General features: G+C 39.9%; 1 protein-coding gene across 1 annotated transcript; it reads left to right on the forward strand.

Moving 5' to 3' along the window:
- The first annotated feature begins 395 nt into the window (after positions 1-395).
- Positions 396-25,174, forward strand: LOC124279486 (myeloperoxidase-like). Its single transcript, XM_046715306.1, has 14 exons — positions 396-525; positions 9,348-9,550; positions 10,138-10,267; positions 14,594-14,793; positions 15,155-15,346; positions 16,620-16,713; positions 17,405-17,511; positions 17,957-18,058; positions 20,730-20,819; positions 21,282-21,442; positions 21,862-22,418; positions 23,287-23,456; positions 24,145-24,244; positions 24,396-25,174. Exons 2-14 carry the CDS (start codon positions 9,355-9,357, stop codon positions 24,829-24,831), a joined length of 2,535 nt encoding a protein of 844 aa, XP_046571262.1. The 5' UTR covers positions 396-525; positions 9,348-9,354; the 3' UTR covers positions 24,832-25,174.
- Positions 25,175-72,089: the final 46,915 nt, after the last annotated feature.

Here is a 72,089-nt window from a genome sequence, read left to right on the forward strand (position 1 = left end):
TATAACATGCGACATAATTTAATTTCACAATCGTGCACACGGCTCTTTCTTTGTTACATGAACACTAAGTGTAGTGTTGTGTACAATAACGATGTGTTGTTGGTGGAGTTTCCCATGCTCGTGCGGTTTCGTACAATGTACTCTTTTGTTACAGGTATTCCGCATGTACGAAAGGTTGGACATAGCATCATTTGGTATCTTTACATCATGTCAAATATACTGAAAACTCCAGGTCCTAAGTTCAGCATTATCCCTAATAGAACTATTAAAGTAAAGCCTATCCCGTTTAACGTATGTGTGTGTACCCGGTATTGCTGTACCGCCTTCTTTCATATGACACACATTATCCAGATTTGCAGCTTACGGCCATCGTCACCTACTTCTCGCTGATTTGTCCCCAGACACGGATAAGCAACGATGAGAAGCGTGAGCAATCTGATTGGCGTTCACAGTGATATAAATCCCCATGACGCAAGCGAAAGGCTAAAAAGAAGACAACTACATACAAGAGTTGATCTCTCTGAGGTAAGTATTGTGGCATTGATTAGAGTTTGTGTGTACTGAATGATTGGATTGTACAATTCCTAGGATTGTACATTTCCAGATTTTCAAATTGACAGATTACTTATATGCGTACATGCAGTCATTTTGGACATGGGCTTCAAGGTAATAGTTGATAATGTGAGTTTGGTAACAATTTTGTCACACATTAAAGGATCTTCTAAATTGAAAGTCAGAAATAGCTGTAGTATACATCAATAGTATGTTATGTACTTAGTCCCCATCACATCACAGTTTTAATGTTTGTTGCTAACAAATAATAAATAAATAATAATATAGCTATTGGAAGGAACAGGGATTTATATCTCATGAGATGACAGAGGCTGTGTAAATCCCTTTGCGATAAGATCACTAATGAACATATTTTACATGCAAAAGAGCACCTGTTATCTTCCTTAAAGCATTAACGTGTACACGGTGACTACAGATTTGGGTGATACCAATATATAATAGGAAGAATTAGAAAAATGATTCTCGAAATTGTTTGCTTAAACTAAAGAAACAAAGTGTGTAGGTTTAATCCAAACGTTCCTCGTATGCCAAAATTTGTAAAACACATGGAGTTAATGTCAGTTTATTATTTGACAGAAACCATTCAAATTATTTTTATGCAAGTCATTTACAAGCACTGTCAAAACACAGACGATATGCGCAGAACTAGAATTGTCAAAGCAAAGGCAGTCTGTGGAGAAATGAAATCAACAATATGTACTAACTAAAACAAGTATGCCCCGTTATAAGAGAAGAGAGTTATTAATGTGGTTCAGAATAATGCTTGGTGTTGGTAAATACGCTCCTGGTGTCAGTGGTGATACGGGATGAGACGCGTTGGATCTTGTCTAATGGTCAACTGCTCTGGTCACTGGAGGTGAGTTAGCACTATGAACACAGCCTGCTTTTATATTTTCCAAGGACGGAGAAACATGTTTATCACTAATGTTGAGATATTATCTGTATTCAGGTCGTATATTTTCTTTTAAGGCATAAGTAATGGCACATGTATTCTAATCCCAAGGTGCTGTATGAATGTAATGCTGTTGTACATGGGGGTGAGACTATACTAAACAATCTGGACTGGTAATTAATTAGAAATGAGCACTGAGAAACAGGCCCTAAAATACGTCTTTTGGGCCATTAAGATCGGGCCTAAACAGAAGCCCAGTGTTACCAAATAAAAAAGCCTTTTATAAAGGCAGCGTTGGGGGTACCTTGAAGCTGATTTCAAGAGCATCGCGATGACCATATCTCTGTCTATTAGAAACATGCTTCTATTAGAGATCGGTACTTGCATCGCAAATACGGTACGCTCATCTCCAATATATGACATGTCATATCAAAGGTCTTTGTCATGTCTAACCATGTCTGGAAATGAAGTACTAAAGTACTGTCGGAAATGCTAGAAAAATGCTTTTTGACTTATATTTAAAATTCAGAGGTATTACAGTTACTTAAATAACAAATATCACTTTAAGAAACATCTACCTAATGTAGACCGAGGGAATAGATTTTGAGACATGCCCTAAAATGTGTTTTTACTGATGAAAATACCAAAAACTTAGAAAAATAACGGGTAGTGGGACGTTATTTGATACAAACATTAACTGCCTGTGTTACGTCATCAGCATGCACGGTATCGACAGGTGAAATTGACACCTGAGCACACGCTCGGGGGAGGTGTCATCTCAATAGATGTTTTCTTCAAAATGTTGAATATGTGTACGTATAGTATACGTATTGGTTATGTAGGAGATCATTTGTGCATTTGTGTATGTGTGTTTGTTTTGAAATAAACAAACGAATTACTGTACATTGGAAAGAATCCTATCCATTGTGTTATCTTATCGATTGACTGTAGAAATGTGCAACGTTTTAATAAGTGTTTTGCATGTCAACAGTATATTTCATTGCAAAAAATATGGATGTAATTCGGTCAGTGTAATCTAGTTGTGAACATTGGCCAAAGATTTAACGAAGTCACTGGTGTAGCTTCTTTAGAATATATATATTATTCTTCTCCTAAAGTTTGTAGACCGCCCGTCTAAGTACTCCCTTGTCAAAGTTGTCAAGGATGGTTTTACGTCCCGGTTTTGGTTTTGAGACGGTCCCTGTCTTGTTTGATTTGTTTACAATATTGTAAACTTGTTGGTAAGACATAACAACAGCTCTACAAGTACTGTAATAAACCCTTTCTAAACTAATGAAAGGTTTACCTCTGTCTTTTTCAAGAACAAAAAACTTATAAACCTTTGCAACAATTGACTGCAAATAGTTGGCCATAGTGGACGCTGTGATAAAGATATGCATGCATGACGGGAAACTTATTTATCAAGATCTTAACATTTATATTAATATTTCTTCAATAAAGACACGATAATTAAGTAAAGTAACACAAACATTCAACATTTATTTGTTAAAGAAAAACGTTGATTCATATTTTTACACCACCTGTATTATTAGCATAAATGTAAAGACTATTTCAGATTTCTGTTGTTGAACTCTGAAAAAATCTTAAGTTGTTGTTTTGGTACCATATTCTCTCCTGTAAACTGCCCTTTTAATGCATGGGAAAGTTAAATCGATTGGGAAAAAAATTAGGTACACTATAGGCGAGTTGATATATTAACAACATAGTACATTTATCACCTTTATCAAATATTAAGGCTAAAAAACATTTTTCTAGCATTTCCGACAGTACTTTTGTGACTGTCTGGAGGAAATATGGTCCTATATAGTCCCACCGCCGGGCCAGGGTCTATAAGCGCGCGTGGGTTAGCAAGTGACGGACGGAGGAAACATGGTCCTATATAGTCCCACGGCCGGGCCAGCGTCTATAAGCGCGCGTGGGTTAGCAAGTGACGGACGGAGGAAACATGGTCCTATATAGTCCCACCGCCGGGCCAGCGTCTATAAGCGCGCGTGGGTTAGCAAGTGACGGTCGGAGGAAACATAGTCCTATATAGTCCCACGGCCGGGCCAGCGTCTATAAGCGCGCGTGGGTTCGCACAGTGATTACTGAGACGGTATAACATGAACGCTCTGCGCTCATCACTCGCAGTTCTGATACTGAACACGCGGCGGCTCTCGAACTGATTGTAGGAAACCAGTTTCTGATAAATTCAGGAAAAGCTACGGGGTGCTCTCGGAACTGGATTTTTCGGAAACCAGAAATTGAACTGAACTGACTAAATTCGCCGCTTTTAAATATTCCAGCTACATCACGGCGGGGGACACCAGAAATGCTTCACTAATTTGGGGATTCGATCTTTGACGATTCCGCAATTCGAAATTTTGCACTGAACTGGAACAAATGTGTGTTTATTATCGTTTTTTATCAGTAAGAACACAGAATGTGTTTAAATTAGAGATTTATAGAAAACTCAATTTCCGCATTAAAGCGGGACATTTATTTCAGATTACCCATATGTCACGCGTCTCCTAATTTGATACAGCTATGTTCATGGGAACTTTGGAATTGCCAAAATACAATGAGACTAAGTACCATCGGCTGACAGTTCATTTTGAATATTCTAATGACATTTTTGGGGTATATATACAGAGAAATTTCACCTTAGAGACAAATTCAGCTTGAAACTTGGACTGAACAGGGAACTTTCAGACTTCAAAAACTTACAGGTGTTTGTTCTTGAAGAGTAGCGTGACTCACGACTATATAAAGGTGTTTGCTCTGAACTAAGCAATCCCAAGAAGACTGGTTATCCACGGGTTTATAGAAATAAATGGTATGGAATATAACATCCTAGCCAACATGTTCAGCTCAGCAGCACTAGATTTAAGTCCCCCTTGAATACAGAGCAGCGAAACTACGTTTCGACCTGATAAACCAGTAGCAGTACGACCAAATTACGGTCCAGCGAGGCTTCGTGACGATTTTGCCAGAAAGAGCCTAACGTCTTACACCGAACACGCGGACATCGATGGTTAGGTTACAACCTGCAGTTTCCGACAGTGTCCTCGCATAGCCTAAGAGAATAACCAGAAATGTGTTTTATAAAATAAAGAATACCCAAGTAGTACAAACACTCTACTTAATCAAAAGGGGAGATGTAACTACCAAATGAATAACTGAACAGAAGTTAATTATTTGAACGGCATTCTAAACGTTAGTGAGTTAATAACGAAAAATACCACTTTATGTATACAACTTGCATAAATCGATGTTATGGTGTAGATTCTTACTCCGTTATCAAGCTAAACGTGACAACGAAGTGATATGTCCAATTGAACATAAGTTACCCACAGGTAACGATAAATATTTACAATGTACTAAACATTGATGTACAATTCTCAAGTTGACAACAATAACCGTAAACACCTGGAAATATCTACATAGAATTAAACATACCCGAACTGCGTGAAAACCCAAGTAACATCTTCCATGCATGAATAAGCTTACCTACCCATGTGTAACACCAAACCAATTCATGACGAAAGTAGCGAACTATCTGCTAGTGAGTAAAAGTTATGGACAACCAAATCCATTATGAAGGTCATACGTGTATCGTGAAGTGAGCCGAGCAGGGACGAAGTTTGCCGAGCTGTCGAACAACAATGAGAGATGGCGTTACGGTCACTGGACCGTGAAAAGTCTGGTTATGCGACCCAGTGACCCAGTTTCAGTGTTTTGGTTGTTGATCGCCCCATTCAACAATTATGCAAATACAGGGCGGTGAAGGGATTTACATTTCAGGACATAAAAATCAGGCCTCAAATCTCTGAGGTCTGGCTCAGATTAAAAATGAACACATTATATATTTGAAAGAAAATCTTTTTCTTCTTTATGTATACTCTTTAATTATATGATCACATGGAACTGCAACCTTGTGCAGAATGTGAGTGCAGAGTTGTGTCCCTTTGCTTCGCCAGAACACTATGATTGAAGGTTCGAATGTTGGTCCGCTCCGATTATGTGTCTGAAAGGCAACCTAACAGCGAAAGACCCGATGGCCTGCTCATCGTACAGCTGCATTGTCTTAATGTACAATTGGATTGTCTTAATGACAGCCTTCTTACAACTGAAATACTGCCAGGTGCGGCGTTAAACAACAAACATTTCTTTCATTACTTTTATTCAAATCCGTCAGCAACAAACTCTTGCCAAAATGTCACAGGGTAATAAAACGTTTTGCGAATGCACAAATTATTTATCAATCCAAATCAAATCAAGATGAGATGAAGATCACTTGTAAAAATTTAACAAAATTAAAAACAAATGCTTCATTGCAAAAATAGATAGTTTCCCACAAACATATTTTCATCACCAGCCAGACTTTTACAGGATGCAACAGATATATAGTGCCAGTGAAAAGGAATTCTACATCAGTGTTTAATGGTGGATAAACATGAAAATAATTCTTATCGCTAAACGACTGAATCAGTGTCATTTCACAGCGGACAGTGACATGTATTATCATATGAAACAAGTTCTTCGAAATGAACAATACATCTGTCCACCAGATACACAAACAGAATTAATTTTAGGATTAATGTATCATGTGCTTAAAGGATTATCGAAATTGACTTGTTTAATCAACATGTATTAGTTGCCGTTATCCCCGACAGAAGGACGTTGGTATTGAAGACAAATAATTACAATGTATTGAAGAACGATAATCTTAAACCCCACGACAGACCGACATGAATCCCTAATACTTTCTAAGTTACAGCTGTTGTATCAGTAAATGAAGAAAACAGTGTTCCAGCTTTTCGACCGTGACAGGTGGTGATATGTTTATACCATAAATTGAATATATAACTACAAAATATCTGCTTTGACAGCATTTGACCCGCCCAGATGGTATCAAGTTAAGACCATAATTCCGTTGCAGATACTACTTAAGATAAGTGTCAAAACACATTCAATTGTAGTATTGTTGTGGTTTAACGCCGAACTCAGTAATGCAGCTGAAGGACGTCGACCTGTAAATAATCGAAACCGGATGAGACAATCCACTGACTATGACCAACGGTCAACGCCTGAGAGATGCAATGACACGTTATCAAACAAGGCCACCGAACCTGACCACGTCATCTATTTGGTCGACTCTTAAGACCAGCATTGTCTGCTGGGTGTCATTGTCACTACATAGGAAAAGTAATGCTTGAAAACATGGTAAAAGGTGACAGGTATATTATTAGCAGCTAAAAGTAACTAAAGACAGGGAAGAGATCTAAGATCCCTGTTAATACTGACAGGGGTCGCTGACTAACAAAACATGAGCAAATATACGAAGGTAGCTAAAACCACTCTCTGATAAGTTCTTGAAAGGCATTTAGAAGTTGGACGAACATGAATACATAATACGTTTTTCTGGATAACAACTTCTGTTTATTCTTTATACGACGTTTTTAGAGCTGATTCTTGCTGCTTCATCAGGTGACTTCTGTCGTTTCTTTACCCGACGTTTCAGAGCTTAGTCTTGATCCTTCATCAGGTGACTTCTGTTTATTCTTTATCCGACGTTTCAGTGCTCAGTCTTGATCCTTCATTAGGTGACTTCTGTTTATTCTTTATCCGACGTTTCAGTGCTAAGTCTTGCTCTTTCATCAGGTGACTTCTGTTTATTCTTTATCCGACGTTTCAGTGCTCAGTCTTGATCCTTCATCAGGTGACTTCTGTTTATTCTTTATCCGACATTTCAGTGCTAAGTCTTGCTCTTTCATCAGGTGACTTCTGTTTATTCTTTATCCGACATTTCAGTGCTAAGTCTTGATCCTTCATCGGGTGACTTCTGTTTATTCTTTATCCGACGTTTCAGTGCTCAGTCTTGATCCTTCATTAGGTGACTTCTGTTTATTCTTTATCCGACGTTTCAGTGCTAAGTCTTGCTCTTTCATCAGGTGACTTCTGTTTATTCTTTATCCGACGTTTCAGTGCTCAGTCTTGATCCTTCATCAGGTGACTTCTGTTTATTCTTTATCCGACGTTTCAGTGCTCAGTCTTGCTCTTTCATTAGGTGACTTCTGTTTATTCTTTATCCGACGTTTCAGTGCTAAGTCCTGCTCTTTCATCAGGTGAAAGATGATGAAAGATCAAGAATTAGTTCTGAAACGGCGTATGAAAAAGAAACATAAGTTGTTATCCAGAAAAACGTGTCATGTATTCACACTCTCTGGCAAGACAATCAAGAAGATGCAAAGGAATCCAGTTTAGGCTTAGCTGAGACCAGCTCTCATCTGTGGGTTAACTAAATCAATGTTCTGTAGAGCGAGTAACCAGTGTTAAGTTAGTTATGTACAAATGAGCACCGAGAGCCAAGATATCGAGTTGTACCGACTGTCGAGCAGCGAGGAGCGGGAGGGCCCTACGGTCACTGAACCATGACAAGGCTCGATTTACGACCCGTGACACTGGGGACCAAGTATATCAACGGGGTTATTTAGTTTCAGAAATAGAAAATAGAATGTATAAAATGTTCACATTATAAGTCCTTAAGATGTTTTGAGTTGTGAAGGAATTTGTGATATTTGTCTGTTATGTTTATTTTCGTTGATATCCTTTATGTACAAATATACCTGTCATCATTTTGAGGCTCGTATGTATAATGACGGCATCGTATACTCATTGACGGCAAATCGATAACATGTTGTCTGCAAAATGAATTATGCAGTTCAGAAAAATTACACATGTGATGTTATGAACCAGTTGTATTCATTGTATTATTTTTGGCCTATTGGTTTCTTTTGTTGAAGAGTGTATTTGCATTACATTCTTCCTGATGAGATTTATTCGAGCTCATGTGTATGTTAGGCGTCATACTTATACTCGGAGTCAAGCCTGATCTGGAAGTTTCTAAAACATCTCAAATATTCAAGCGTTGTCTGTCCTAGCGAGTTAGAGAATGTTCCAGAATACAACTTCTGGATTCTTCCTATACATACAAAAAGGTAGACTAACGTTTAGTCACTGAATACATGTAAATTTGATAGTAGCAAATAAACCCATTTAAATTGAAAAGGAGCCCAAGGCAGACCAGAGATTCAGCCCTGAACCTGAAGAAATCTAGACTTGCTTCATTTAGGTCTTTAGCATTGCAGGGATGCCTAAGCATTGGGCAAATTAATATGGTTCAGGGACTGTAAGACAGACTAACAAAAGGGGTGCGTTCTTGCCTCGGTCGTCTCACATTCCATCTCACATTACAACGAGCAGCAGAGTGACGATAGCTTACCAGTTATAGTAGTTATAGGTACTGTACTTATACTCAGTCTGTCTTTGTAATTGCTCTTGAGGGATTTGTATAGATTTGGAACTCAATAATTTTAGAATACACCTTTTAACTGTATCAAACTTCTTTCGTGTATTTTTTCCAACCAATTCCTTGTACAGATTTCGGGTTACCCTTTATAGTAATTTCAACTTAAGAATCGTCACGTACCAGTATATACTGTATACATCGATGCAATGTACATAGACTACGCCAATGATCAATATAATGAATTAAAAGAACTAAAACTGCGAGATGCTTGGTTCTTAAAGACAATGAGTTAATTTTGCAGTTTTTGATAATAAAGCAAACATTGCTATATTATTTTATTAAAGCGAGTCACTTTATGTATTTAAGTTCGTAAACTCATATCAATAAATATCACTAAGATACATTATAATTAACATGTTCTGCTGTTCCTGGCGATGCATTCTTCTCGATTATATATAGTTGTATAATTATATTAATTTGTACCCGGATCCTCTACAATCTACAAAAAACAACTTTGTGAATAATAGTATCTACCTTAAATGTAAACACTGTTCTATTTTCATCACGCAGAACCACAATGCTGAAGCCGGCAGTGCTTATTTCACAGCTGATTCTGTTGCTGATGGTAGCAAACTCTGATGCAGCATTGTCCTCCCTGGAAGTCCAAGCTGCGAGCGTCAACCTTAATGCAGCCAAACAGCAAGCTGCTCTTTCCCAGGCCGAAGTTCAGCTTGAGGCGGAACAGAGTCAAGAAAGTTCCTTTCAGGAGTTAGGTAAGATGCCACTCTCTTGGTGAAATACTGTTTGCATCTCTTGGTGAAATACTGTTTGCATCTCTTGGTGAAATACTGTTTGCATCTCTCCGTGACTGCTTTTGCTATGATTTGTTTGTTTGTTGTTTAGTTAGCGCCGCACTCAGCAATATATCATCTATATGGGTCGGTCTTTGAATTATCTAGTCTAGTCCAGGCAATCCAGTGACCAACAGCAAGACCATCGATCTACGCTATCATCGATACGATGACATGTGTCAACCAAGAGAGAGAATCTGACCACTAGATCCCGTTAGAATCCTATTACCACAAGCATTGGTTGCTGAAGACCAGTTCTAAACCCGGATCTTCACGGATAGTTTTTGCTATGAAGCATGAAAATGAAGGCCTCAGATGGTATAAATGTCAGTCCTACAAGCATTGCCACATCCATATATCTGTCTACAAAACAAATGATTCTGTGTGTGCTCCTATTAACTTAGCTGAAATGTGTGTAATACAATAGTTTTAATAATTTAAAGCAACAATCTAACAAGTGAACGTTTATTCCCACAAACACAACATTTGATTAATGTGTCTCTCAACAGACCAAGCGGCATCTGAACCCGGCTCTACAACTGATCAGCTCAACCAGTTCACATTCTCATCACCTGAGAGCATAGAGAAGGGAAACAATCATCGTATCAATGTCCTCCAAGCTTCACAGTTGCTGAAGGCGTAAGCATAATTCAGAATTGAATGATTAATCAAACACCATTCATACCATTTAGTATTATAGTTATAAAGGTATACCTGGAAAATAATATGGACCTGTAAACTTTATATTCTTTTGCATGTATCACCTGTTGCTTTGATCTTCCCTCAGCAAGGGTACATGAGCTGATGATGAACCTGTGTCAGGACAACCCAACCTCTCTGCTGCAGTTTATTTTCATCTGTAAAACAATATGATATAATACTAAAAACTAAACCAAAAAAATTGACAAATCTTTTGCACAGAATCAAATGAATAATTTGAATCAAATTGTTTCTGTCAATCTTAATGCGGACATGTCTTTGCACGACATCGGCTGTTGTGTGTGTGCTGCTCCAGACAGTTTCGGATGACGAAGAGCCACAAAATGGTAAAAATTAAAAAACATCTAAAGAAAAACAGTAAAGTTCTGGCAAAAAGCTTTGATTGAAATTAATTTCAGGAAAATCAATAACGGAACGTCAAAAATCAACTTAAAAAAATTAAAACAAAATACAAAACAACAAAAGAAAAAATGCTAAATCAAATTTAAAGTTAAAAGCTTTGAATTTGGGACAATTAAAATGTAGTCATTAGATAAAATATTATCAACAACTCCGGCCGCTAGAATGTCTTGGCATCACTGAACGATTACTTATTCTATCCTAGTCGTCAATGTATTGGAAGTCATCTCATCTTGAGATGTATTCGCAACGACATATGCTGAACCCATTTCTATTAGGAATGAAACATTTCGGTCTACCCTTAGTCCTTCGTTTTCTGTCTGCCACTGAATCTGTTAACCGTTTTGCTCTATAAAGAGGACGGTTACCATCCTGGGTCTCCTCAGCACAGATCCTCCAAACCTCTTACTCATCATCTTTACAGGGACCACCTTGAACTTGTTGCCAAAGGAGACTAAACACTGGAAAACAGATTCACCATGTCGAGTCCTTTAATGACATCGGTATGTCCTCTGAGCACGACAAATATATCATTTTCAGAAGAAAGAGGACTTACGAAAATCTTGACCTCAGAGCTGGACGCTCGTAACAAGTCCAAGGCACAAATACGTATGCTGCACCCATCTTCTCATATTATTTTAGTGTTGTTGATTGGACGAAACCAGAAATTAAGAGTATTGACACCAACACCAGAAGAATCATGTCACACAATAGAGCCCTCAGTTGTTTAAATACTCATTCAAACGAGTATTGGAACACCCTTTACAATGTACACTTCGTCTTTAATGCAAACGGTAAACAATAAATGATGCACCAAAACAACGTTCAGAGGTGTTTTCTTTCGAAAATACAGATGTTAAGGTCAAGGAGAAGAATCTCAAAAGGACCCCAGAAATGGGATTTCGTAGCCTTTCCAGTACTAATTTTGTTTGACACTATTTTCAGACTATACTAACACTTGTTATTGAAACCTGTGCTCATACTGGTTGCGTTTTGGCGCCCGTCATTATTACCACAAACAAATGAAAATTTGTTCAAATGCAAACATGGATAATATGGAATGAGTGTATCTGCCAAAGCGCAAAACGCACGCTCGTGCGTTGCATGATTCATGAGTAACAATTGCTCCCGTGGATGTGAAACTGGAGTTGCAGACATTTGGACATTCTTCATTGTGTTATTCAACATGGTGCATCGACCTCTGAGCATTGAAGACCGTGGACGAGCTATCGGGTGGCATCGAGAAGGAGTTAGCCTTAGAAAAATTGGTCCACCACAGCCGTAATTCATCGACTATGGGAACGATTTCAGGTAACTGGGAGGTTGCAGGAACGCCCACACCCACGCCCAGGCAGACCAGGATCCACTTCAAGGTCTGACGACCGTTATGTTGTTGTGACGGCACAAAAGCTCATCAAAACAACTGCTAATGCCCTTCGACGACGTCTCCGACATGCCACACATGTGAACGTCAGCGCACAGACAATTCGGAACCGTCTTCGTGCTGCTGGTATCGGTAGCAGACGTCCTGTGGTGAGACCAAATCGTCAACGTCACAAAGAAGCACGACGGGCATGGTGCCATGTCCATATGCGTTGGAATCGTCGTGATTGGTCTCAAGTTTTGTTCACGGATGAATCACGCTTCAATTTAACGTTCCAGGATGGGAGCATTCGTGGTGAACGGTCCCGGGATTCCGCAGTCCGTGAGCATGACAGGTTCGGCGATGGGTCTGTGATGGTCTGGGGCGGCTTCAGGTTGCCTCACATAACCCCCTCTATCACGTTGAAGACAATCTGATTGGCATTCGTTACAGGGACGAGATTGTGGAACGCCTTGTCATTCCTGCTCTTAGCGCTATTTGACCAGGCAGAATACTTCAATATAATAGCGCCAGACCTCATCGTGTTGTTACAGACTTGCTCAGCAATAAAGGTGTTCAGTGAATGCAATGGCCAGTTTATTCTCCTGACCTCGCCCCAATTGAACATGTCGGGGACATTTTGGGACGACGTGTTCGTGAAAACCATCCTAGGCCTGCCACCCGTCAACAGCTGTTTTGTATACCTACTTAACACGTCAGAGTTCTTCACGTGCACTTTTGAAGACATTTTTTTGTCTGGTGATACTCTTGTGAAAAATGCCAAAACACATGATGGAAACAAGGCACTCCACAGTTATCTTGAAAGAGCCAAGGATGTTGGTCACAATCCCAATGACATATAGTGATTTGTTGATGGTTCAATTCTCCTTGGAGGTACAGAAATGAGTGTCACCAAAGAGCGAAGAGCCATATAAAATAACTCTGTAAGGCTCTCTGCAGGTACACCTTTTGACCGGATGCCAAGCCTTAACACATAGTATTTAAAGAGACATGATGGTCAGGTTCGATCAATTTCTTGCCGTCTTCGCCTTGCTTGTGGCCTGGTTTTGACTCGGAGGTCCATCCACGGTACTACTCACAATATGTAGAGGATCGGAGGTCATAGAACTACATTATTTCTTTGAAATAGAGCCCGAGGATCCAAGCCAACAATCCTGATTTAGTCCTTTTTGATGACACGAATGAAATAATTTATTTCAGTCAATTTTGACAGTGGTTGGCAAGGTTCAGGAAAAAAGTGACAAGTATGCTGACCTTGCATCCCATGTACCAAGTTAGCCGATTCCTCATTGTTCTCGGTACCCTTTGTTTTCACATCCTGATCGCTTGACGCAGATATTATGACCTCGGTCAATCTGGGCCCGTCAATCTATGTGTGTGCACTGGCGTGGGCGGTTTTGGTATAAGATATTCATTTGAACGTGGGCATTGGTGGCGTTGTGCAATATTGCTCTGCAGCTTCGACAGCTAGGGAAGTAATCTATTCCCGGATAGACACAAATATTTTTCATAAAAGACCAGTGATTCATGGACACGCTACGCATTAATGAGATTTGGTAATATTTCAGCCATATTGAACCATACCAAACGTCAATATTACTATGTGGATCAACTGACACAAACACCCCCACCCAAGGAATAATTAAATTGCAAATCTGAACGCAAAAAGAACGGAAAGCTTATATGTCGCCACTGTGTCGCTCAGTAGTTGCAGTGAGTGGTTTGAATAGTTCGTACTCCGAAAATGAACAGATTCTTTAGCTCAACTACGTTCACAACAGTTAAACACCTATTGTCCATTATGATATCGCGTGTGTAGATTTTCCAACGGGGCCCCACCAAGCGCCCGTTCAAACTGAAATATTTCTAATTTGGGGATGTTTGTGTATACATATACTGTGAGTGTAGTCATTAGTGAGTATAGTCATTCTGGTCAACCATTTCCTGATTTGCCTCCTCGCATTAATAAATGCACGCATTTTCGTTTTGAGGTTTGCACTCGCATTATTTAATACACGCATTAGTTTGTTGATTTACAGTATTTATCATGTGACTGATCTACGGATTAGATTTAAATCGTTTCTATAATCTCTCACGCCGCACTCAGCAATATTCCAGCTATATGGAGGCAGTCTGGACCAGACGATCCAGTGATCAACAGCATGAGCATCGATCTACGCAATTGGGATACGATGACTTGTCAACCAAGTCAGCGAGATCGTATCCGATCCCGTTAGTCGCTTCTTATGACAAGCATGGGTTGCTGAAGATAAATTCTAAACCTGGTCTTCACGGATTCATAACTGTAATCATCCCTAATCGTACATTAATGTTGCACACACTTATGATTACAACCTGTCTAATTTTGGGTACCATGTTAAGTTGGGATCAATAAAAAACTGCTCGTTAAATATCAGCAGTTCTTGAGATTGAACATTTACATGGTTTACTGATGAATGCAGGGCGAACGTGTCCGGAGCAGCTGTTCCATCGGTGCTGAAGAGTGGTTTCGGTTCAAAGCTCAACTGCGGTTCCAACGTAAAGTGTAGCACGTCCTCCAAGTACCGAACAGCTGATGGTTCCTGCAACAACCTCGCGAACCCAAGTTGGGGCATGGCATCCATTCCAATGAGACGATGGTTGTCCCCAGCATATGATGACGGTAAATATGTCACATTGTAGTTTTGTTGGCCCACTGTGTTATTCTCTGCCCGATTCGTCCTAAAAATGATTCTGTGTCCGTGGGTACCATATCCGTGCTCGGTGGTGTCACCAAGACGTGTAAGATCTGTATTAATTTTAACTTTCATTCCGCATTAAGCTCACATACCATGAAAATGAAATGTTACTATTTCAAGTTGTGATGGGTATGGATAGGTGTGCACCTCTTTGTGGAAATGAACACCTGGTTTTACCATGAAGGGTATGCATCATACCATGGCAATCTGGCTCGATATGTATTTGGGAAACACGGTGCTTACCATCTCATTATTCGATTGATTATGATTGGGTATCTGTTTTAGGTATCTCCTCTCCACGAGAAAAAGCCACCCAGGGGTGGAACACAAAGTTACCAAGTGCCCGCCTGGTCAGCACGACCGTCCACACCCCATCAACAAACGCTGACCGGCACGCCTCTTACACTCACATGCTGATGCAGTGGGGTCAGTTCCTGGATCACGACATCACCAGCACACCCACTCAACAACTGTCTGGTAGTAACAGTATAATTGTATTTTGTGAAAAAAATATTAATTTACCTTAGTGTTTGTTTTTCCATTGCCGAAGCCGGCAACAACGTCTCGCTAAGCAAAGTTTAAAATGATTTCTATTCGAGTTTCAATTCTAAACTGTCGTTCTTACATGCACCGAACTGTCTGAATAGTACTTATTATGCTTATTAATTTCGTATTCGAGAAAGAAAAATCATGGCGCTGAGTTGGTTGGTCGTTGACTGTACTGTTGTTTAACGCCACACTTAGCAATATTACAGCTATATGGCGGCGGTCTGTTAATAATAGCGTGTGGACCAGACAGTCCAGTCATCAACAGCATGAACATCGATCTGCACAACTGGGATACGATGACATGTGTCAACCAAGTCAGCGAAGCTGACCACCGATTCTGTTACGCATGTTTTACTGAAGACAACTTCTAACCCTGATCTTCAAAGTGATAAACTGCGTTACTCGATTCATCATTAGAACTATTACACAATTTTTGGGGTATCATTTTTGCATACGATATCAGCAACTAAGCTGTATACATCAAAATGAAAACAGAAATGTGAGCCTTCTTATTTTTATCTCTGTAGAGATTATTGTGAGTGGGTACTCATTTTAAAAAGGCATAAAACTACAAAAATCTTATTATCTATAATTGCTTTACTGTGTAGTAACTATTTCATGTATTTTGTATCAACAAGTGACCCTTAGATTGTATCTATGAATATTTAATTCGTCAGATATTGTTGACTTCTTGTCGACAACGCTTGTTTATGTTGTTCAGTTCAAATGTAGTGAGAGAGAGTACCCTCCCTTGAACCATCGATAGCGCGGTTTCGCCGTTTTTGTTGCAGGAAAGTGGCAATCTCAACGTGAATCGGGGGCACGTGAATGCAATATATCGATTTCTGTATTTTGCAACTAGTGCTTATGATTAAAGTATATCATGATTGCACAACATCATCTTTCGTCTGTTCAAGTAAAAACAAGAAAATCCTTTCCGTGATCATGAGAACGGTGCTTAAAGTCCATAGAACAGTTCAGATGGTGGGGCTGTGGGGTAGTCTAGTGGTTAAAACGTTTGCTCGTCACGCCGAAGTCCCGGGTTCGATTCCCTACATGGGTACAATATGTGAAGCCCATTTCTGGTGTTCCCCGCCGTGATATTGCTGGAATATTGCTAAAAGTGGCGTAAAACTAAACTCACTAACTCACTCAGATTAAATCATAATAATAATTAACATGATCATCATTTTCGATATAGGTTCGTATGGCGGCTCTTCTATTGGGTGTTGTCATTCTGTTGTTCATCGAGGAAAAAGAGCTGCTGCATTTGTACAACCATCTGTCATCAACAGGTGGGAAATTCACATTTGTATATAGGTACCAAACCATTGTCTGTGTTTACATATCCATGCGACGTTTTGGTCCTTTATGATCAACGATAACGATAGAAAACAACTAGATTTTAGGACGAAAATGAGTACAAAAATGTCATACTACAGCTTTGTAAGGTGGCTTTTTAAAAAAAAAAACATTCATGAGATCGCGAACACAAATCGAATAGTTATGCATAAGAATTCAGTTTTGTTTAAACATGACTTCGTATTTTATGAATATTTTGTAAATGTATTTTAACAATGCATTGGGTGCCATAATGTTGAAATATGCGCCAATGTCTATTCGTATTGTATTGGACCTGTGCGTTACGAGTTTACAACTACTTCCTTTAATTATAATACAATTTGAACAGTGAAATGGAAAGGTCACTTACTATGTATGATTATTAATGTGTACTTAATTCAGGCAATCCAGTTTTACAATTTATAATTAACAGTGGTGTCTATGGTTTGCTCCCTATGTGATTTTCGTAGTACAGTCTTATGGTTAATACCAGGTGAAGATTTGCTGAAGATTGGAGCTGAATAGACCAGGTCTTAATGATGGAATCATTCATGCTTCCTCAGCAATCTTAAAAGTCTGAACAAATGTACAATCATCCACATTCATCCTGTGCTATGTTGTACCGGTCAGTGTCTGTCTTTTCAGGCCCCAGTGCTTCCCCATCGTCATCCCGCAACCCGACAGACACTTCAAGTCCACCTGTATGAACTTTGTGCGCTCGGTCCAAGTAGCAAACGCTGACTGCCAATCAGGTAATACAGTCAATGATGATGACACGAGCAGGTAATATCAACAATGACACAACAAGCAGGTAATGTTGTCAATGACACACACAAGCAGGTAATGTCATCAATGACACACACAAGCAAGTAATATCATCAGTGACATACATACTATTGGAATCTCATAAAACTGGGGCGGTGGGGTAGCCTAGTGGTTCCAACATGGGTACAATGTGTGGAGCCCATTTCTGGTGTCCCCCGCCGTGATGTTGCTGGAATATTGCGGCGTAAAAGCGGCGTAAAACCAAACTCAGTCAGTCAGTCATAAAACTTTATATCGTGATAGCTGTATTGTTGTGAGTTGGGGACACAGACTTGGAATTCAACAATTCCAAATACAAGGGCATAAATAGAAAAAAACAGACACTATGTCACACAGTGGAAAAGTGACAATATATGAATATGCCTGTTCCAGTTCCCGTGGAACAGCTGAACCAGATCACAGCCTACATAGACGCTTCAAATGTGTACGGGTCCTCACAGACGGAACAGAACAAACTACGAACATTTGTGAACGGTAAGGATATGTACGGACTGTCAGTTCCATCGAAGGAATAATTTCATTTCCCACATGTCCTCAGATATGACTCACGATATGTATATTGTATACATTTTATACATAATACTCGTGACTCTGAATTACATAAATACAACAACGGACCATCTAGCTTATTTCTATTTGCAACCTTCAGCAATGTGAGTTCAGTTCATATTATCAGGGGAGCCCTGATTACTAATAATTATTATTATTACTGGATAAGACAATGGTGTGGATTTTCGGATGACAAACATTGTCCCATACTATCTGATTAGACATCTAACAATGCCGCCATCAATCAATCTTTATTCAGTACGTAAAAGGTCACGGGCCTGTAGTACATTTTATGTTTACATGATTAGTTAGAAGTCATTTACGAATTCTTTTCTATAACAATAATTTTTCTTAAACTCATAGTGAAATAGATGTACATTGCCAGATTCTGTAATAATAATGTGGTAGTACCTGTTAACAATCAAATTAATTTTCTTTACACTTGGATGCTTACAATAGTATGGCTTTAGGTATCTGGTTCGTAGAGTCTTATAGATAGGACAGATTAGAAGGAAATGTAATTCATCCTCAACAGTATTCATATTACATAGTTGACATATTTTGTTTTCTCTTTGATGTTTCTGCATACCCGCCAGTTTCAATAACTATTTCAGAGCAACGAAAGCGAGAGAGAGATATACCAAACTTTTTTACCTGGAGTTTTGCTAACTGGTCTTCAAAACGTATATCCGATTTCCATTGATTATAATATAAACAGTTTGTTATCAATAACTAGAGGGATGGAATGAAGTGACGTCATTTCTATTTCTCAAACTATACATTCGTGTAACATTGCTGCCATACCCCTGGTAGATTTTAAAATGAATACGCTGAAATAAATATTAATGACCACCCAAAAGTCAGACCAAAGTGGCTGCAGAAACACAAACCCAATGTGAAAGATTAAAGTTGACTAGTTACATATAGATATAGTTACATAATATAACTGTTTTGAAACTCGTAGCGATAAATACATACATACATACATACATACATACATACATACATACATACATACATACATACATACATACATACATACATACATACATACATACATACATACATACATACATACATACATACATACATACATGCATACATACATGCATGCATGCATGCATGCATACATACATATCCTAAAACGTCGAAAAGCGAACGTACAATCACCCAAACAAGCCTCAATTGAGCCCAAGAGAGCCGTAATTTAAACACACGCATGTGCGTGTATTTGAATCTCTCATGGCCCTACCCATATTAAAAACTTCACATTAGGCATCACAATTTTGTTACCTATGTTGTTTGTACTTTTTATATGATGATATATATACTACAAACAAAAAATATGGGAAAACAGGGAAAAAATTTGATAGTCATATGTAAACTGAAACGTTGTGAGGCCATTTATACTCTTCAGGTAAATGTAACTTTTTGTGTGATTAATGGGCACATTAAACGACATGTTGGAACATGCAGTGAAGCAACTGATTCAATATTCGTTGAGTTTGAATCAACAACAAACAATGTTAAAACAGCGATAAACAAGGGTGCGGAAACACATCAGCACCATGTTTGATTCAAACGCCCAAACACAACAGCCTAGTGCATGTGGAAGACAGACCTCCCATGCAGCTTGTAGCAACGTTTCCTTTAAAAGAAGCTACATCTTCTCCACCATGCCACAGCGCAAACCGTTAAGCGCCCGCAACAGAAGCAGGACCATTGCATGGTTACAGGATGGTGAATCCAAAAGAAGTGTTGCTCTCCGTCTTCAGGTGTCTCCCTCTGTCATTCACAGACTGAGGGACAGGTTCCTGCCACTGGTAGAGTAAAGGACAGACCTCGCTCTGGAATACCCATAAAAATATCAAGGGCAGATGACCGATATGTTATGTCCCAAGCCCTTCGGACCCGATTCACAACTGCCAGTGCCTAGTTGCCACAAGTTGCATGGGAAGTCTGTCTTCCACATGCACTAGGCTGTTGTGTTTGGGCGTTTGAATCAAACATGGTGCTGGTGTGTTTCAGTACCCTTGTTTTTCGCTGTTTTTAACAATGTTTCATTTCACTCAAACTCAACGAATATTGAATCAGTTGCTTCACTGCATGTTCCAACATGTCGTTTAAAGTGCCTATTAAGCACACAAAAAGTTACATTTACCTTAGAATATAAATGACCTCACCAAGTTTCAGTTTATATACGACTATCAAATTTTAGGGTGTTCCCATATTTTTTGTTAATAGTATATTTTTCATGAATTCTTAAACAATCACGTAATGCCATACACGATTTAAATACTTGGGATTAATTTTATCAAAGTACCGAAATCATTACGTGCGTTCTGATTGGTTTGTCGTGTTTCCGCACATCACATTCATCGAGAGGGGGGAGAGTGTTCTTGGAGGTTACGGCAAGGGCGTTATGTAGCCAATACTCATGAAGCACAACTAATCATTTTGAGTGAGACCCTACAAGCTTTCTTCAGTTAAACCTGAAATAAACAGTTTTCTATTCAAAGAATGACAACAAAAAAGTCCATTATCAATCGCAACTTTCAAGAAGAAATTGGCACGATTACACCGAAACCTTTTTCAGGTCAACTCAAGATGAAATCTCCACACTTGCCTGCCGATTCTCAACGTAGTTGTACCACACCAAACAGTCCAAACTACTGTTTCCTAGCAGGTAGGACGAGCGGATAGGGTTAAATTGAGTGACTGAGTCAGTGAGTTGAGTTTTACTTCACAATCAGCAATATTCCATCTATATGGAGACGGTCATATCGAGTCTGGACCAGACAAACCAGTGATCAACAGCATGAGCATCACATTTCTTCTATCAAAGTACCTGCAGTAAACATTGTGCATTCAACGGAATCAGATATTGTGTTATCACATGCTATTAGCAGTGACTGCTGCCCATTTTAAACTCATTATCTTAGAGCATTTGATCGCAGAACGTTGAAAATTAAACACAGAATTGTCACCTTACGTGCTATTGGACTGAACTATCTAATGGACTTCATGAATCACTGCAGACAGGAGATTTCAATACTGGTGGCAACTCTGTGTTTTGTCCTTTCAATTTCGATAACACCAAAATGCTTGAGGCAATACTGTTTTCAACGCTTATTTTTTATCCGTCAAGGTGATCATCGAGTGAATGAAAACCCAACTCTTCAGAGCACGCACACCATCTTCGCAAAGGAACACAACCGAATAGCTGCAAAACTAAAAGCCCTCAACTGTCACTGGAACGATGAGAAACTCTTCCAGGAATCCAGGAGGATAGTCGGCGCGATAGCACAGGTGCGAACATTCTATTCATCTTGAGTTACTGTTTTTCAATCCGGCAAATATGTACTTCCTAACTAACTTATATCAACTATCAATGTGACACAGGAAAATATCGATGTGTAGAGTTCGGGGTTCGAATATCGTTTTCACTCAAATGATTTTTGGTCCGTCTGTTCCATCTCGTAGATTTCAGGATAATAGTCACAGTGTAAATCTGAATCACATTAGACTTTCTTCACAGTCTGACAACCAGAGATAGTCTGAAGTACTGTTTATGTATCGAAATACCAAACTCATGATCATGATCACCAGCGCAAATATCTCAAATTTTGATTTTACATACTAGACACCGTATAGTATAGACACATAGTATACACTGAGAATGACCCTTTGAGAAAGGAAATGCAATTATATATCAAATTTAAATTCAGAAAATCACGTACGGTGAATACTTGCCTATCATCATGGGTAAACAAGCCATGATCAAGTATGGCTTGGCAATAATTGGATCTGGGAGTACGTACGCCAACGTCTACAGCACAACGACGGACGCCAGCATCAGGAACGCTTTCGCTACTGCGGCTTTCAGGATGGGACACTCCATGATCCACAGCCACTTTGCCAGCTACAGCTCTTCATTTAGTTATCTCGGCCAGGACCAGCTCAGCAAGATCTTCGGTAAGACGAATCTCATTCTGAACGTCAACAACAGGGAGGTTGGTCATTACTGCAGAGGACTGGTCAAGGACAGTGTTCAGAACACAGATCACAAACTGACACAGGAGGTTACGGACAGGTTGTTTGTCGACAGTAACGGCAACAGTCTTGACCTGGCAGCTCTCAACATCCAGAGAGGGAGAGACCACGGGCTCCCGTCTTACACCAAGTGGAGGAAGTACTGTAACATTCCAACAGCGACATCCTTCTCTGATCTCTCCCCCGCCACTCACACAACAGCTGCGGTGAACCTTCTGAAGAAAGTGTACAAGTGAGTGGAGACCCTTTTCAAAAGAACCTGCTTTCGATTATATTAGGGTGTAAAGCGCTAATGTACAGATATACATTTACATATACTTCTCTGAAACTACTTCCTTTGATTGTAATGCAATGTATGAAAATGAATTTGTTGGTACATCATTTGATGTAGACAATCTTTCTTGCAATTTAAGACAAGTGTTTGTTGTTTGCTTCATTGATGATACGTTCGCTCGTCACGTTCGAATTCCAACATGACTCCATTTGTGGTTTCATAGAGCTGGGCTGTTGTTAAAACATTTTAAACAATGACTATTAATAACACTAAGTTAAAAGTTTCTGGTGTCCTGTTAGTATAGTGAGAATATCCCTGAGTCCTGTGTTGTAAATACTAAACCCGAACTATATGTTGATACATGCTTACTTGAATGAAGGGAAACACGTTCTGCGTTTCTACTCTTGTCCCAATAGGGTTAGCGTCAGAACTTGTCGCGAGATTTAACTGAAACGGGAATTGACCACGTCGGTAATTTCCACAACTAGTGGTGACAAGTACAAAAGTAACAACCCGTGAAGATCCGGGTTAGGATTGATTTTCAGTAACCCATGCTTGTCGTAAGAGGCGATCGAGTAACGGGATCGGGTGGTCAGGTTCGCTGACTTGGTTGACACATGTCATCGTATCCCAATTGCATAGATTGGTGCTTATGCTGTTGATCACTGGATGGTTTGGTCCAGACTCGATTATTTACAGACCGCCGCCATATAGCTGGAATATTGCTGAGCGCGGCGTAAAACAACCGACCGAACCCAACTACAACAGAGACAGGAATTTCTGTAGACGCGAGTCACACCGATCTATAGGCATATGTCTATTACAGACACATCCACGACATCGACCTGTTTCCTGGGGCTCTGTCAGAGACACCTGTTCCAGGAGGACTTCTGGGTCCCACATTCACCTGTCTCCTGGGGAAACAGTTCCAGGCACTGAAGAAAGGAGACCGATTCTGGTTTGAAGAAAACAACGCTTATGTCAAATTTACTCCGAGTGAGTCTGAATTTTGAAAACACTGGATTCTCATATACCTAATGGTGGTTTTGACATACATTATTTTCATTTAAATCAAATCTTGCTGGCTGCACAACACAGAATGTAATATTCATAGAAAAATACTCTTTTCTCCATTATTGTGGGTAGACGGTGTAACTATTTTTCATGACATAATGCAGCGTTATATGTTTAAAGAGACGGGCAAAAGAAAATGGTATTTATACTTTCGAGAGCTTTCTCTGTTGATGTAATTCTGCTGTCGTTAGAGACGGGGCGGTGGGGTAGCCTAATGGTTAAAGCGTTGGCTCGTCACGCCGAAGACCCGGGTTCGAATCCCCACATGGGTACAATGTGTGAAGCCCATTTCTGGTGTCCCCCGCCGTGATGTTGCTGGAATATTGCTAAAAACGGCGTAAAAGCAATTTCAGTCGTTAGAGACGATTATTGGAAACATGCGATGACCACTCGTGAGGTGTAAGTGTACTTCAGGTTTTACATAAAATTTAACCGGTTGCTGATGTGTAAACAGGTATCTCTTTGTAAAAAGGAAATTCCCCTGGAAGAAAATTGTACGTTTCGAAGCAGTTTCTGAACAAATATATAATCCATAACAAAATTCATTCATAAGGCTAACTTATGTATGGGCTTGTTTCATGTTTACAATTACATACTGATGTGTTATCAGACCAGCTGAATGAGATCCGGAAGGCGAGTCTGTCCAGAGTAGTTTGTGACAATACGGACACCTTCAAGATCCAGAAGAACGCGTTCGTCAAAGGAACTCCGTAAGTATTCTTCATACAATATCTGTTCAATAAAGCAGTTATAAATACTGTGAGGTTTCACTTTCAATATCTATAGCTAAGTATACTGCAGACATGTTTTCTTATTTACACTTATTGTGAAAGACTGTTATGAATTTTTCCCATCTTCCAGAGTCCCATGCAGTTCTCTGCCTGAAATTAACCTCAATCACTGGAAGGAACATATCACGGCCACCTGGGGGGCCTGGTCGTCGTGGGGCGCATGCATCTTCAACAGACAGAGAAGGAAACGCTCATGCAAGCCCTGTGGCTGCACTGGTCAGAGCTCTCAGAGTCGCCCTTGCCCTGGGTGTAACAAAAGTTGGTCCAGCTGGGGGTCCTGGGGTAGCTGTGTGTCCGGCATTAGAACCCGCTATCGCTACTGCCGCAACAACATATGGCGTGGTCGCAGACAGGCGGAGTTACAGAAGCCACTCAGTCTGGTTCCAGTTGATGCTTCTATCCTTCCTTATGACCCATGCTTTTGTCCAGGGTCCAGCAAACAAACTGGATCCTGTGGGTGGTATTATCCTATCGGTCCCGTGGAGCTGGCGAGACCTAATATCTAATGTGGTCTACCGTGTATCATGATATTGAGCAGAAAAAGATTTACAAGTTTTGCACTTTCGATAATACTAAGGGAATGGAGTACTTTTTATTTTCTGCCCATTGTGTGTTAACAATATGAGACAATTCTACATATTATGTTTTGCTGATCGACATATGCAACTAAACAGAACAATGACAGTTTATATTACAGTAATCATGTAAAATTTGTCCTTGTTAATATTATTACCATCGAACTTGATTTTTGTAGTACTGTCAAATGAGGATACTATACTAGTTGGAAGCAATATGCATGGTGTAAGTCTTTGGCCTGCTCGGTGTTATGAATAAAAATATTTGACCGGAGAGATGTTTCTTTTTTTTTCACTGAAATGGTGAGTGAGTGAGAGTAACGCTGCTTAAATAGTATTTTGGTTACATCGTGGCTTGACAATTTTGCTGCGAAAGTCCGAACAAAGGAAGCCTTTGCCGTTCATGGCAACCTCCATAAACACATGCAAAACCAAGTCAATTCTTCACCTGGAAACACCACACACATGTTAAAACGCTTCAAATCAAAACTGTGAATTGCATTGACATAATGTTGGTTATTGTGGCGAAAGAGTGTCCACCACAAACCTTTCTGAGAGCTGAAAAGGGGCTTTAAAAGTTAAAACTCTGATCAGACAGCCTTTTTGCATGAGCTGTATAACGCTCTCTGAAATCTTCGTAGGAGTAGCTCATTTGCAACTCCTGTAAAAGTTTTAAATGGCGACACCACATGTAAACCAATAGTGCTGAGAAAAGCAGTTGTGACAACCAAGGGTACTGCACCGAGTAAAGCACAAATCATACAGCAATAGCAATTGTGACCACCAAGGGTATTGCACCTAGGGAACCAAGGGTACTGCACAAATCATGTAGAAATATTTAGCAGTTGTGACAACCAAGGGTACAAATCATGTAGAAATATTTAGCAGTTGTGACAACCAAGGGTACTGCACCTAGCGAAGCACAAATCATATAGCAATAGCAATTGTGACAACCAAGGGGTACTGCACCGAGTAAAGCACAAATCATACAGCAATAGCAATTGTGACCACCAAGGGTATTGCACCTAGGGAACCAAGGGTACTGCACAAATCATGTAGAAATATTTAGCAGTTGTGACAACCAAGGGTACAAATCATGTAGAAATATTTAGCAGTTGTGACAACCAAGGGTACTGCACCTAGCGAAGCACAAATCATATAGCAATAGCAATTGTGACAACCAAGGGGTACTGCACCTAGTGAAGCACAAATCATATAGCAATAGCAATTGTGCCAGCCATTTCAATTTATAATATTTGTGATAATGGTTCATACATTTATATTCAGCATAGGATTACTTCACGTGATTACTTCTACGGATTTCATTGGCTAGCCTTATTGGTTGTAAACTGATGAGTAACTAAACAAAGGGTGATCAAATCTTGCGAGATAGCCTAGCCGAATCGATTCCTTCACTTAAATGAATTTATTAAATATGTAATTGAATATATTGTATTAATTATGGAAACCCCATATTTTAGAAACACTCCTTGCTCTGGCAGGTCATTGCCGGGCAAAAAGGGATTTCTAAAATGCAAAAATCATTTCTGGTAGAACCATCTGTATCTTTTAGAAAACATTGGGGAACATTTTTTAAAAAATTGTGGTTAAAAAAAATAGTCTCGCCTTGAGTGAAGTGGTTTAAGTTTGATTTCGCGACATGGTGTTTCTTTCAGTTTTGTCTTTTTTAGTACATACTCATAAAATTAAATCTTGAATTTTGTAAATAAGTTTGTCCGAAACAGCGTTGAGAGTTTCCTGACAAATAGGTTTCTTGGATTGAAAGGGTCTTCAACAAACCATGCTTGTCGAAAGAGGCGACGAACGGGATCGGGTGGTCAGGCACTTCGATAGGGACACGAATTTCCGTTTGGCATGATCTGGGCATCAGGAATTCCGGCTATATCACTGCTGGGGACAACAGTAATATTCTTCACATATTGTACACATGTAAGAAATCAAAGCTGGGTCTGAAAACTTCCGCTGAAAATTCCCTCTCCCTACTTGTAACTAAAAAACTGACGAGCAAGAGAAAGTACACAGGTGTAATTGTTGCTGCCATTCCAAATTTGCGTTCTAACTAGTAAAATTATTGAAGAACACTGATTGTATAGAATGCAACCATCATGTTTCATTTGCCAAAATGCAACCAAAAACATTCGCACGTGTTTTCGCAAAATTGTGATTATTGTCCCATGCACGAGCACTTTTCTTACAGAGGGTATAAAACCTGTTTGTCGTGAAGACTGAACAGTCACTTGACAAAAAAGATTGACGGCGGCGCAACGAGAACGGGCCATAGGAATGTCACAAATGGGTGCTTCCAACAGCCACATTGCACAAGACAAACCATAATTCGGCTGTTTAACCGTTTCAGTATGTCAGGCGAGACATGTGCTCGACCCAGAAGTGGACGTCCCAGAGTCACAACACCCCAAGAGGATCGCTATCTGCGGGTTATTCATCTACGCAACCGGATGTTGACGGTGACGTCATCGGCAGCAACATCATTGGGTCATCGCGTAAGCCGATTCACTGTGACAAAACCACTTCGTGCTGCTGGCATACGGTCCTACCGACCCCTGCGTGGAATGGCCTTGACCTTCCAGCACCGTCTGCAATGGTCAAGAACTGTACGTCGGTGGCAACGTCGTAAATGGGCACGAGTTCTTTTCAGTGATGAAAGCAGATTCAACCTATTCCATTCTGACCGTAGAATGAGGATCTATCGGCTTCTAGGCGAAAGATTGGCTCCAAACTGCATACAAGAGGTGGCGGTGGTGTTTGGCAGCTTGACTCCTGAGAGTTTCTAGGACTTGAGTCCTGCCCCACAACGAAGCACATGGGACACATGTGGTCTCACCTTAGGCAAGTGAGTTTGTTCAAAATTGTCTCTGTTCAACCAGCAGGAAAATGGGTAGCCGGTGGAAAAAAGTCATATGACTATAACCTTCTAGCGCCTAACAGGCAGCTTGGGTTATCCGGGGTAATAATGTGCTTTGCCTTGATTGTTAGCGCTATGAGCATACCTAGTGTGGAGTTTGGCGCTATATAAATGCACACATTATTATTATTATTAATATTATTAATAATGGTTTGGGGTGGAATTTATGGTGATCAGAAGACTCGTTTGGTGACAATTCAAGGAAACCTGACAGCACAACGGCACAGGGATGATATATTGCAGCCTGTGGTTCTGCCATTCACACAGCAACATCAATGCACTGTTTTCCAACAAGAAAAGGCCAGGCCACACACCGCAAGAATCATCACACATTTCTTCCACGTCAATAATATTCAAGTTTTACCCTGGCCATCTCGCTCCCCTGACCTCAAATCAATAGAACATGTTTGGGATCATTTTGGAAGGCAACTCCGACAACGACCACAGCAGCCAGTGAACGTTCAACAGTTGGAACATGCTCTTCATGTGGAATACACATTATTCACGCGACGTCATTTTGAAACTGAGAGCGAGGCTGGTAACGCAAACAGAGCGATCAATATGGCGGCGTATCATTGATGTGTGCCCCAGTGCACAAATGATTCTCGATACAACTCGGGTAAGTCTTTATCTTTTCACAAGTTCCCCACAGACAGTAAGCTACTGAAACAGTGGATCATAAGATCAGAAGGGAGTTAGGCCCACATTTTCGGGTAAGTAGCTATAACTTAAAATTTAACTATTGAAAGTTTCCGTACACAGTTTTCGTGCTTTGTATACAAATTAGCTGGACATGTGATTCGTGATATTTTTATTATTGGTTTCGTGAAAGAAAACGTTGGTTATGTAATACAAAGCGATGTAGTAATATAGTGATTGTGTTTTTCAGCTTAGCCATGCAACACGAGTGTGTTCATCTCACTTTGTGTCAGGTGTTTTCAAAAGGACCTTGAATGGGAAGAGAGTGCTTAAAGGGCCACTGATCCAGAGCGATTAATGTTTCTAGCCAACAGTCTAATTACGAAACCAAGCTGCAGGCTGATCACTACCTGCTCCCTCGACCGTGACGGACACGGGGACTGGGTTACTGTCCACCAGGCAGAATTTCTTCAATCTAATCAGTGGGACATTAGGAAGGGTAAATGCCCATCAGATGACGTTATTTGAAAATATCCCCGGTAGTTCTTATCTGATTGTAATAAAGTACCCCAGCAGTGTAGGCTTTTTCAGATTTCAAATACTTGGATGGTATAGTGACTGATCCAATTTGATCCTATTTCTGTGTTTTTTACCTCGATATTTAATCATGTAAAACTATGAGGTCCATTACCTATGCTATGATATCAAAAACACATATTTGATATATTTGAATCCTATAAACTAAACAACCCCACTTTGCCATTGCTAAAAACATCTGAAATGAAGTTCCGTTCAAAACTCAAAACAGTGTCGGCCCATAAGTTGTTTTCTTCAGGCAATCAGACTTGCATGCAATACAGCCATTACTACTCTCTTGCTGTAACCCTTGTTTGGTTGTAAACCTACACATGTTATTTGCCATCATTCACTTGATGGTCAGTTAATGAATTTATAACAGGTACAATTAGCGATAACACCACTCAGATTACCCGACAAAGGTTCCCATTAGGCATTTCTTGTGTCTGGAGTAAATACTCATCATTATGAATTGAGGTCTGATGTGGCAAGTGTATTACATCTTATGTAATATGCGCATGGAAGTGCAGCAAGAGGAATTACAAAACAAACATCGATCAAAGGATTAACCGATAAAACGCTGATTGATTAATTGTTTTTATCCTGCACAGCGGATTTGTCAAAAGGTAGTGTTTATATATGTTTATTTACTAATCTATACTGAATACACCCTGTCGTAAAGTCTCTTTGTAAAAACAACGTCCTTCCATCAAAGGATTAACCGCCAATACATTGATTGATTGCTCATTATTGGCTAACTAAATTACTTTTTAAAGAATGGCGGACATCATGCAATTAGTTGCCAGGTGTGCTATCTTGGGTGACTAATGGGACTACACACCAATTTGAAAAACCTGAAACGATAGATCACGTTTTCGCATATGAGCTCGAGACTGTTAAAAGACACATGACATAGAACAGGATTCTTTGTCAGCTGCAGATGAATGGTATCTCATTATTTTATGTGAATATTGATGGATACATTCCCCGAACAAGATAATAGCCTGATATTGTTGCTATAACATTAGTATGTTTTAATTTTAATATTTGCACTTTGTTTTTATGTATTTGTTATGGCATTCAACAGTTTTTTGTGTGTGTGTGAAATATGATTCACGTTGGTAATCTATAAGATGTCTAGATATTACAGTCATGTCATAAATTCACTAAGTATAAGCTGATGGTGTGCATTTTATTAAGTTTCAAAATGCACACAAATATGATAATAAACTAATGAGGATTATAAGACAAAATATAAAGACGTACATTGACTTCGTTATTTCAGTCCTAACATTTTTTACCACTGGCAGATGGTTAAACTTATTTTGTTATAAAAACAATGCCATTTAATTCAACATTCAGATTGACTAGTAGTGAACCAAAACTCACTACTCTCCCCAAGGCTCCCCATGTACTTTGTTAAGCTTACTTTTAAAACAATGCTATTATATCGGGCTTCTCACCAAATTCACGGTCAAAATATTTCTTAAATCAAATTCTACAACCATTTACGTTAACATTTTTGTTAAAGTCAACATTACTATGAAATAAAAGATTTACATCAACATCAGCATTTTTATCAAAGTGAATATTTTTTTTATAAGAAACCAACTTATTCATCAAAGTCTACATAATTTTACAACAAAATCAACATAAGAAGGAAATATTATCGAGTAAAAAAGATTTCATCTTTGTTGATCAGTCTATACATATACAATCAATTGCGCATGAGGGTGGCGCAACAGAGGTAACGAACCCGTCATGAATTCTGGGATATCATCCGGGTATTCACGGGAGAAAAACAATAACAAAAGCAACAACCAGTCCACGGAAATTGCTCTGGATCAGTGTCCCTCTAAGCCAGGAAGCGTACCCACTTTGTTTCCATGGACACAAACACCATCGGTGCAAATCGGTCATCAGAAGAGAGCTCGTAGGTGAGTCAATTTTGATATTATATTATTTACATTAATATTTTAAAATGCAATTTATAGAGTTCATTATAAATTAAGCAGTCTGGGGGTGGGGAGTTACCTAATATAAGCAGTCTTGGGATTAGCTAGTTAGTTAACCAGCTTAATGCCTCCAATGTTAAAGAAGAAGAACATTATTTTATTTCCGTGTCACACACTGTAAAACAATGACAATAAAAATAATCAAATATAATATACAGTGCCCGGCCAATATGGCCGGTTTTCCTCCCATTTGTGAGAACTCCCAGTTGTGAGACACATTAATTAATGGTTCAGTGCACATAGGCTGTGTTTCCACATCCCTACAATGAAAGTGGGATCAGCCCAGTTTTTGAAGAGTACCCACAGGAGCCATAGTTCATTGATGAGTTGATTAATAAAATAGATTATCAAAGATTTTATTTACACAGAAGAAATAGTTAATTAAATATGTTATTTATTCAGAAGAATATGTAATTATGATAACACATTTTTATTGACTGTTTCTGAAGTTTGAAAGTCATTTTGGTTTAAACATATTTTATTACTATTTATGAAAATGAATTGGGATTGGTGAACAAGCATTACTGCTTATGTTAACACCGCTCCCATGCAACATAATTTACAAAATTAAATTGAGGATGTGACGTCATCGATATTGACTATTGCATAAATATATTTTAAAGTACATATTAATATATACAGATTGCATCAAATACAACTATTCCCTAAGTAGTCATAATTAGAGAGTTACAGTTGTGTGTGCCTCACAAGCTATTGTAGGAATATAAATCAATCATGAGAAGGTTGTTGAGTTAATTTAAGTATTTTCCTGAGAAAATTTGAAGCGTTGTGTCTTGATGATATAATCGTGGACGGATTCAACTATTTGCTGGTTTACACAAGGAGTAAATTCTTTGTTTCCGTTCAAAATGGTATCCAGGTTATAACGAGTAGTGTAAAATACATATTAGTTCTTAGCAAGTGAAAAAATAGTGTAGGGCGTTTTCACTCTGATATCGACAAGAGCAACATGGACTGTCTGTTAAATGTCTGTTATACCTATCGGCGTTTGGGTCGCTAGATCCGAGCCTGAGGCGGCAGTGAACGATTTAACAAAAACAAGAGCCATAATTAATCTTTGGAATTTGGTAGGGCATTCCATAAATTTATTGTGTCGGATAAAAAGGATTTGGCATAAGAGGCAGTTCGACTGTATATTCCTTGTATTTCAGAGTTATTTCTTAAACCATAGCTTGTAGTTTCGGAGACGGAGTAAATGTGAGTAGGTAAATTAATTTCTCTTTCAAATGATCACGAAGTTACCTACACAAAATGTTTACTTTTTAAAGACATTTACCTGAGTATGCTAATCAATTTATCTTATAAAGTTTAATTAAGTTACCTCCACAAGATTCAGTTACATAGCAAATCAATAATTAGCTAGGGTTAATCCATTCTATCAGACAGGGGAGTATGGTGTGTTTTCTTTGTTAATTACCTACTCCACTGTCTCATAACTGGGAGTCTCACAATTGGGAGTTCTCACAAATGGGAGTAGACCATATGGCCTATGAGACAAGCAGGACGCCACATGCATATAAATAAAAATGAGAAATATCACAGATCATACATATACGTAATATGAAAGTTATCAAGTGCAAGATCTAAAGTTTTGGGGAGAACATCCTGATACTGAGCAGAAATTAAATATTAATTAGGTTGGTAGAGACGAAAGTCACAGTTCTCTGATTCATGTGATGTAGTAGCACGGCTAGGGGTCTAACAAACTTATCATTCCGCATAAAGAACACAGTCTGGTCCGCAGCGGTCATCTGTATGAAGTTCAGAGTTGATCGGGAAGCTAAGTTCCATAAATCATAGCGTAAATCTGTATAGAGAGAACATTGAGCAAAATAGTGTATTTCATCATCAACGACATTGCAATTACAAAATTTACCAATCCGTTCAATAAGCGGTGTTTTGGGGCGAATAAATCTCCCTAGCTCTAATTCTAATGGTAGTGATGCGCAACGAAACTTACTTAATATAGTGCGCTGACCTCTGTTTATCTATATACTGACACAGGGTTCTACTGATAAAGAATCTTTAAACAGTCTGTATATACGTAACTTATTACCATTTACCTGACCCGTATCGAGCCCATACAACCAATCAGAATGGTCTAAGGATAACAGACATATTTTAGACAAGTTAAACTCGTCAGTAGTAATATCATTCAGATCATAAACTGGTAAATGTAAACTGAGAAAGTAGTTGAAAACGGTATTATTCCACGATCTAAGGAATTTTACTGACCATCTGCTAATGGTACTCGGTATTCGAGATTGATCTGCGGCATGTAACCTGCTCCAGAACCGGAGCTATACACCCTTGAGGTTTTTGATTATTGACAATGTCATTGTGATTTACAGAATATTTAACGATTATAGCTCTGAAGTTGAATGTCTGATTCTCTGTATGTTTTTATAACTACATATGTTGAACTACTACATTATCCAATCTCATTTGAAATTAGGAAATATTTGAAACATGAATCAACAGCTTTGAAAATATTGGGTAAAATATTTTACAAATTTATTTATGACAAATTCATTTTCTGACTAACTAAGTAACTTTAAAGTGGTTTGGTATCACAATACATATAATACACTATGATAACGTTTTACAGCATTAAAATTCTTACATTTAGTATATCACATGGAAAAAAGAATTAACAAAAATCTCAAGGGTATTATAGCCAAATAGCTATTTGTGCTTATATGACATTTCAAAACTGGAGGCATTTAGCCGAATACCTTACTAGCTAATCTTCATGACTATTAAGCATATTAAGATCACAAGTATTACTTTATCATGTTTATTGTGAAGTTATATGAACTGATATGAAATTGAAATGTATGTACATTTATGAACAAATGTCTTATCTTTCTCCTAATCTTTTCACATTTAATTTCAGAGAGACAACCAGCCCATCGAATGAGATCTTGAATGCCAGCATTTGATCAAGTACGTGTGTGTCAAGACAGCACAGTACCAACAGAGATACCGTGCCACTTGTGTCTCCTGATCATGATTATCATGTCACATCCCAACCCATGGCAGATCAGCTGGAAGCAGCAAGACAAGAAGTCAATAATCTACGTCAACAGCTAGAGGCAACAAATAATATATTGTTTTTTTAGATCGTTTTTCTAATGACCCCCAGACTATAGGTTTCTATACTGGGTTTAAGGACTATGATACCTTGAAGTGTGTGTTTTCAGTCTAAAGTAGACTACGTGTTCGGTGTAGGGTTATACATGGTTCTGAGCGACATGCAACCGAGGATCTATAAAGTGGTAAGATACAACAACGAAATCGTCATAGCAACCAGCGATCAGAAACTAGGCGTTAACCCCGATATCAACGTCAGAAACGTCACACCACCCACAAGTACCGGTGAAACGGTGATAGTTACGTCGCCGCCGCCACCACCAACCCGAAAATCAGCAACACATCGATCGTAAAACGGCGCTCGTGGTCGGTGGAATCGCTGTCAGGTTGTGGCTTATGGGATTAAAAATTCTTTGACCGAGCCACGTAACCGTTTTCGACAAGAATCCTAACAATCAGGAGACAATGATGCCCAAGATGCCAGGCAGGGCTTCAGCGGCTTTGCCGTCCAGTCTTGCTAGGGCTTCGCCGAGCGATTTCAAATGTTTTTTTATCCATTCTTTAACCCTTTCTTGCCACTAGGTGGTGGTGCGGGACTCGGTGCCTTGGTACCACTGGTCAGAGAGACGACGAAAGGCGATAGGATAAACCCGAGCGCAGTTAATACGCTAACAATGGTGATCCATTGTTCGTCGAGCCAATTCTGGATTCGTTACCTTGTCGAACTCCAACGAAATATTGTCGATGGTGTAGCTGCAGGGATCGCCGCTCTCCGTAAAAATAACGTGGCTATAATCGTTAAACGTCAGTTCGTCTCCCAGCGTGGCTTGGTAAAACAAACATGTGACCCCCCAGTAGTCAGAAGTCGAGCGGAATGCAAAATCGGTTCCCAAACGCCTCGGCTATAGCCTTATGTTTCCTCCGTATAGCGTCGAGATCGGCTTGTTCAAAAGCATACCCCAAGCGCAAAACGAGTCGACGGAAAATCGGCCGGACAGGTGCCTTGGTATTTCATGTTTTCCCGTTCGCTCGCGGTTCTCCATACATCGCTGTCATCGATGCTTAGTATCTTGTTTCCGCTTATTTTTATCGTCGTTTTTTCACGATGGCTCGACCCAGGTTTGCCACGATTTCTGTTTTTTTTATCCTCGGAATCCATACTGATCTGAAAAGACTGGCGAACCGTCCCAGGGACGATGATGTCGTTATCGCCCAGGTTGGGGAATCGCACCAACAGCGTTTGGTTTTCGTCGATCGTGCTCGGATTGTTTGTAATGGCCACAGACTGACGGACGGCCCTGACGCTGAACGGTTCCCTCAATCTTTGGAAAGGATCTAGTTTTCGTCAGTATGCCAATGACATTATTTATATGAAAAGTATATAATGTTTAATATAAAACTTAATAACAAAATGGCCGAAGGCGTTGAAAATATTCCCCCATTGCTCGATGATGGTGACGAGGACACCTCGTTTACAAGTAAAACCATAGGCGATACCCTGTTAAATACGGCCGTGGATGATTATTACAATGACCTAGAGCAAAAGTAAAATCTCACTCCTTTTTATCGTGATTATTCTAAGTTCGAAATCGATGATCAAGTGATACTGCGACTGAAAGATGCTCCGGACCTTGATCTTATGCATTCCCGTACGAGAAAACCTCATGCCTTGTCCAAGCTGTCTAGTCGCCATGGTACCCTCTTTATCCGCGACTAATTACATATAGTCGGCTATCGACAAAATATTTCCGCGAAGACCGCCAAGGCTTTACAAAAGTGGGCACCAACCTGGGTGCCACGGCAAGCGTGAAGAGCAGAAAGAGCGGGAGCTGATCTTCGTTGCGCTCGGTTTGGCCGCGACCATGTTCATCGTCAAACAGTTACACTAAAATATATTTACTTGTATATAAAGATGGGACGATGAAAAAACGAAACCTGCGGCGGGAAATGCACCACTGAATATTGCGGCATACATATGATGTCCATCCGAAAAGGTTGTACCAATTATACGTGCGAAGTGTGTGGCGTAGCCATGAAATGTCATTATCGTCGTTGCAAAGCCCACGGAGCGGATGTGATCCGAGCTCATCTCATTTACTTGACAAAAACATATTATCTCAACGAACGTGAAAAAAACGTTTTAAAAAAAGTCAATCAATTAGAGATATGATTTCACATCTGAATATAATTATTTTTGTTTGGAACATTTTTTTTCCACACATAGATATAGCAACAATGATTACCCTTGGAGCATTGAAAACGATGGCAAAAGAACGTGGCGTGGTCGGTTACTCCGATTGAAGAAAGACCAGCAGGTACTCCAGCAAAACCCAGCTCGTAGAACTGCTGGCGGAACACAAACCCGTCGAACTGCTGTTCGTGCCGACCAAACACTCTAAGTATCTGAGAGGCTAGCAGATGACCGTCGGCAAACCCATGGACGTCGGCGACATCAAACCACTGATTGACCACAAAGTCTACGAGGAACTGAACGACCTGGGAAGCCTCGAATTTCAAATCACATCGAAAATATCTCTGGGCAAACAGCAGACTGACGGTACCACTGAGCATGTCCAGCCTTACTTCAGAGGCAAACAAGAAGTCGCGGCCCAACCTGAGTCCATGGACGCGTCCACAGACGCCTCGTTGAAAATATATGAGAATCCCTGGAACGCTACACACACATGGGTTCCGGTGGGGGTTGAATCCGTCTATCTGGACATAGCCAGGTACGAACTGTTCAAAGGCGGATCGTACCTCCCAGTACTGAAGCATTTCAGAGATAAACGCGCCCTCCGTAATCCCGAAACCAAAGGGGAGGATGATGTTAATAATTATTGTGCGGTGGTGGCAGCTACCATAGCTGCCTCGAACGAACCGAAAGGCATCTTGGTTCGACTTCACGGGTGTAGAACGCCTTTCACCCATCTCTTACTGGACGAGTTTCGAAAAGCAAAACCATTTAGCTATTAACGTGTTCGGTCACGAGGAGGAGAGAGTCATCGTGCACAGGATAAGCTCCGTAAAAGATAAAAACCGTGTGCAGAATCAATTTATTTCTGATTTACAAAGGCGACAAATATCACTATGCGGCGATTACAAGTCTGAGCTGACTGTTGCACGACCAATCGAAAAACATTGGGCAAAAACACTTTTGTGAACGGTGCCCATACGGCTTCAAGCAGGCCAACCTGCTGAAGTCGCACTGGGAGGATTGCCGCGGCGTGGGAGAAACGGCCGTCCGAATCGACATGCCCGACGACAATGACAACATCTTAAAATTCGCCAACCAAAAACATCAAATGCCCATGCCCTACGTCATCAAAAACGTCGACACAGTCGCTCCATCCCCTGAAAAAAGTTTCACGTACAAAACGCAGGAACACGAAGCTTGTGGGTTTGGGTGTGTGGTCGTCTGGTGCGACAGGGAAACGAACGCTCAGTAATTTACCAAGGTCCCTATGCGGCCGAAAAATTTCTCACATGTTTGCAAAACAAAGAAAAAATCATCAAGGGAAAGCTGCGCACCATCGTCCCCATGTCCCCCAGACTCGACATCTGTTGCTGAAGAAGGGCGTCTACCCCTACGAATACATGGATGTTTGGGCCAGGTTCGATGAGACGCGATTACCTCACATCGACCGATTTTACAGCAACTTGACTGAATCGACCATTCCCAGGACGATTACACGCACGCCCAGAACGTATGGGACAAACTGGGCTGCAAGAATTTGGGCGACTACCACGATCTGTACTTAAAAAACGACGTGCTGCTGCTGGCCGACGTGTTCGAGATATTCAGAAAAACATGCGCAAAACAGTCGGCCTAGACCCCCCATGGTATTTCTCCACCCCTGATCTCTCTTGGGACGCCTTGCTGAAAAAGACCATGCTGAATACAATCAGACAAGAACTACCGGGGAAATTTTCAAATAACGGCATCTGATGGGCATCCACCCTTCCTAATGTCGCACTGTTTAGGTTGAAGTAATTAACCGTAACCGAGATGAGCGAATTTTGTTATTTTTATCTTACTGGCAGAAAAAACCCTGTGTACTTTCTTTTGCTCGTCAGTTTATATAATAATATATCCTAAATACTGAATCACATCAACTACATATTGTTACGGTTGAGAAATTACTGAGATAAAGACTTGTGAGTCCCTTTTAACGAAAAAAACAACACAAACAAGTCTACAATATTCAATCTAAAATATTGGGTCACAAATCTAAAATATTTACTCACCAAAGTCTTGACATTTCCAGTAAACAGATACACTAATAGAAGATTGTTGACAGCTGTTGAAAGTTCAAACGTCGAGGGCGGTTGGGTAGCCTAGTGGTTAAAGCGTCCGCTCGTCACGCCGAAGGCCCGGGTTCAATTCTCCACATGGGTACAATTTTTTAAGCCGATTTCTGGTGTCCCCGCCGTGATATTGCTGGAATATTGCTAAACGCGGCTTAAAACCACACTCACTCACTGACTCAAACGTCGATGTTAGCAGAGAGATGAGCGTAAATCCAAAGTCGTCCACCCATGTATCTCAGCAACCAACCCTTATATACCTATTATGAAGTTCTAGATATGTCTAGCAAAAAAGACACCACACCACCAATCTAAAATTACGAGAATTCTACAGTCTTCCACACAAGGCTGGAAGCATAACAAACAATGGGAAGTAACTCTAAATCCTCAGCTTAACAGTTGAAATTTCAAGCCTAAGTTGAACATGGGAGTTCAAATCCACATTCAGTGCTTTAAACGTCTGTGACCCATATTAACTAAAAATAAATTAATGTAACATTATAATTAACAAAAACACATCCTTATAACAATGTAAATCAAGAAATTGCATGAACTGATTTCATTTGAAATATTTTAGATTTTATCTAACATATTACTTGATTAAATGAATAAAAACTTACACTAAACATGCAAACTTTCTATCGAGTTAAATTGTCATGTGTGTCGCTTTACATTACATGTACAGAACCTATTTCATGCCTTACGTCAAATACATTGTGCGAGCACTTGTGTCCTCATTGTGTCACATGCGTGTATAATCTATGCGCACATGTGCCTTAATACAATATTGGATCGCGTACCTGTCTTATGTGAAATACATTGTAGGAGCACGTGCCGGTATTATCTGAAATACAGTGTTGGAGCACATGTGCCTGTAAACACCAAACTTACACAATAGCGAGTTAAATAGCGAAATAAAATTTACCTCGTCATACATCCTTTGATGAATACTCCGGAAAACACATATATAAGTATAAATGTATGTATAATGTGTGTGTGCATGCGTGCGTGCGCGCGCGCGTGTGTGTAATAAAACAGTGTGGGGGCTGTATTATATCAAATACAGCGTGCCTGGTTATGCCGAATACAATGTGCAGCAGTACCTATTGCCAAGACGCCTGAGGTTGGTTGGTTGGTTTTATAGTTTTAGGGCGACGTCAAGACACCTCAGTAACTTGTGCGGAGTTGCGTCCCTTTATCTCCTTCTGAACGTCGTGGCTGTTGTTTCGGGCCCTGGCCGTCCTGAACACATTTCAATGCTGGTCAGCACTAAACCCGTACTCGTGTGCTCCTCCAAAAGTTGTAAAGACCTGCCATTTCTGGTGTCCCCGCCGTGATATTGCTGGAATATTGCTAAAAGCGACGTAAAACCATACTCACTCACGTAGAGACCAGGCTAGCTATTCTCGAAACATTCGTAGCCCTACGAACTTCTTAAGCCTATTCTTAAAACATTGGCTACGATCGAAGTTAAGAATTCTTAGGGCTACGAACGTTTCGAGAATAAGGGCTCAGGCTAGCTATTCCCGGAACCTTCGTAGCCCTAGAAAAACTTCTTAAGCCCATTCTAAACACATTGTCTACGATCAAAGTTAAGAATTCTTCGGCTACGAAAGGGGCGGGGACGCCAGAAATGGACTTCACGCGTTGCACCCATGTGGGGAATAGACCCCTGGTCTTCGGCGTGAGGGGGGAACCACTAGGCTAACCCACCGCCTGATAGATACAACTTCAGAGGGAAGATATACAACAAAAACACACCTGACTGAGTGTGATTTCTCACAGGTGAGTGTACACCCACCCCTGTACATAATTTACTGTTAGTTGCCTGAGTATATTTCTTGACATGCAAATGAAGGTACAACTACTACAAAGTAATTGTCAATTTTCATAAAACACAATATTCAGCATTCTTAAGATAACTGAACGAATATTAAATACTACCCAAATTCGCCAGTTAAAATATATTTCATTCACTCACTCACTCTCCCCCCATGCAGGTAGCAAAAGTAATGTAAGTCCCCATTGTTCCTAGTATGGTGATCTACCTTCAGCTGTTGGCGATCTATAGCCTATTTTTATATTGAGTTGTCCTCTATAGTTAAAATGTTTTAGATTTCATTACTAGTTTTACATTTATATCTGTGATAATCTACATGTAGTTGATTTTACTGTCCTTCGTTGACAGGTTTTTACAATTTACCATTAATAACTATGTATAAAATTAACTGTTCTCGTCACGATATGGCTGAAATATTGCCGATGTGACGATAAATTTTAACTCACTCACTCACTCCCCTCGCACACACACACACACACACACACAAAAGCGCGCGCGAACATAGGTAAGCACGCAAGCCCTAATTTCTACAACTTCAGTGACATTTAACAAACCCAACCAAGCATAATTTCCCGCAGTTAAGTGTATGACAGACGCTATTTCGATGAATTATAAAACATAGTTATTATAAATTTCCATGTGTGCTTTGGCCTAGCGTACATCCTTGATTCCAAATGACTCATATACCTGCAGCTGTGAATATTCTTTATAATTTTCAAATTCGACATAAAACATCGAGACAGAAGACCTTGATGCACTGACAATCGATATTTGTCGTCATAATGTACCAGATAGTCGATATATTGAAAGAAGTATATATAAGTATCATATGACCTGTAATCTGTGCAACCTGTTTTGTGAACAATCTTTGCTGGTCATGGAGTGCGTCAGTATACGTTGTGAACGAAATGCTCACTGCGCGGCGACAAATACCTGCAGGAAATAAATGCTACAGAATATGTTACGCTTTCCCACAACACATGATGTTCCACTCATTCACTCACTCACTCACTCACTCACTCACTCGGGTTAGAATTGGTCTTCAGCAGCCCATGCTTGTAGTAAGAGGCGACTAAAGGGATCGGGCGGTCATACTCGCTTACTTGGTTGACACCTGTCATCGTATCCCAATTGAGTAGTGGCACCCTGATGATCACAGGATAGTGGGTTCCAGACTCATATATACTACCGGGCAAGAGAATGTAATCAAGTAATTGTATGAAAACAAAAAACCGCTTGTACCGGTTTGACCCAAGCCGAAAATATTCGCCAAAACGCAACATGGTCCCGATAACAAAGGCAGCTGTCGGAAAACTTCGTACGAATGTTTCAAATCGTGAACAACTTAATTGTGGGACTTTGGTCCAAATGCATGTGCATGAATGTGATATAAATACCGATGTTGGATTGAGCAAGCATGCAGTAACAAAAAAAAAGAAAGCCGAGAATATGCCAAGTTGGGTATGGCCAATATGGGGGCTTCAGAACCTTCAGCTGGCAAGAACCTTCAGCTGCAGCCAGACCACCATAAGCAAATTGATAAACTGCTACCAGCAAACAGACCAGACTCAAGACCGTCCAAGATCGGGAAAGCCAGGAGTCACGACACCCGCCGAAGGCCTCTACATCCCGCAGATCCACCTCCGGAACAGATTCGTGACGGCTACGTCAACGTCGGCGACAGCACTTTGACAGGCCAAGAGCAGACGAACAGTCCTTCGACGACTTGGTATGGCTGGTATACGAGCCTACTGCCCCTTTCATGGAATGGCTTTGAACCGTCTACACCGTCAATGCAGACTGCAATGGGCACGAACTATACGTCGTTGGCGGCGACGTGTCTGGGAGAGAGTGCTCTTTACAGATGAAAGTCGGTTCAGTCGGTTCAGTCGGTTCGAGTTTTTCGACGTACGTAAAGGAAAACGACTGAGTTGATGAAATTCATCTTGTCGATGGAGGAGGCGCCATGGTAAGGGGCGGCATTTGTGGCCAGAGAACAACAAGACTGGTCATCATCAGAGGAAATCGGAATGCCCCGCAATACAGGGATGAAACGTTGAGACCTTTATTCGACAACAGCCAAAAGGGGTCATTTTTCAGCAAGACCATGCTGGGCCTCCCGCAGCCAGAACTGTTCGCGAATATCAGCACAACTTTAACGTCAACTTATTGTCTTGGCCAGCGCGTTCTCCAGACATGAATCCCATTGAGCATCTCTAGGGTCGTCTAGATCGTCAGCTTAAGCGTGTACCACCTCCAACGAATCGACAGAAACTTGATCAAACTCTCTTGGACTTATGGAACAGGATTCCTGATAACGTAATCTGCCAACTGATGAGGAGACGTGATTTGGCGTGTAAGGATGCCCAGGATGGTCACACTGGCTATTGATTACTTAGCCGTTGATGACCCCTGACTCCTGTCTTAATATGTCACTCATTTTGAATGACCTCTGATTTGTGTATTTGTTTATTGTAACCCACTGACTCTTTCTTAATGCGGCAATTGCAGGACCAGGTCAGGCTGGTCATTTCAAATGCATAGATCAGTTGGCCTGATGTCAGTCACTGGATTATCTGGTCCAGCCAGGATTATTCACAGCTGAGAATGTTTTTTAACAACAAACAAACTTAATTATGATATTGTTTAAAGTATCTTTGAAATGGAATCGGGACATGACTCATTGCCAGCAATGGTTACCCCCGTGTCGACGTTGTGTACACGGCTGACGTAGTTGACGCAATGTGACTTGTACGAGGAGGCATAATACGTGACCGTCGAGCATGAAGATGAACTGCATGTAGACCATTTCTACTCGTCAGACTCGTAACTCCCACCCCAGAAGCCAGATGAAAGCTTTAACAATTTGCTTTGCAATGTGCCTGTCGGAACAATGTCGCAAGATTGGGTCACTATATTTGAACTGTATCTCCTTCACCAACGATCTGATTTAATCCATGTATGACTTCACCCGTGAAGGTTCGGGTTAGAATATTGATCTTCAGTAGCCCATGCTTGTCGTTACAGGCGACTAGCGGGATCGGGTGGTCAGGCTCGCTGACTTAGTTGACACATGTCATCGGTTCCCAATTGCGCAGATCGATGCTCATGCTGCTGATCACTGGATAGCTGGAATATTGCTGAGTGCGGCGTAAAACTAAACTCACTCACTCACTCACCCATGTATGACTTTGGAAATTGAGTCTATATGGAGCAGAAACAAATGAGTAAGATCTGGGTTCCTTTTTCCTCTGGATCATCGGTCGAGCCAATACAGTTAACAGCACGATAATTGCATCGACCATAACATAGATTGCAATCGTCAGAGACATAAAATCTGTATGTCGTTGAAAAATAAAGTCTTTCATTTTGTTGGAAAATAATGTCTCTTTGCTATCACAGAAATGTATAGATAATGAAGAGTGTATTCTACCAGAAGCACAACAATCTGCATGTCGTTAGAACAGTTTATTTCCTGCATGTCGCTGAAAACATAAGGCCTGGATGTCGTTAAACATCGACCTGTAACGACAATCAACAAGCACAATAACGAGAGTCAGAATTTGGACCCTCACAACCACAGTTGCAGGGGTCACATGTCCGGTCCCGTGTCTGGACATGATTGTGACAGGTTCCCCATGCAGTCCACTCGCTCCATGACCCCAGCTCCTCCTTCCATGGGGTCAGGTCAACCGTGTCCAGTGAGTTACAGGGCACTCTGAAAGGAAGAAAAAATATTTAGCAAGTCGTCCAAACCCCTTTAGATGGGTACACAAAGTTCGTGATCTGACTTAACCCAAACAAGTGCTCGAATCTGTAGTTAGCTCAGAAAGTGTTTCTCAAATATTACATCATGTTACACGACTAGTTTTCTTAGTAAAGATTCAGATACCTGTGAAGATTTGGGTTAGAATTGGTCTTCAGCAACCCATGCTTGTCGTAAAAGGCGACTTATGGGATCGAGTGGTTTGGCCTGCTGACTTGCAAAAATAATAATAGCACAATCCATTTTCAGAAGTAATTTGTTTTACGACCTTGCTCTGTAGAGCTAGATATATGTTTCTTTTCGTAATCCATATCCAAGTGGTCCAAAATAATTAAAAATTGCTTTGTATATTCACCATTGTACTAAACCGTATGCTGCTACTTTGTGTATCAGTTTTAAACAGAAATTATAGTTATTTATTAACAACTATTTGTGAAATATTTTCCGAATTTTGGAAATTCAATTTGTTTATCGTTATTTCGAATAATGTCTGTTATTTGTCGTATTTTCGGGTTTCTAGAATAGATTTGAACTTAAGAGAGAAACAACTGAAATTGCGAAAATATATACTAAGTTTATATTTGATGCAAGGAGAAGCACTGGAAATTTCGAAAATATAATCGAAGTTGGGAAATTATAATCAAGGCAGGCTCTCCACACCGACATAAAAATTGCAGTTTTTCTCCCAATCGACAGCTCCCATTGAAGTTGGTCATGAGTTGAGTAAAACAGAATATTATGAACGACGTTAGAATAACTTACTTGTCGCCCTTGATGAAAGCGTTCACCTGTATGGTGACAGTGTCGGTGTTGTCACAGAATATTCGAGATAAACTTGCCTTGCGGATTTCTGCCAACTGATCTGTAAAATAAATTGCCTTCCTGTAACACATTGCATGTTACACTGTAACGATGTCTGAATTAATTCGTTTACCGATTTTCCTCAATTATATGCCATGTCCTTTGTAAACCTTTTATCTTACATAAAAATGACGCCATACAATGAATATAACGTCATAATACCAGATAATGGAGCTAAATAGAGAAAAGCCTGAGAATTGTGGAACTTTAGATGAGTGTGCCCCTTATGTCCCTTGTATAAGTGCCTGTACAATGAAGCATGCTTAATCTAAAAATTCCCAGGAATACAATGGCTTGGTACCAGGGTTATGCATTGTCTTGTAAAGCTGAAGATCCAGGAAATAGTTTGGTATTAAGCCTTTGGTTTGGTCCGGACTGACTGGTAATCGAAACTAATCGTGAGCGAACAATGAGCGGGTCGTGGTATTCCAATGACATGATTATTTTGTTCCAGCATTTTCGGGAACATACAATTAAAATTACATCCCACGCTCACAAGAATAGTTCACGGACGCCGACCAGGGAAGCAATACATTGAGGGATATTTTTGTAGGCTATGAAATTCATGAAATATCATGAAATGTCATGAAATGTATGTTACATAAACTCGCATTATATATACTTGAAAAATGGATGTAAACAAGGGCACAAACGTTATCGAAACGTTACTAGGCTGGACGGTCACCGAATCACTGCCAACGTAGGTACACTAACAAATCTATGATACTCAAATGAAATGCATCGCCATTGTTTGTTTCCCATTTTAGCTTCTATCGAACATGGATGTATATTTCCCTTGCTCCACAGTTTATATATTCTGGAAAATAAATGACAAATGTGGTATAATCTAACCTGGAGAGAATCTAACGTAGTCGTTATCTGTCTCAAACCAGAATCTATCCCCTGTCTTAAGAGCATTGAACTGTCTCCCGAGAAGGCAGGCTAACGTTGGTCCTATAACCCCTCCTGGTACAGGCTCTTCACTTACAGCCCCTGACCACAGGTCTATGTCGTTCACGTCGCTGAAAAATAGTTGGAGATAAGTAGTGATAATTTACAATACAGCGCTCTCAGATGAAGTTAGACAAACATGGATCCTGTGATAATGGCTGGTTGGTTGGTTTGGTGTTCGAGCTATATGGCGGCGGTCTATAAATAATCGAGTCTGGACCAGACAATCCAGTGTTCAACATTATGAGCATCGTTCTACGGAATTGGGATACAATGACATATGTCAACCAAGTCAGCGAGCCTGACCACCTGGTGTCGTTCGTCGCCTCTTACGATAAGCATGGCTTACTGAAGACCAATTCTAAATACAGATCATGTTAAACCTTGTTTCTACGTATGAATGTTGGGTAACGCTACCCGTATTATATCATGGTCTGTAAATAGTCGAATCTGAATGAGTGAGTGCGTTGGGTTTAACACCGCTCTGAACAACATTCAAGTAACCCACGGCCTGTCAGCTTAGAGTGAAGGAATACAGTGAGTATGTTTAGTTTTACACCGCACACAGCAATATTACAAGTGAGTCTCACCACCCGACCCCGTTAGTCGCCTTTTACGACAAGCATGGCTTACTGAAGACCAATTCAAACCCGGATCTTCACGGGTCCATTGTGTCAAGGTTGAAGTGACCAACTTAGGTATTTCGAGTTATCCGATGTTCGACACAACCGCGTTACTTTATATGGAAAACGCTGTCACTAGGCTTTTACTTCGGAACAACCAAACCTTCGACACATCGGTGTTTAACTGCATATCAAATCAGTCCCTGCAATCGGGAACTGATTCAAGAAACTGAATCGCAGTGTCAACTAATCAACCAAGAGACAGGTCTGACAATCTGGTCGAAGTAAGCCGACCATGTCGCTTTTGCCTGGCTTACGTAAGATTAGGGACGCAGGTGGTCCAGTCGTCTCTACGCAGTTCGTTTTGCAGAATTGCATCCCTTGGACACTCCAGAAACCAATGAGTGTGGGTTCACGGTTCGCCCCAATCATGTTTCATGGTTTGTCTGCGTCATAGCCGTGCTCGTGGCCTTCACCAACGTTGTAACCGTCTGAGATTTGTATTCCTCGTTACCCGAGAAGATCCGGTTAGAATTAATCTTCAGTAACCCATGCTTGTCGTAAGCGGCGACTAACGGGATCGGGGGGACAGGCTTGCTGACTTCGACCACATCGTATCCCAATTGCGTAGATCGATGCTCATGCTGTTGATCACTGGATTGTCTGGTCCAGACTCGATTATTTACGGACCGCCGCCATTTAGCTGAAATATCGCTTAGTGCGGAGTAAAACTAAACTCACTCTCTCACTCGACACAATGGCTAAAGTATTTACAGGTCGTCGTGATATGGCTGGATTATTGCTGACTGCGGCGTTAAAACTTGTGTTATTTCTGTATTTTAACGAGAACCCGATGTTAAAACGTTTCTTACTCGTATGTCATCATGAACTTGTTCACTGTGGCGTTAGAATGGGTCGTATTTATTAGACTGGAAAAATTGGCAACACTAGGCTTTCCACAGAATGTCCTCCACGCAGTGTAAGGAGGTATGCCATGATCTCTTCCTCGTTGGATGTTAAGAGCTGCAAGGTCCATACTCCTGTTTCCATCAGGGAAAAGGTGGTCAGTCAGCTCTTGTGATATCTTGTTGTCTACGGACTGTACACATTCTGTTACCAAACCCCTGATAAAGCCACCAATGGTTCTGTTGTCTTCGCTTATAATTATATGGGTATTTTCGAACACCTCCCTCAGAGGTATTCGCCCGAGGTCAGCATATTGTGGACTATAACTTGCGAAGAATAGCCGAATCATTGAGTGCCCCATCCTATAGGCTGCTGTTGCGAAGGCGTTTCTGATGCTGGGATCGGTTGTGTTATCGTAGTCGCTGGAGTATCCTACTGGCACGAGGCTCAAGTTGTGCGGGTTCATCTGATCTCCGTTGATGATAGGCAGATAGTCACCGTACGTGATTTTCTTTGAAAACAAATCAGATGCAGATAAGAACGTGTGGTTGGAAAATACAGTAAAATTCGTTGGGAACAAACACGCTTATAAAGTGAATGACTGAGTTTAGATTTACGCCGCTTTTAGCAATATTCCAACAATATCAAGGCGGTGGACACCAGAAATGGGCTTCACACAGTGTACCCTTGTGTGGAATCGAACCCGGGTCTTTGGCATGACGAGCGAACGCTTTAACCACAAGGCTACCAACCCAACCGAACACACACACACACACACACACACACACACACACACACACCCCCACCCCCGTATAAAGACCTCGCAGATATTACTAACTACATTTTTAGTCCCGCTCACTTGCTTTTACTAAAGTTACAATGGTTATAACCAACTAAATTAGTTGTCCCTTTGACTGAGTTATGACTGCAGTTTATTTGGTGTAGGTGTGGTAAAGTCTGTGTGGTCAATATGCCGTCTTGAGGCGCGGTTGGGTAGCCTAGTGGTTAAAGCGTTCGCTCCTCACGCGGAAGACTAAGGTTCGTTTCGTCACATGATACGTGAATGCGCGAAGCCAGTTTTTGGTGTCTCCGCCGTGCTATTGTTGGAATATTGTTAAAATTAAAATTCACAAACTCCTTTTGAATAGTATTTCATGTCATCCATCAGTCTGTCAGGCAGTGTGCAAAATAGTTTCCAAATTTTGCTATCCAGTCGGGCTAGCTATGCCTGAAAGTTACTAGGTACATAGGTATCGATCTGTTAAGGTGTTCACCAAGAACCCTTGCATTTGCCTCAGGGAGGCATCGCGAGGTATTGCCTTTTTAGTGCGCAATACTATATTTATACAGAAATAGTGTACCTGCATATATGCCCCAACTATCTTCCTGGCTTCCTGGAAGAGTCTTTCATCTCCCCAGTGACAGTTCAATTCCTTTAGTCTGCTGGCTAAGCGGTTGTGTTCCCTCGCGAAGATAGTGTGCATACTCTGAAGTCCAGGGTTCTCATTTACCCGATGGTCACCTGGGAAAATAGAACAATATTTTGGGTAAGTGATCAGTCAAGTTCCCGTGGAAGCAAATGAGGGGGACTGCGGGTTAAATAAGTAAGTGGGTGGGTGTAGTTATAATTTTAACAGTAGACAGGTGACAAACAACGTACACTGGGTCCGGTCAAGTAAAGTCATATTTGGCGGTCGCGCAATTTCGAACCAGAACTGGTTCTTGAATATACTCTTGTCACCGGAAATCTGATAACGGAAGTAAGCTGGACACCGTCTCGCATATCGCAAGTTGGCGCGAGCAAAGAGAGCCGGGAAGCAGTTTAGTACCGGGCGTGGCGCCTCGCGAGACTTACAGTCCCTATACTCCAACATCATCATGGCGGCAGACACTAGCAATGGATTTAACACATTCATGATTTCACCAAAGTTGTCAAGCTGGCGTGCCATGATATAACTAAAACATATCTCATTCACTGTCTGCTATACTAACCAGCGAGAAAGCAATAATCTGGAGCAGTTTGAGTCCTGCAAGCTTCTTCATTCACCAAATCAGGTGGCAGGAAGTCGTTGTCTAAAGTTGTCAGTTTTCCTGATAGTAGAGAAGTTCCTCGGTCACGAGTAAATATAATTGGATGCCAAAATAAATATTATTAGGGCACATGTTAATTGTCTGTTTTCGTTTTCTATTTTCAAATAAATAGGCAGGATGTAATATTTTAGGGATTGTCTATGGATTTAACATATGAATTGCTTCCTCTTTCCCTGGAAGGTTGAGCCAAACATATTTTGTCACAGAGGAATATCAAGCATGCCATATGGACGATTTTAATTATCAATCAAGGAATGAGCATTTGGAACAGTTAAAAGAAATATACAGTCTGTCCTTAATAGCCTACCGTCAACAAATGCCCGTACTCTGGTCTGTTCATCCTGTGATGACCCATATACCTGTGAGGCGTCTATGAAGGCTGTAATCTGGTTCATCTGCTCTGCTGGGGCTGGGAATTAGTAAATGATTCACAAGGAAAACAGGTACACCTCGTTCCACAAACTAGCATCGAGTCGTGTCAAAACCGTCGTGATCAGATCTGGATCTTACTTTGTAACATGGCCTGGACAGCATGTCGGTTAGATTTAGATTTAGATTAAGTATATTGGTACCTTCCACTCACGCATTCTCACCCTTCAATTCAGATAATTGACCATGATATCCTATTTCATATATCAGTTCAGATATTGGTACTTAGCTTCTTACGAATTCTCACCCTCCAGTGTACATATTGTTACTCCCACAACTCGGGTATTCTCCCCCTTCAGTGCAGGTATTGGTACCCTTATAACTAAGCACAACCCCGCGACTCAGGTCTTCTCGGCCTTCAATGCAGTGTGGGTACACTCCAACTCAGGCATTTCCATCCTTGAATTCAGGTATTGGTACCCTGCTTATTATCATCTTCCGTGCAGGTAATAGTTCGTCTCGGAAGAGGAAGAACCACAACATGTATTTACACCCAATAGCCATGCAACGTTTGATGCCACTTCAATGCAGTCAGACAAGCTATGACAGAAACTCATACCTGATTTGCAGTTGGCGTTCTCGATTTGCACAGACCGAACAAAATTCATGCAGCCATAATCAAAGCGCCTATCTCCCGCTTCGATGTCAATGGCAAAGCACTGGGGTCTGTCGAAACCAAGTACTTGATATCAAACAGATAAGGTTTTAGGAATGCCATCCCAGCACATAATATATACGTGTGAGATATTTATGTTTATTATGAAATTGAGACTACATAATTATATACCCTTAAGGAACAATAGGGCATCATTAAATATAAATGCCAGTCCCAAGCGTTAGCACAAGTGATGACGACAAACATTGTATTCAAGAATGGGTTTGGTTTTATCGGAATTCTGGAAGTTGGTGTGTCAGTAATGAGCATACGACTTTATGGATTACATAAACGTCGCTCTATGCAATTAACAAGAGGTTGTGAGCCATTAAGTCATATGCTTCAGTTTACAGAACTGGGGCCTTGGTGCCCACGGCATCTGATTCACTCACTTATCTAACATTTTAAATGTAACATATTTCCTAATTAGTATCTCAAAGCCAAAACATGTTACCTTTTATCTAAAACAGCTTGCGATATGTTGGCACTTTCGACAAGGCCTTCACAACAAGCAATCATTGCGCCATGGATGCCTGGAAAACAAAAAAATTGCCAAACAAAAGAAAGTACACACTGCAAAAAAAAAAAAAAGCAAAAGTAGATAAAATATAAGAAAAATGAATACCAGCTGTGAATTTCTCAAAAGTGAGTTGTGCGGGTAAAATAAAGAACGGCCATAAAATGCCGAATGGTTTGTGAAACGCCAAAAACGTCAACTAAACCTCCAGCAGATGGCTCATTCCCCAGGCCACAATTCGTTGTCTGATCCTTGGGGCGACGATGCCAGGTAGTTCTGAACACCCACGGGGACCATACAAGATATTGAGAACAATTCACCTTCACGCTGACATTGTATTTGTTTCTTGTGTGCTTTGATGAACCTCCACCAGTGACATTTGTTCTTTGTCTCATTTGGAGCCCCTATCAGCCATCACTCATTTGTTTTGTCCGATAGTCTTTAACGCAAAGATCAGACTGTTTGCCTTATATTATGCGTCATTTTTTCATGCCCCACCCACCTTAAGAATTCGATACATTTGGATGGACACCCTCTTCCACTCTCCCCAAGTCCCGCTTATCTTGTAATGATGTGACAACTGTATCGTTGAGGCCCATAATAAGTTAAACACCGTTAGCAACGATGGGGAGCCGTTTTTGGCAGCTTGATTCCTGAGGGTTTCTTGGACTTTAGTCCTGCCCCACAACGAAGCACATGTGATACATGTGGTCTCGCCTTAGGAAAGTGAGTTTGTTCAAAACTGCCTCTGTTCACCCAGCAGAAAATGGGTACTCGGTGGGATAAGTCATGTGACTATAATCTTCTAGGGCTTCAGAGACAACTTCGGTTATCGGGGTAATAATGTGTTAGCGCTTTGAGCTTGCACAAGTGTGTGGTAAAGGCGCTTCATAAATGGCCATGATTATTATTCTTATCATTCCGGGGTCAGAATAATCAATGCTTGCTAGCAGGAGTGCAGATGTTTAACATTTCACAGATCCTCTTTACAACAGAATGGGAACTGAATTATTATTTATGGTTTGGAATATCAAATTGGAACTTACATCCAGGGTGGTTCAGCTCTTGAACGGGTGTGCTGGTGATGTCGTGGTCCAGAAACTGACCCCATTGCATCAGCATGACGGTAAAATTGATATTAAGGTCATCTTCTGATGAAGGGACGTGAACGGTAGTGCTAACTGTACGAGCACTGGGTAGTTCTGCTCCTGTTGTGCTGTACTGTCTTGGGCTCGCCACAGCTGTTCTCAAAGTAAAGTTTGCAAAAATGAAAACTGTGAAAGACTTAAATACCTGACATGTGTCAATGTATGTTTTACTTTGTGAGTTCTTCCCACGTCTTCCCGTGAAGATCCGAGTTAGAATTGGTCTTCAGCCACCCGTGCTTGTTGTAAGAGGCGACCAGGTGGTCAGCTCGCTGACTTGGTTGATCCATGTCATTTTATCCCAATAGATCGATGCTCGTGCTGTTGGTCACTGGATTGTGACGTCTAGACTCGATAATTTACAGACCTCCGCCATAGCGCTGAAATATTGCTGAGTGCGGCAACAAACGAAAACCAAAAACAACAAAAAACAAACGAACAAACAAATATTCCCACGTTAACTGAAATGTGTGTGTCAGGACGTGTGGGTCAACTGCGATGCCCTGTCTATATGACGGCGGTCAATCTAATCTGGCCCAGACATTCCAGAGATTGACATTAAGAGCAACGATCTACCCTATTAGGCAATGATGACAAGCAGCAACCGAGTCAACCACCTTCTTGAAGGATTGGGTAATAAATGATTGAACATACCTTACCACCGCCTATACAAACATTTCAAAACTGTCACGGATGGAAACACCAGAAAGAGACATTTCACCCATCAAACTCCGGGCTCCGACGTGACCAAAGAACATCCGACATCCGTAACGATTGCAAATGAAAAGAAACCCACCGTCATCATATACCGGAGGCATCCAGCGTCTCATTGGAATAAACGCACTCCCCCATCTTGTATAAACGAGATTGTTACAATGTCCATCGGCTGTCCGGTAGGGCGATTTCTCGTTGCACGCGCGTCCTTCATCACAGAGGACCTCGGGTCCAAATCCTTCCTCCAAAATAGACGATGGTACTGTTCCTAATGTTCGAACACTGTAAGTGACAGAAGCATCTCCATAATGGCAAGACACCACACGATCTATGCAAATAAGTAAAACCGCAATACAATTTGCTTAATCACGATATACAACCCAGTCTTGACTATCCAATTATTACATATTTCGTGCTTGACGGATCAGATCGCAGGCAACTACTAACTGTAGCGCTTCAATAATGCAACTATACAACAACAGCACCAGTACATGATTGTTAGCACACACTAGAGAGTCATCAAAATTGTTCAGAGAAATGGGAATGAAACTGTGTCCGCTTTCAACAACTGCATGTTTTGGGAATTATAACGACACTTTAACTGCCTACATGTGTCAATTATAATGTATTTACGGGTTAAATGAAGCTTTTTTGCTAATATATCTACATGAAGTTTTGAACAGAACTGATTTCCAAAAATAGTACCAGTACATAGTAACAATAATTTCAATTGTTTCACTCTAAGTTACATCCCTATATCAAGTTCTGGTTTCAAAACGTGAAGGTGAAAATAAGGGTATCCCCATTTTTCAAACATTTGCACATGTTAACATTTAACCACTTCATAAACATAACCAAACATAACTAACACCCACAAGTCTGAAAACACACAATGCTTATCTCCTACATGCCTAGGACAAATATACTATACTACCTATATAATAGACATATTCCACTTTAAAATAATGAAACATGCGGCTGCCCAGATAGATACCTTAATCTTGTTCTCCAGGCAAATAGTGATCAAATATCAATAACACCTGCAAATCTGAAAACACTCAATGATTATCCTGACCCCCCTCCTTTCTGGGTATCAACATCAATAACAAGGTCAAATCTGAAAACGCACAATGCTTATCCAAAGCTCTTCCTTTACGGGCATCAGCAACACTCGCAAATATGGAAACAGACAACGTTTATCTCCCTAATGCCGAGGACAAATATACTTACTGTTCCAATATTAGCCTCGATATAATGACGTTCAGCCGATGTTCCTCTCCCCGGCGACTGCTAATCACTGACGTGAATGTAATTGAGCTGTGCTGTTGTGTGGTAGAGCCAAGCTGATTGGCAGCCTGATCTACAATACAAATTATACATATAATCAATTTAGGTTTTCGTCTATTCACCCTTGTTGACGGTAGTGCTTTAATAAACGTTCTACAAAGTATAAACCCGCACTCCTTTCTTGAATATTAAAACATCTGTTCACATTTTAGAGAGGTAGTGGGGTAACCTAGTATAGTCCGTCAACCTAACTTTTGGAACACGGTTTTATGCATGTTACGTTTAAACAACAAAAGGTACCAAACTTTTATTCGCTCAGTTAATAATGATATCTGACGACCTAATTGGGTGTTGAATTGCTAAAATTTATATCAACTATTAAAGATTTTACTTAAGAAACTATCATATTAAGTTTCTGACAACAACATTTTCCCAAGGGAGTACTAGCAAGTACTTGAATAGATATCAACAATGTTGCAATGTGTGTGTCAACATGTTATGTACATGCATGCACGACGTTTCATGGGGAGTGTTTGTTACGTCACAGCTAGTGTTCGGGTGTCGGCAAGATGCTCTCTAAAGATGCACGGGATATAGTTAAAAGAGTACATGCGTTTTTCAAAAAAGAAGCCAAGACACAAAAACCCTTCATTTCTCTGAATTGCTTCACGAAACGTACACTTCACGCTACCAAGGTTTCAAGAACAACGCTCCATCGCATTATATCCCTTGACAATGATCCAGAGTCTGACATTGAAACCCCGAGTGGGTTGGTGAGCATCTCAAAACATAATAAGAAAGGGAAACTGGATGATTTTGATAGACGAGTAGTGAGGGATGTAATTCGGCGTTTACACAAGTCGAATGAGGCTATATCTTCCAAAAAAGTTGAAGAAGATACTTCAAGATGACCATGATATCCATGTCTCCAAGTACACAACATGCACGTTATTGTTTAAATATGGATACCGCTTCAAGAGACTGAGCAACCAAAAGTTGACATTCTGTGAAAGGGGCGATACCATAGCAATGAGAGCTCGGTATCTGAGAAAGATACGTCAGATGAGAGAAGAAGGACATGAAATCGTGTGGCTTGACGAAACGTGGGTAAATGCTAACTATACATCTTCTTACCAATGGCAGCACCCAGATGCAGAGAACAACAGAAGAATACCTCGTGGAAAAGGAGAGAGACTCATAATCCTTCATGCTGGCTCTCGCTTTGGGTTTCTTCCTGCATGTGATGTTGTTTTCAGGGCCAAATCCAAGGATGGAAGGGATTACCACAGTGAAATGAACTCTGCAGTGTTCAATGAATATGTGACTGAACAACTGATTCCAGCACTGGTTGACCATTCTGTGATCGTAATGGGCAATGCACCTTATCACAGCTGCATTGACCCCCAGGATAAGTGTCCAACCTCAGAAAGGGGGATATGATTGCTTGGCTTGACAAACATGGCATCAAACATCCATCAAAATCAACAAAAGTAGAGTTGTACAAGATTATTCTTACCAAAAGGCAACCACCTATTTATCGAAATGACAATCTGCTTAAACAACATGGTCATGAAGTTGTACGTCTCCCACCCTATCACTGTGCTAAATCCGATTAAACTGGTATGGGACCACCTTAAAAAAACAAGTTGCACAGAAGAACAAATCATATAAGTTAACCGACGTAAAACGTATTGTGATTGACGAAATTTGTAACGTCCCAGCAGATTTGTGGAAAAATTGTGTAGATCACGTTTTGCAAGTAGAAGAACAATATTGGCAAAATGATGGTTTGCAAACAGAAACGGTCACACCATTGATCATAGATTTGGACTCAGAATCTGACTCTGCCATTGAAGTCGGGGCTTCTGGCACATCTGAATATGAATCTGAACATTGATGTGTTCTCATAATATGGCAAGTCTTCACCTTCTCACCTTCGTAATATTATGATGTTTGATAATCATATAATTATTTGCCTTTACCTTTCAATACAAATGAATAATTAAAAAAATCTGTCTAAAATGAAAAATAGTTTGGTGATACGGTCCCTTCTCAACATGTCCATACACAATCACGATGTTACCCAACCTACACGTGCCACACACATTGCGACATTGTTGATAGCTATTCCAGTACTTGCCAGTACTCCCTTGTGAAAATGTTGTTGTCGCCAGAAACTTTATATGATACTTTCTTAAGTAAAATCTTAAATAGCTGATATAGATTTTAGCAATTCAACACCCAATTAGGTCGTCAGATATCATTATTTAAAGTTGGATACCTTTTGTTGTTTAATCGTAACTTGCAAAAAACAGTGTTCCAAAAGTTAGGTTGACGGACTATAGTTAAAGCGTTTTCTCGTCACGACGAAGACCCAGGTTCGATTCCCCACATGGGTACGAAGTGTGAAGCCCATTTCTGGTGTCACCCGCCGTGATATTTTCTGAATATTACTGAAAGCAACGTAAAACTACTCTCTCACTCACACACTCACTCACTCAAGCCATTGCTTAAAGCCTTGTAAGAGGAGAAACGAGTATTGTGAGGAAATTGTTTGCAAAATGAATCCGAACCCAAACTTTGGAGTAATTGAAACATACATCTGAGTTTATTTATCATTTTTATCAATTTTCTGTCAGTAAGCAACATTATATAATAATGCTTCAAAAGGTTGTATTTTGTGAACCATTATGTCTATCAAAATATACAAATTTAGATATAGAACAAGGATGGGGTTATGTGGTTGCAAATGAATCATTCTCTTACCACAGGTTTAATTACCTTTCGCTTTTAAATGTGAATGCAATAACTAATGATGGTTGAATGGACAACAAATCAAAATGAAATTTCTTCCAGGTTTCAATTACATGAAAAAAAACCCACAATCATTGGTATACTTTCTTTTGCTCCTCAGGATATATTCGTGAACGCAGCCAGACCAAGCAGCATGTTCCTTCTATTTATTTGCACTAGTTTCATCAAATAACTACAATATCTATGTATATGTACCTATATCTTCGCAGATGTGATCCAAATCAGTTTCATTCCTCCATATTTCCAGAGCTTGTACTTCGATTTCTTCCAGTTTTGCTTCCGTCAGATTGAAAAAATCCGCCAAAGCACCGCCTAGTCGAAGATGAGCCGAAGCAACCACCAATTGGCATCCAAACAACAGAGGAAGCAACATTGCGCCCTGGCGTGAAGTACATACAGAAGAAAGCAAAATTATTACCCATCTCTAATTGGAATTCAAAACAACCGTCCGGGGGTTATACTATACAGAGATTACTAAACGAGTTTATGTGAGATACCACCTATTTTACAACAAGTTTGTTTCAAAACGTATTTAACGAGCGAAAGACACAAGTACAGGGTGTTTCTTACACACCACAAAATCACACCATTTTATGGTCGAATAGATTCAAATTTCATATTTCCTCGTCGTAGTTTCGCAATAATACACAACACAGCGTTTATGAATGAGTGACATCACTTGGCTTCCTAATCACTACTCCTCGCCAAGCTGACCCTCCACCAAATATATTCTGTTACATCTTCGAATCATCAAGGCGATAATGATAATGCAAACTAGAAAAGATCACATAAAATAATTTAACACTCTAAAACGATGATGTTACCACGTAAATGTAGATGATTTTACTTCTTGCAGGCATAAAATAATCAAGCGCGTGACGTCATCGTTTATTGCTTGGATATTCCACATATACATATTGGGGTTGCGCACTTGTGTCCCAGTTTCTATTGAGCGTGTGTTATTAGGTGTAACCTGTATGCTTGAATGTGGGTGAGTTAAGATTTTAAGTCACATCGGCAATATTTCAGCCATATCGTGACTATTAACAAGTTATAATGCCATAATACTAGTAGATCATTATAAAAACCTGTCGGCGAAGGACGGTAAAAATAACTAGAATATCACAGATATAATTGTAGTGAGTGAGTTAATAATTAGCGTCACATCGGCAATATTTCAGCCATATCGTGACGAGAACATTTTACATAGAAATGGAATATGTATATATTATAAAAACCTGTCATCAAAGGACAGTAAAACAACTAGAATATCACAATTAAATTTAAAACTAGTGTGGAAGGTTAAAACTAATAGCACTATAAGAACAATACAAGATAAAAACAGGCTATAGATAGCCAACAACTGAAGGTAGATCATCATACTAGGGACCATGGGGACTTACAGTACCTTGCATGGACCCTAGTTTGATTTACACCATCCCTTCGGCCGCTGGCGATTGTAGGAAGAGTTTAGCCGAATGTTTAAAGAACAAATATACTACGTTTAAAAATCAGGTAAACATAAATTTAACTTTGAAAGTTTTGGGACTTACGTATCCTCTCAGGAGCACAATAATTTTACGATACTTTAACCCCCTTCGAGGATACAGCCACTAACAATCGCAGTTGCTAATTTATACTACCACGTTTAAAATACCATTTAACTATTTACAAATCATTTAACAAATCTAATTCTTTTAAAAATGCAATAATTAAATGAGAACTGACATTATTAATAAGATGCTTCATAGTTTTTACTTTGAAATAGTTATCCCTTGTGATGGAATATTCAATGCAGTCAAGCAAGACATGCTTGACTGTGATCCTTTCATCACAAGGAATACAAAACGGAGGATCGTCGCCTTTCAATAAATATTCGTGAAGTATGTAGATGTAGGTTCTAATGCTAGCTTTGTAATCAGAGTATGGGATAAGAAGTGGTGTCACAGACTTGTTGAGTGTTGCCTTAGCAGCAAGATCAGCCATTGTATTCCCAGATATGCCAACATGGCTGGGTAACCAACAAAAGACGATGTCGCATTGGCCAGTAGCAAGTTCATTATACAATTAAATAATTTCTATTAAAAGTGGATGTTTACAAGATAACTTTTTAATAGCCTGAAGGCAAGAAAGAGAGTCAACATATCATATACTGTTTATATTTAGGATGTTTTTTACTATATTTAAGAACCGTCAATATAGCGTTGGTTTCTGCTGTAAAAATAGAGCTGTCATCTGGATATGTCTGGATCCAATGACAGTGGCACAAGCCGCTGCGCCACCATCCTTGAATCCATCTGTAAATAATGATTTGTATGTATTATATTTACTTTTTAATTGATTATACTCTTGTTTATTTTGTAATTCATTAGTTTCTGATTTTTTAAATGTTGTCAGTGTTAGGTCAACTTGTGGCCTCACCAATTGCAAAGGAGGAGAACAAAGAAGACAGGAAGGGGATATATGTTCTAGTTCAATGCCAGCAGCCGAGAGGAATGGTTTAATTCTGAGCCCAAGAGGCGGAACAAGAGAAAACTTCTTGTTGTATAAATCTTCATAGAGGGGATTGAAGACACAGTTAAATGCAGGGTTTGACTCGTTAGAACATAGTTTTGTTATATCCTGTAAGGATAATTTTATACGGCGTTGTCTAAGAGATGGCTCGTCGGCCTCGACGTAGAAACCGTCAACAGGAGAAGTTCTAAAAGATCCAAGACAAAGTCTTAGACCTTGGTGGTGGACAGAATCCAGAATTTTAAGCCTGCTTTTACAGGCTTCACCATATACGACGGAGCCATAATCAAGTCTTGAACAGACCAGTGATCGATATAGGTGTAGGAGGGTAGCTTGATCCCCTCCCCACTTAGAATTGGAAACGACTTTCAACAAGTCAAGTGCCTTCAGGCCTTTTTTTTTAGGTATTTAATATGTGGTAAGAAAGACTGATGAGAGTCAAAAACAAGACCCAAGAACTTAGCTTCTTTTACAACTTTGATGGGTGTGCCATTCAAAAATAGTTCTGGGACCTTTTGCGGTTAATATTTTCTACAGAAATGTATACAATTTGTTTTGGATTTAGAAAATTTAAAACCGTTTTCAAGTGACCATTTATGAATTTTATTGAGACATAGTTGTAGTTGCCTCTCTATATTGTATGCATATTTTTAACGTTAAAATCATCCACGAAAAGTGATCCATCGACTGAATCACTTAAAACCCTTGAAAGGCTGTACATTTTAATGCTAAATAATGTCACAAAAAAATGCTTGAATGTGACATTGCTGAGGTTACGTTCACTATCAACTGGGAACTACACTTCTTTGCCACAGCCTTCTCGTTTTCCCGAGCCAGAAACTGCCACTTGGAATGTTACTGATGTTATGGTGTTGCCAGTATGAAATGTGAGTTGATTACTAGACATGAAATTTGCATTATTATGCGTCGGAGGAACATCCGAAGCAATGACTTATAAATGTGCAGATCAACCATTCCTGTACATGTTTGATTGATTCGAAAGGACGTATGTCGTCACCATTTGACCTCCTGAATTCCCCACATGGGTACTGTGTGTGAAGCCCATTTCCGGTGCATGTCCCTCGCCGTGATATTGCTTGAATATTGCTAAAAGTGGCTTAAAAAACTCACTCACTCACTATAGCTGGAATTGTATTAAAAGCGGCTGAAAACCTCATCACTTACTCGTAAACAAATGGGTGAGTGAATGTAGTTTTACGCCATTTCAACAATAACGAGGGCAAAATATGCTCAGAATTAATACATTATCCACATCGCGACAGTAAATAACTATCAACGTTCCCTTTCCCCTAGAATTATATGAGTTTACACCCCTTGTATAACCAAATGACTTTAAATATAACCAAAAGCGTGATCTGGATGACACAGTATATAACTTAAGTCAGTCTAATACTTAGGACGACAAAGAGTATGTAAAAGTATCTAGCATATATCTTACCCGTCTTGATCGCAACAAATCACTTGGCATATATGGCAAAAGGCACCTGCAAATCACTAGTCAGATGGATTATTGACTATTTTTAGTTTGACAACACATGTGGATTCCTGTTGAGAAAGCCATCTGTTCACGGATGAATAAAATCAAAATATTTTATTATTCAGTAACACAAAAGGAACAGCTTACTTAGTTTGATTTAAGATTTCAACAAATGCACTTAATCTGATAAGTGATGCAATGGACTTGTCCTTAACAAATTCTGGATTTCTTAACGAGTACTCAAAACACATTCCACCACTCAGAACAGAACACAACCGGAGGTTTATTTACAAAGCGTACAAAGCCTGATATAGTGAACATACATACGACTATATATACTCAGCAGCAAAAAAACCCGTCAGTATGAATTCAAAATTAGATAGACACTGTAATCAAATCATTACAGAAATGGACATAATAAGCGGATCAAAAACATTTTTTGTGTACAATATCTTGACACATCAATGAATAACTCAGCACAATTTCAAGACATTTCGTGAACGTTTGCAGTCCATTCAGACCCTTGACTTCAGTATTTAGTGTGACCACCACGAGCGGCAATAACTGCAGCACAGCGTCTATGCATGGAGTGCACCAATCGATTGATGAAGGCCACTGGCACCTGGAACCACACTCTGAGAAAGGCCTGGCGCAATAAATTGGCTGTGTTCGGCCTTGGTGTGACATTATTCAGTCTCTTCTGACTTTCATCCCAAACATGTTCAGTTGGGTTTAAATCAGGACTAAGGCCTGGCCACTGCATAATGTTGACACCGTTGTGCTGTAGGAAGTCCCGTGTAGCTCTGGCAGTATTGGCGTGATCATGCTGGAAAATGTTGTTCCAGTGACGTGCGAAATGTGGTATAAAATGGGGTCTGAGAGCTTGGTCGATGTAGCGCACCGCTGTGATGCCACCTCCTCTCCCTGGACCAAGGTTCTGGAACACCACAGGACCAAGGTTCTGGAACACCACAGAACCCACTCTCTGGTTCAGGCCTATTCCATCCCATCCCATACCATACCATGATGCTTGCACTCCCCCATGAGTCTCTTTCCATAACACATTGATCTGAGTAACGCTGGCAACGTCGTCGCCATATTCTTGTTCTGCCATCTGCAGTTGATACGCAGTACCGACTCTCATCTCCATTGCCTGTACCGCCAGTTTTGGGGTTGTAGGGAAAACTGTAGACGTTCACGCCGATGACGAGGGGTGAGGATCGATCCACGGTAAGGTTTACGGCAATGGAGGTTCCCGCTGTGAGACGTCGGTGTACTGTATCATTACTGATTGGTCTTCCGTGTGTTCCCATTGTCTGGCGTGCTGTTTCGGATGCCTGCATGAAGGGATTCTCTCCATGCTGTCGCACAACATGGCGGTCTTGTCGTCTTGTGGTCACCCTTGGTCTGCCAGTACGGGGACGATCATGTGGTCCTTGTGAACAGCACGTGCAGCATTAGTTGCATAAAAACATGGAGAACACCTTACCATCTCCGAGATGAAGTTGTGTTTGAGACCATGTCTTTGCTCAGATGTTGTCAAAAATATACAATCAAAACATTAAATGAGTTTACAGTTATACATTTATGCGAAGGAATATTCCAAACTGACGTTTCTTTTGCTGCTTACTATATTAGGTGAGATAGTAAAAATGAGGAGCAGACATTTTAATTTTATCACACAGTTTTAGGAACGTCTAGCTACTTGAATGCATAATGAAATAAATTTTGGAAGGAACGGGGCACGATCTTAGTTTAAAAACGGACAGACATGCAGAAAAAGATACTCGTCACGCTCATAATTTTACATTACATACACAAGTGAGTGAGTTAATATTTATCTTCACATCGGCAATATTTCGGCCATATCGTGACAAGAACTCATTTGACATTGATAAATAATACATGTGTATCATAAAATCTGTCGTCAGGGGACAGAAATTAACACGTGTATCACAGTTTGAATTAAAACTAGCATGTAACATTAAAATAATAACAGTTAAACCTGAAATGTCCGAATTTATCAATATAAACAAATACTATTTTTTAAAGTCAGTTTGCATTTGGATTGTATTGATTTCACCAGCTGTTGGAAAAGTCAATTTCATTTAAATTGTTAACATTTTCTACAAGAATACAATCAGCATTTGTTTAATAACGATAATTTATACAACATGCAATATACAGATTACAGCACAATTTATGAACATCAGTAAGTTATTGTGCTCAGAAGTTTTCGGTTCTGACATTAACTAAGATACTGCATATCTAAAAAAAAGTAAGGCCAGAAATGCTTGGAAAATACTTTTGGGCTTGAATATCAATATGATGAATTTGACACAAGGTAAAAGCACAGATATGATACATGTACGACTCTACCTAGTTGGATATTAAAGCTCAGATGAAAAGATGCACTTGAGGGGTGACTTCACAGGAAGAAATTTTGACGTTTTAACAACATTCGTAAATATTCTAAGTACAAACTGTAGTTTTGAAATACAGACTATATTTATTTATAGAGCCTCAACTGATGAAATTACATAAATGGTTGTAAAAAGTCGTGTTTTTTTAACATCTGTATGTAAAAAAGATGGAACTCTTGTTCTAGTTATATTCAAAATAATTACGTAAAAAAGGCTTAATTCAAATCGCATAGATAATCTTGTGGACCCATAGAAGTTTCACTTCGTTTATGAGCATTGAACTGGCAACATGCGACTTGATATCTCCGCAGAACAATTATTTGCAAAATTATTTCAGTATTTCATACTGGAGAAGAAAAGGGGGAAACCTCTCGTCAGCTATGACAGGGTTTACTATAGAATGTGTAAAGCCCTCAATTTGACATATAGTCAGGTTTACAAAGTTGTAGACAAATCAGTTACCTCAGGGGTCGTGTCAAAATCAAAACCAGGTAGGAAACACAAACTGGATATTTTTGAAAAGGGTGTCACACGCCGTGCAGTTTATAAACTTTGAGAAAAGTACTCAATCCTGTCCATGCGATCAGCTCATCTCAGAACAGTTGAAGAATATCGAAATTTGGGTTTTCAAATTATATAACTTGATGAAACCTGGTATAATCACTCAACCGATCGGATGTGGCTTCCTTCAGGTTGTTCTAAGGCACCACTGTTACCATCAGGCAAAGGTAGAAGCCTGATCATCTTGCATGCTGGTACCCGTAGCAAGGTGCCCTATTTCAGAGGCCAGAAACGGTGGGTGCCGTTGTTTAAACGTCGCGTGGACATTGAATATACACAACCCATTAACATGTTGCACATCGACGTGAAGCTGGTTCCCAGGGCTAAATGGTGGTATCATCGGAAATGACCTGTCTTTAACAGGTTCGATGCCGGGGCGCTTTTTAAGCCCGATTTGACCCGATTTACGGCAGTATTTCACGCTGCAGGTACCTGTCATGTTTCGTACATCGACCACAGGTATTTGTTGTTACTATGGATCGAAAGCCCTGTGTCTTGGCTTTCACGTCATGTGCGACACGTGCGGATGCCGTCACGTTTTGCCACCCTTAAAGCCACCCGAAGCTAAGCCCCATGCGTGTGACGGGAGTCAAAACGGCTCAGATTTGATAACACCTGGCAGGTCTGATCTGTGCGTCCCGTTTGCACTGATTGTCTCACACACGGAACCCTTTTGCCACTGTTGTATAAACACAATGGGCCGAAACCACAATTATTGAGTTTTGGAATTACGACTATCTACCGGACAGGGCATGGGCGTTTAAACATACCTACACATACACTTACGAATGGAAAGCCAGAACTGGGCATTGGCTTTTGACGTCAAGTGGACGGCATCCTTGTCTAACAGTGCAGGTCCCATCTTCATGTGCTGGCTGTGGTCCCAAAAGGTGGCATCCAGACGGCGTCGCAACATCCTCTTCAAGCGCCGGTTCGCCTCCTCCACCTTCCGCTTGTAGGCAGAGACCGTCATGTTCCTTGGTTTTACCCTCGGGAACAGACTTCCTATCACTGCTCTGGAGCCCGGCAGTTTCCACCGAAGGTAGTCCAGAAGATCCAGCAAGTCCTCAACCAGGTTCTGAGGATCAGTTGACGCCGACACGTCGTTCTCTCCCACTTGAAAGAAAACAATGCCCTGAAAACCTGCATCAAGGGCATCCGCGCGACAGTCGCCCCTCCGATCCCACGCACGGAAGTGAGGATGCCACGTGGAGGGGGACTGACTTGATCAAGTCGCCGCACGAAGCTATATCCCAGGATGGCAAAGTGGACTGGCTTTGAAACAGGACCTTTAAAAAGTGTGTAGGCCATGGCTTGAATGAAGTCTTCAACAATGATGTCTGACAATGTTAGCACAAGTGCCGTGATGCTCGTATCTGACTGCTAGGTATATATTGTAACACCCTTGGGGTGCACGTGGGAACACAAATATGACACAAGAAGATGATGAAATTGAGAAGCAAAGTTTGCCGTGATGTATGCAAACTTTATGTTTAATTTTGTTTTAATGGCAAGAAATGTAGATGGGCTTTGTTAGCAATGCAATAAAATAAATGATGCCAATAAATAACAAACACTACTCGGCCTACATATATAGATCCAATGACAAGGCTCAGTCTCCAAGGAATTAAGTTATTTTGTTATTTCAACTCTTGCAGAAATGATACTGTGTATGTAATATAGTTATCAAATTGATTGTAAGTTTGACTTAAAATATATACCTAGAAGCAGTTGTGATGATAAATCTAAGTCAGTAGAGGTGCCAGGTAAAAGTAAGAGCAGGAGCATTTAGTCAGACTGAATGTCTTATTGTATCTGAATCGAGTGACCCGAGTGAATCGAATGAATCTAATCGAATGCCCCAATCGAATGACCTAGGCCTTGACCAGTGATCGTATTTATAGGCATCATCAGGAGGTCATGTGACCTTTCTCAACCAATCAGAACACAGGTTTTATTGCTTTCATACAAGAAACACTGCATAGGTTGTGTCATTTCTAACACAAGTAAGTGATTACTAATGGTCCTTATGTTGTCCTTTTTGTCCGAATACAATTAAGACACAGTAGAAATAATCAGGACATCGAGACAATTTGTTATAATTAAACGGACAATATCTTTCTGTCAACGTAGCGTCAGTGGCCACCATCTTGGTTGGTGGTCGGCTCTATGACAAGTGAAATTTCCTTTATCATATGGTATTGTCCGTATGTGATAGAAAGTGTCCGAAAAGATCGAACATGATGGACAAATGAGATTTGTGGTAACATGTGATATAACAAGAATAAGGACAACGATATATTCAGGCCAAGTGATGGGACGACATTTTGACAGACGTCAAATGTATGCTAAGACCATTGACAACTTTGGCCCAGTGTAGCATCAATATGCCCTGTGTCCAGGAATTGATGTTGTCCTATGTGTCCTTTAATAATTCGGACACTAACAAGATTGCTAAAATATTTGGTAAATGCAAACAGAGAAAACGGACAGCAGATTGTCAGTTAGTGCCTTGAATGATTGTCGGCAACAAATGTCAAAACACGGAACGACTGTCATATTGCAAGTACAAATGTAGGAAATATAGGAGGTTGTATATTGTCCTCTATATCTTAAAACAATGCATTTATACCATAGAATGCAGGAAAATACCATATAATGCATATGTGGCTTTGATATAAAAACGGACATCCAGTTTATAATTAGTCACTCAGCCTAACGTAAATGTTGTTGACAGGTCACCGTTACCTGAGAAATGTCAAACAGATCAAATTTCTTATTCAGTGCAATCAAATGTAATTTTCATTAGTTTCCATCATTGAATACACTTTAAAACACTTCTGAGCAAGAAAGTTACCAGAAAATCGCCTTTAACAAGTGTAATAAGTCTGTGATTATCTGGTGAGTGTACACAAGAAATAGTCCCTGACAAACATTGTTGTTATCACTCAAAATACATAATGATTCAAGACAGTGAATAAATATATAGTGTAAACATATTTTATTCAAAATAAATTGAACTAGGATTGGTAAACAAGCCGTAATGGCTTATTTGAATACCTCTCCATTTCATTGATACATGAATAAAACAAATATTAAATAATATGCAGCATGATAGGAAAGCAAGCAACCTGCGTATTAAACATTATTAATCATTTATCAAACCTATGCGATTTTATTATAAAAGTATCGACAGATCGTAGTATGAAAGAATTTACAAGTCCATTTTTGTTTGGATTACCATTTAGGACAGAATTTAAATTATATCCATGTTCGTAAAAATACATGCGATGTCTGATGTTAGAATAATTAGGACAAGTAAAGAAGTAATGTAAAGTATCCTCATAGGGGTGACCACAGGAGCAGAATGGATATCAACTGAAATGTGCCGTTCAAACATGTGCGCTTTCAAATTACTGCACCCAAGTCTGAGGCGTGAGTGGATAATTTGGCAGAAACGTGTACCAAAGTTTTTATCAAATATATTTAAATTAAAATTGGGTGGTTTTGATGATTGGAATGCATTTTAGAATTGGCCTATGGTTTCAATATCGTACATATTCTCAGGCAAATCATTCCATTGTCGTATTGTATCAGGTAAAAACGAGTTGCTATACAAATCACTTCGACATCTTATAGTTTGAATGTTATTACTGTTTCTTAATCTATGGTCACTTAACTGTGATACTTTTTCAGGCAGTAGATCAGTTAAATAAACTGGTGTCATATGATGAACCATTTTGTAAAATAATGATAACTTGCTAATTTGTCTACGGTCAACTAGGGTCATAGAGTTAGTTTCCTTATATATTAAATCATGACTTGTTCCTCTAACTGCCCCGCAAATCGTCCGCAGAGCGTCTAAATGTAGATTTTCGACAAGTTTTTCTTATTTTTTAGTACAGTTATCCCAAAGGTGCGAACAGTAATCGAACGTTGGTAATATATATGACTTGTACATTTGCTCTAATGATTTTCTAGATTATCTATATTTAAAACTACGTAGACAATTTACCAATGGACGAACCTTTTTAACTAATTCACCAATGTTCCATTTACAGTCTGATTGCAAGGTTACTCCTAGGTGTTTATGGTAGCCGACTTCAGTAATGTCTACTCCATGCATTTTAAGCTTAGGAATTGGAAATTGATTACCGGTATTTCTGCGATTGAATAAAACAGCTTCAGTCTTACCAGGATTAAAGCTAACCTGCCATATTTCATCCCAGTGAGAGATCCTGTTTGGGTCATTATTTAAGGAAGCGGCAGTAAGAACATGATTATCAACAATAACATATACCGAAGTATCATCGGCAAAAAAGACGAATGTTACTACTGATACCCTCAATGATATCATTTATGTAAACTAAAAACAGTAATGGCCCAGGGACAGATCCTTGTGGCACCCCAGCAGTGACTTTCTTTAGATCTGAATTGTAATTGTCTATAGCTACTCTCTGTAATCTATTGTCAAGATAACTGGAAAACCAATCAAGTAACTTACCCTTAATACCATCAAAAGCCTTGCTTATGTCACAGAAAACTGCCCTGACTTCTTTGCCATTGTCTAATGCATGTAGTATAAAATCATACAAGTATGTCAGTTGGTATACAGTTCCATCCCCAGGCATGAATCCTGACTGCAAATTCGTTAATACGTTATTATCTAAAAAAAAGTTAAACACATGTTTAAAAATACATTTCTCAAATACCTTTGATAAACAGCTGGTAAGAGCAACTGGTCTATAGTTTTTACATTCATTAAAACTACCTTTTTTTATGAATAGGAGTGACAATAGCTTCCTTCCATATTGTTGGGAATTTACAATATTCTAGGGATAAATTGAATAGATTAGTAAGAGGAGTACAAAGGGATGGCACGATCATTTTGATAAATCTGTTACCTATTTTGTCTGTTCCACTGGCTTTGGAAATATCAACTGATAATAGGATGTCTCTTACTTCTTGTGTAGTCAATACAATAAACGCAAGTGGAGTCTTTACTTTACATTCAAGTGTAGGAGTCTCCTTATCAGGATAGTCAACTTGTGCATGGTTAGCAAATATTCATTAAATATATTTGCTTTATCTTTACTATCATTGATCAGATTATCGTTATGAATAATCGAAGGAAATTTCTTATAATCTCCATTTTTGGATTTTATATACTTATTCACCAAAGCCCACCAAAATTTAGAATTACTGCCCTGATTGATCTTATCATCTAAATCAGAAATGTATTTCAATTTGGCTGCTCTCACGGCTGCTGTTACTTGGTTTCGTAAAAGCCTAAATTTTTGCCAGTCTTTATCATAATTTCGAGTCTTTGCTTTCTTATGCTGTCTATTTCTTTTCCTGATAAGTATTCTTACAACACTATTCATCCATGGATTGTCCCGAGGTCTTATAGTTACCACATTGTTTGGGACATAAATATCACATATATTTCTCAAAACATCAACAAATTCATGTGTTAGTATATCAATATCATTACATCTAAAGATGGAATCCCAGTCAACGTTGTTAAGGCCTCGATTCATTCCCTCAGTATTAGCTAAATCATAATAAAACACTTTCCTTTTAAATTTAAAGGCGTTGAATCAGAGCCCCCAACAGAGACATAAACTGGACAATGATCACTGCAAAAAGGATCAAGCACGCCCGAAGTGCGAATACAATTAGGGTTTGAAACAAAGATTAAATCAATTAACGTACTAGTCGTTTGGGTGATCCTTGTTGGTTCTGTGATAAGTTTCTGTAAGTCATATGTATCAAGAAGATTGTCAATCATGTTATTAGTCTGGTTATGTATATTGATGTTAAAGTCACCAGCAATAATAGTATCTATGCCCATGTCAATGCCATTACCAATTGATTGGAGGACTAGTTCCTAATAAAGATCACTTTTATCTGCTCTGTAAAAATTTCCAATCAAATAGCTCTTTTTTTTAACATAACTTTATCCCAGATCGCTTCTAAACCTAAGGGAGACAACTTATCAACATGTGTAACATGCAGGTTCTCTCTCACATACATAGCAACACCTCCACCTTTTGATGGTCTATCCTTCCTAAAAGGGGCGTGGTAACCGGGGATAAGAATATTATTGTTATCAATTGTGACATTCAACCATGTTTCTGTTAAACATATAACGTCATAGTCACTTAATTCTGCCTGGATTAAATCAACTTTTTCTCTTAAGTTACGCACATTCAGATGAACTATTTTTAAGTCAGGATAAGCAAGTGGGCCTGGATTTGGGTGCACATCACCACAGCATAGAAGAATTAGTAACATAATCAGCTGCACTTGCGGACTGTATAAACGTCATTGTGGCATACGAAGTTTTTTTAAATTTTGCATAGGAATTTAACTGTGAAATCATTTTTAAAAAAACTATTGTCTGTCGGTATGTCGAGATATCAACCGGCATCGTCAAATATGAATATAAACAGATGAATTTGAGGACAGACGGGGTTATTTGTCAAAGGATGTGAAATACGCTCAGGTTGCTGCTTCCATTTCATCAAGATAACAAGTTTCACCTTTACAAGCTCAATGTGTGTATATTCAAAACACAAGAAACAAATATACAACCCAAATTCAACATAAAATAATTTTCCATAAGTCATAATGGAAAATATTAAAATACTGTTTAGGGGCTTGAAATAGCTGGGGGTTGAAATAGAGAATTGTCATACAGTGGATAAGAAAAGAAAGGAGGGAAGAGAAGTAATATGCAGTAAATAGGGAAATGTATACTAGTAAGGCTGACGATGCAGTAAACTGTCAAGTAGTAAAACCAGTCTGAGTTGGTTTAGCTTTTAAGTCAAGATTGCAAACTTAAATTCTCAAGGCTTGTACGAGCAAAAATAGAAAAGCATCATAACTGTTGCCATTACATAATGATGCCTGGCTCGTATAACAGAAAGCACGAGATAAGCGGACTTTCGGGCTAACAAAATCCCAGACGGGTCAGTTTTGTGAACATGTAACGACAGGAGCAGGGATTTTTCGGATAATATATTACATCAATGGTAAGTTAATTCATTATTTACAAAATCATTTTATAACAGGATATGCTGGTAGTTGCCTTACTATTTTTATATGTGTCTATCAGTGAAAACGTTGACCGTAAACACAGCTGCTCCATGAAGCAATACTGGTCAGTCCTGTCAAGAGTACAGAATATACAAATATCACAAACGGAATCCCCCTTATGCACAGAGTGTCTGTGTAAATCCTCCGATGGAGCACTATTAAAAACCCCAAAAACCCTGTCCTCCGTTATAGAAATAACATTAGTATACACAGTAATTTCTACATCTAAAGGACATGCGATCCACATAAGAACACATGAATGTGAATAAATATATCATTTGGAGGGCATGAAATACATAAGCCTGCACAATAATGGCACAGAATGGCATCAGTAGTAGAATTCTTCATGGATGTAAATAGCGTAGTGACACCGTGGTAATTAGGTCATGTCTGACAAGTGCTGCTACCGCGAACGTTCAGTGCTTGATAAAACATTGCAATCAACAGTGAATATGCCCCCATAAAGATATGCCCCCCTCAAATAGGTAAACTTCAGATACAGGTAACTGTCTATGATGTTGTTAGGTTATTATTTACTTTAATGTTAAAAATATGGATGGACATTTGCAGATAGATCGTGATATAACGAAAATAGGTGACACTTATGATTGACAAAGTTTACATGTTGTTTTTAATACTTTTAGTACATTGTTTTAGATTCTATTACACTATAACCCGGGCGATTGATAAGTGTTTGTATTAAGCTCTGCATTGAGGTCACAGAGTCAATCATTCATGGATTAAGGCCTGTTGGTAGCTTAAACCTGAAACGACTCACTCATCTCATTCACTTATGCGATAAAACAACCGATCAACGATTGGCGCTTTCAGTCGTAAATTCCCACCACTTGGTTGGCTTCCATGTCTCACTCAGAAACTCTCGGATTAGGCATTACAATC

This window comes from Haliotis rubra, unplaced genomic scaffold (genome assembly GCF_003918875.1).
Source record: "Haliotis rubra isolate DU_JTF1 unplaced genomic scaffold, ASM391887v1 Scf250, whole genome shotgun sequence".
NCBI lineage: Eukaryota > Metazoa > Mollusca > Gastropoda > Lepetellida > Haliotidae > Haliotis > Haliotis rubra.

Coding starts and splice junctions, on each gene's coding strand:
- LOC124279486 (XM_046715306.1), top strand. CDS start 9,355: ATGCTGAAGCCGGCAGTGCTTATTTCACAGCTGATTCTGTTGCTGATG. Junction 20,820..21,281: donor AAACTACTGTTTCCTAGCAG/GTAGGACGAGCG, acceptor TTATCCGTCAAG/GTGATCATCGAGTGAATGAA. Junction 23,457..24,144: donor TTATGTCAAATTTACTCCGA/GTGAGTCTGAAT, acceptor ATGTGTTATCAG/ACCAGCTGAATGAGATCCGG.